The following is a 72,089-nucleotide window of genomic DNA, read 5'->3' as shown; positions in this document are numbered from 1 at the left end:
TCTCCGAATTAGAAAGCGATCCACAACTAGAGGCAGAGTCTCTGTGTGCAAGTGTTGTTGGAGACACCAGCTTGTCACCAAGCTGTCGTTCCCTAATACGCAACATGAAGATTTCCCTGTTGTTCTCTAGCCCTTTGGGGCTCTCTCCCTGTGCACTGCACCCTGCCACCACAAGTCTCACCACTTCAGGGGTGCCGCAATTGGTGAAAAGCACTCAGCACAACAAGTGACTACAACCACCCTGAGCCTGACTCCCCACACCATGCTCTCTGCTTACTAAATCACATGCCCAAAATCCACCTGAAGGGGGCGCTCTTTTCTAAATTGAGTAAGGTCGCCGTACCATCTAGAGGAGGCCCCATAGTTAAGCTTAGTTGCATTACTGTAGCTCTCTCTGACCCACTTCTAACATACAGCAACTTCATTGAATGGGCTTGGTAGATGTTCATAGCTGCAGAGCTCCACTGCAGCAAACCCCAGAAAGAGATAAAAGAGAGTATGGAGAAAGTCAACATCCAAAATAAAGGCTCAGAATTTTCCAGAATTGAGGAAACTTGAGTTCACAGACACAGAAATCATGACATATGCCAAGAAAAATAAATAAAAAGAAATCCACACCTGATGCATTTTAGTAAAATTGCAGAAAACCAAAAAGACAAAGGAAAAATCTTAAAAGCAACAGGAGAAAATGATCCACAAATTATAGGTAGACTCTCCACTTCAATAACGGAAGCCAGAAAAGAGTGAAATAATATTTTCAAAGTACTGACAGAAAATAACTGCCAACTTACACCCTCAGCACAACTATCTTTCAATCACAAAGACAAAACAAAGACATTTTTGGCAAACAGATGTTGAAATCATCACTAAAAGATCTTTACTAAAGAAACTTCCAAAGGGTGATTAGCAGGAAGAAGGAAAATGAGCCTAAGAAGGAAAATCTGAGAGACGGAAGGAGAAATGCTTTAACATGTTGGTAAATTGAATTTGATGACTTTAAAGACAGAAACACTCAAGATGGGGGAAGAGAGTGATTAGAATTAAAATATATTAAAGATCTGTGTATTCTTCCAAAGAGAGACTAAGGCATTGATTGCTGCTTTGTTAAGTTTCCGAATTTCAAGGGTAATCACTAAAACCACACAAATAAAATTAATAACTTTCAGAGGGAAGAACAAAATATCCATCAATCCCCAAAAGACAAGAAGGTAAATGGAAGAACCATAGAAAATGTGAATCAAATAGGAAGGAAGAAGTAAAATGGTGTGTTTTTTTTTTAAAAAAGCCCAAATATATCAGTAATCACAGTAAGTGTAATTGTATTAAACTTGCCAGAAAAAATAAGAGTATCAGACTGGATTCAAACTAAAATCCTACTGTATATTATTTATAAGTAGTACACCAAAAACATACCTAAGGATATGGAACAATGGAAAATAAAAGGACAGGAAAAAGAAAACTACCTTTCACCATGCAAATGCTAATCATAACAGCGCTGGAATAGCTATAATAATAGCAAATGAGATAGACGTTAAGACAAAAAACAAAAACAAAATATTCTTATGGATAGATAGTGTCCCAACATAATGACAAAAGTTTCAACTCCCCAGAGAAGATATAACAATTCTAAAATCGCATATAACTAATAAAATAGCTTTAAATGATATAAATCAAAAGTTGATAGAAAATGGATAAATCCTTTCTCATAGTGATAGATTCTGATACACCTCTCTCAATTCTTAGTAGGTCAAAGAGATTAAAAAAAAAAACTAGTAGAGATATAGTGGCATTTTGTTGAGCAATAATTTTATTTTTTAAAATCAGAAATATAACTGCCACTCTGAACATAAGGACTTGATCTAATCCAGTAAAAAGAAAAGGAACCTTATGCTTTATTTAAGCTGAAAAGCCTCGTGATGGTTGCATGTATAATTTCCAGGAGGCATTTTGAAATTTTTAAATTGTTTAGAGACCTTCTACATTAATAACTCACTTTCATCCACTGATCTAGTGAAATCTACACACTTTAAATATATTAACATAGAAGATTTGAACAACACATAAATTTGATTCAATAAACATATAGGGAAATCTGTATCCAATAACTTAAGAATACATTCTTCTGAAGAACTCATGAAATATTTATGAAAACTGACCAAATGTAAGCCATAGAGCAATTCTCAAGAAGTTTCTAACAAATGACATCTGACCACAACAGAATTATGTTTAAAATCAATATATGAAAGTCAATTACATGTCTACATACGGAAAGAGAAAAATGTAATTACCAAAAAAGTTACTCTATTTCATCTGAAATAAAATAATAAGAGGAACCTAGGAATAAATAATACTAGCAGCAAATACGTATATGTTTCTTACTATTTCCCAGAACAGTTCCTATTTGCTTTGCATATTACTTCATTTACTATTTACAATAGCCCTTTGAAATGAGCATAATTATTATCCCCACTTGAAAGACGAAGAAACTGAGGCACAGAGAGGATACATAAGTTTACACAGCTGGTAAACGTCAGGATTCAAACCCAGGTAGTCCAGTGTCAACTTCTGCACTCTTAGCCCCTAGTCTTTCCTACTTCTCAAAAAACATGCAAGATCTTTCTGGGGAAACCCATAAAGCTTTGTTGAAAGAGATTCAGACCTAATAAATCATTGGATACACCACATTTCTGATTAGAAAGAACACAAATCATTAAGACATCAATGCTTCCCCAGAATTGTTCCCTAAATTCAACAGAATTTCAATCAAAATCTAAACAAGTTGCTTCTAGAAATTCAACAACATGGTGGTAAAATTTATATGAAAAGAACAAATGGTCAATAATGCTGAGACATTCCTAAAGAAGAGTAAGATGAGATGACGTGCCCCACCAGATATAAAGACTTATTATATTCTGTATTCATTAGGGTGATGTGGTGCTGGCATAGAAATAGATAAATTTGACCAAAGGAACTGAACTTCTGCTGTCAGTTTGTTGCTACCACCTATTCTGGCTACACAGAGCTTTCAACTTTTTGAGCAATTGCTCCCTCAAAGTATCGAATGATTTTGGTGAATAATTTTTACGTTTACTCTCAAACGTGGTCAGACACTAATTTCTGCAATTTGAATTAAGTCTATTGATATAGTTAGTGTCGCCAGTTCCAATTTAGAAGAATACGGAATTCCAAGACTCTTATACAGAGGGGGGTAATATACATTTTGGGCCAAATTAAGATACCTTTGAGAAGGAGAGCGAGCCCTATGTATAATTAAATTATACCTGTCAAACTAGGATGGACAGTCACCCTACTTTCACTGCATTCTGTTCTCTTGTAATAATCAGTTTGCTCTATCAGTTAGGCCAATTATTTCTAGGCCAACTGATAACTTTTTAAAAAATATTGGTCAGAGTGATTTAAGGCTCATGACACATGTTTTTTTTATGAGAAGCCCACCTTGACTATTTAACCAGTCAATGACCACAGTTGAGCTGTGGGTACACAGTTGTACTTGAGACAATCATTCCGCCCATACAGCATGGGCAGTGGGATTGGAGTCTTGGGTTCAAATCCCTTCTCTGTCCTATGTATCTTTGTGACTTTGGGAAAGCCAATTAATCTCTCTGAGACTCAATTTCCACAGTTATAAAATATAAGAAATAAAACCTATATTTCAAGGCTGTAGTAAGGAATGAACAAAATAACAAATACAAAAAGCCAGCATATAACTCCTACCCCATAGTACGTGCTCAATAAACAGTAGATGGAGTATAATTATTACTAATATTAACATAATATCAGTAATATTGGTACCACTGGAACTGGAACTGGTATCACTGGTTCCAATGGAGTGAGTGTTGTTTTACTCTTTCAAATATAGCTTGAACGTTTCCATTGAAACCCATTATTTCAGCCTTAACCCCAAAGATGTACAGCCCACCTCCTGTGATGCCTGAAGCTTGCCTTCCGCAACTCCGGCCTGGTACCCACAGTCAAAACTTACCTCTGCTATGCTCTGCCTCCTGGAGACACCGAGGGTTTTCTCAATGGAAAGCCTATACCCACCCATTCAGATCTCCGCAGATCACTCACCTTAGGGCCATTCCAGATCACCGTGTGGCCCCAAGAAGTACATTTTCTTGGTCTCCAAGTCTCCTCTCCTCTCCTCTCTGGCTCATCTTGCTATATCCATGGCAACCTGCTATGACTTCTGCCAAATAAAAAGCATAATGTTAACACATTGATTTGTTCATCATAAACTCAACACAATTGGTTTATAAATTTGGGCTCCAGGCAAACCTGGAGGCAAACCTTCCCAGTTTCCTAAAAGGGACCCCAGCCTAACCCAAAGCCACAACATGGTAGGGCCAGAACCCTCATTTATTCCAATCGTTGCATAATCAACATAGATAAAGAGGCATAATTCCCTTGAAAGATTTTCTAGTTCTAAAGGTCCTCCTTAAAGTGTGTTTCCCTCACTATTGTGGTTCTAAACGATGGCCACGGCCTCAAGGCCAAATTACAGCCTTTGGCGGCCGGTTTCAGTCTGGTGGTTACGGCAATGAATTCGGAGTCAGGAATCCTGGAGTCTCAGCCAACTATTCCCTGGGTAACCACAAGCCAGCAAGCTGCCTCTGTCTCAGTTTTTCTATCAGTCAAATGGGGTAATTTTTCCTTTCTTTCAGCTACTTCAAAGGAATATGTTATGACAATTAATTACCCCATGGCCACAGTAAACTTGGAACTTTCCACGTGGTAACAAAGCTCTCGTCAGCTTTTTCCTTCAAATTATAATCATTTAATCTCAGGATACTTTAGGTTTTGGATGTCTGAACGTTATAGCTGGAGGTTCAGTCAGGGGCTTTTTCTCTAGGGTTATTCAGCCGCATACTCAATTGCCTTAGTGCTGGCTGGTGGAAGCGACGGCATCTTCCAAAACATTAAACCAAAGAGGCTGTATTTCGTTCAAGAGAACAGCATTGCTAAATGCCAGGCTTTTCCATAATATAAGCACCTGACACCATTGGAGAAAATATTCTGAAGAATACAGTCTGATATCCACAAGCAAGTACGGGTTGGTGAAGATTCCCTTCACTGCATCCTTTCCTTGTATGACACCGAGATATGTCTTTATTTGCCGTGCTTCTATTTCCTTTAGTTCTAAAGGGATCTGTTTTCCACAGTCCATATTTTAATATTTCCACACTGATAAATTCACCATTAACAGACCTATGGAGGTGAGAATCCACCTAGAAATACTACCTTTAGAGTAGCTTTGAGAAAGAAACAACTTTCAGCTTGAGTTCTTATAGTTGATAAAAATGATAGCCATTAGGAAAAGAAAGAGATCATATAGTTAGAAGATAGGTTATTTTTAAAAGAACTTAATGTACTATTTATATTACTCATTTTTCCTCTTTAGTATTGTTTTCATGCACATTACTTTTGAATAAGAATGTTAACTTGGATAATTTAGCAGAATATTAAAATGTCACCACATAATGTAGATTATGAATGCATTCTATTGTATTTTCTAGAATGGTTAACTGACAACTGAGATTGAAAAACAAAAAACAAAAAACAAAACTAATCCCTGGTGTAAATAAATAAAAATTATAGCACTAGGGATTTTAGCCAACTATAGGCCACGACTTTAAATAGATTTCATTATTATTGCTTAACTATGTTTATGTCCTAAAAAGAACTCCAAAAAGTTCTGTATTGCATATACATTAGATATGGGAGTTTAATTCACTTTGAACTCGTGTGGTATAGTGGGAAGATTAGTCATCAATTAGAAATTCAGCTTCCCAGGTTCGGGTCCACATCTGTACAACTTCAAAGTCTCCGCTTGGTTCTGCCACTAACTCTCTTTGTGATTTTGGGTGAATCCTTTCATATTTGGGGGATCTAATTTCCTGAGAGTTATGGGTTGAAGTTTGTCTCCCCTCCCCCCTTGCAAAAATAAAAATGATATATTGAAATCCTAACCCTCAGTACCTCAGCACCTTATTTGGAAATAGGACTCTTGCAAATGTGATTAGTTAAGAAGAGATCATACTGGAGTAGGGTGGGCACCTGGTCCAAAATGACTGGTGTCTTTTAAGAAGGCATTGAAGACAGACTCACACATGTGAAAATGAAGGCAGAGATTGCACCTCTATAGTGTAAGCCAAGGAATGCCAAGATTACCAGCAAACCACTGGGAGGCAAGAAGAGGCAAGGAAGGAGTCCTCTATAGGTTTCAGACGGAGCAGGACCCTGCACACCTTGATTTGAAACTTCCAGTGTCCAGAACTGTGCAACAATAAATTTCTGTTGTTGTGAGCCACCCCGTTTATAGTACTTTGTTCTGGAAGCCCTAGGAAATTAAAACACGCTCTTTAAATTAAGACGGCTGGATTCTGAAAGCCTCATCCATAAATATATGTTTATTATTTGAAGTCAGGTGTCAACACACCTTTTCTGTAAAGGGCCAGCTAATAAATAGTTTAGGCCTTGCAGGTAATGTGATCTCTGTCACAGACACTCAGCTCTGCCGATAGAAAGCTGTCATAGGCAATACATACATAAATGAGTGTGGCTGTGTTCCAATAAAACTTTATGGACACTGGACTTTCATATAATTTTCCTATGTCACAAAATATTGTTCTTTTGAAAAATGTTTCTCTACCATTTAAAAATGTACAAACCATTCTTAGCTCCCAGGCCACACAAAAACAGACAGGGGGCTGGATGTGGTCTGCAGGCTATAGTTTGCTGAACCCTGTTCCAAGTGGTTGACATGAGTTCGACTGACTTGGTAGAAAGCAAGACAGAAAAGCAATAGGCAGCCTTTTACCCAAGACGCATGAGCTCAGCAGCCTGACTTTCTGTGGATAATAATTGGATTCATGGAGCTATGTCTCTCTCTAATAAAAATATTTGTTCTAAAACCACGTGAGAATTACATTTTAAAATGCATAATAGAGTAGTTTTTTTAAAACTCCATTTCATTACTTTATCTCTTTACTTTAGTGGTCAACATTAGTTTAATAGTAGCCCAAATATTAATAAAAACTATCACCATTTATTGAGCACGTACAAAATACCAAGCACTCTACTAAGTGCTTTACCCAGTTAGCTCATTAATCCCACAATAACCCCAGAAGTCACACAGTCCTAGATCCTGTTTACAAAAGAAGCTTAGAAAGATTAAGTAATGTGCCTGAGGCCACACCTAAGGGAGCAGGGAAAAAAATCAGGTGATTCTGACTCTAAGGTTCATAATTTATATTGTTGTTAATTTCTTGCTAGGGTTACTTGCAAATGTTCAATTTCCAAATAAATATTGTAATTTACTATAATAAATTATAATTTTCATTATATAATTGTCAAAACCTATAATTTTATTAGTAGTTAACAATAACCAATTAAAAATCAAATATACAATTCGCACTAACAACAAAGAATGAAAGGTGAGTAATTTAATGAGTAGAATGAAGTACAATGTTTTTACCGATACTGTTTCATAATACACTCTTTTCTCACCACCCAAATGAAAGAGAAGGTGGGAAAAAAACCAACAAACCAACCTGTTGATAATGTATGTGATTATGTTCCTCATTCAAGTGTATTGACAGATGGCAGAAAAGAGAAAAAAGGATGGAGATGCCAGGGAGATGGAGGGTGGTGTAATCAAATACAAAACCATCTGGATCCTGTCCCTCTGTGACCTAGTGTTTGTGGTTAAGTTAAACCTTTTGTATCATCACCTGACAGATCACAGACTGAAATTCTAACCTGAAGCATTCTTTCAACAAGCACAGAGCAGCAAAATATTCTTTGAGAAAATTATACACTTCATCGATATAAAGGTTAAGTCAATGAAATTATTAAAATGGTAGAACAGGATTTGAAGGCTTAACCTCCAAGGATGCCATCATGCCTGGCACACAGAGAACATACAATATGCCCAATATAAAATGTCCACAGAGTACAAACCCAGCAATCTGCTTTGTGTTACCTTCAAATAACCGTCAATGAGGAAAGTGTTTATAACTTGAAATATGGGAGGGGGAGGGGGGATCCAGTAGCTTGCCACATGGAAATACATCCTTTTGTCGATTCCAGGAAAATGTCAAATCAGCACAACTGCTCCAAGACTCTTGGTCTTCACTTCTACATCGATTAAGCTGCACGTGCTAGGTTTTTGGCAAAGCCAGCTGCATTCATGGTGGGTTGGCATCCAATGGCTCAATAAAATAGCAGGCCCCACAGATTTCAATGAACACAATATTCACAGCTATTTTGCAGTTGTAAAAATTAAGACAGAATAAACAACTTGCTTCAAAACAAATTAGAAATCAGCAATAAGATTCAAGTCCAGCTTCAGTATCTTCTATTTACCTTTTCCTGAGGAGGTATTATGTATGGCTGCATTATGGAGCTTAATTGTGGTTTCATTGTTTTAACAATGGCTATATAGAATCAGTTGTCCCTTCTGAAGCTACAATAGAATTATGGAATTCTCACTACATCTTATTGGAAACCAGCTTCTGCCCATTTAATTTATTTCCGATGACATTTATTAAGGACTTTACTAGATCTGGAGGTGAAAAGGCTGAATAAAGACGGGTCCCACCCATGAGGACATGAGATTCTAATGACGGGTTGGGGGGGCGGTCAACACTCAAAGCAGATAATTTCAATGATCTGAAGCTAAAGGATAAGATAAAGGCATGGAGTACAACGGGAAGCTGGAAGAGGGGTACTGAGTCCAACTTCGGAGTCCAAAAAAGGCTTCCAGGAGGGGATGATGCCTAAAATGAGCCCTGAAGGGTAATGAGGATTTAGCCAATTGAAGAAAGGAGAAGAGGGCATCCCAGCCTGGAGAAACTTCATGAGAAAAACCAAGATGCAAGAAAGATCACAGAATATTCCAGACAGTATGCTCCAGGGAGAGAGAACAAAACTACTACCCTGAAATCTCCAATTCATGGCCTTCCTAAACAACAACAACAAAATTAAGTATCTGATGATTTATTAAAAGCTCTAAATTTAAGTGGGAAACTCATTGTTACTCTATGACGCCTATATCGGGATGGAGAATTTGGCTCTAGTATTATTTTTAAATATGGATTTATTTTTAGAAAACCAAAATACTTCCTTTGTCTAGTGTTTGGTGACATGACTCATGCCTGATTTCTGGTCAGTGCCATAATTAGGTAAAAGCTTGCTGGGACTCCAGGTAAGACAAATAGAAACTCAATGGCCTCTCAAGTATAATTCCTGAAAATTATTTACTGAACATCCTGAACACACAGCATTTCTTCTCAGGGCTTCTAGGCAGTACTTTGCCTTTTTTTCCCAGAGTCACTTGGTAAAAGGAAAGAAAAAAAGTGTGCATGAGATCAACAGTAGTGCCCTCTCTGCCCCAAGGTCTGTTGGGTGCCAAGTTGTAGAATTGGCAGATAGTCACCCCAAAGTGTGGAGGGAACAACCTGCATTATTAAAATAAATTCAGACCCACCTGGGTTTTAGCCTTGAGGAAAGGCATTCTATGTGGGGGAAGGTAGTTGTCCAAGAACCTCCAGCTTTATCCCCACTGCGTTTTTGTCCTGCTTGCTTCTATGCTTGGATGATGGGTACCACACCACCTGGATGGTGTCTGTATGACTCGGGCACTAGAACAGAACAGGGTACCTTTGGTTCTCCAACTGCATCAGGCGGAAGATTCCAAAAATAGTAAAAAAGAACAACAGTACTGGGAGCTAACAAAGTACTGGCTTCTCACCATCCAAAATTCGATCCTTAGGATAAACACTAACTCCAAAGGGCAATACAACTTCATTAGCACCCTACACTCATTCCTTTCTCCTTTCTTTGTCCTGCCCTGTGAAATGCAATAACACTTTCTCTTCTACAGGGTCAGGGTGTTGGGGAACACCCTTCCTGGCCAAGACCAAGAAAACTCTTTCAATCTACATTAGATGCAGTGGTTAAATAGGCCCCGAGTCAGACTGCCTGGGCTTGAACACCAGCTCCATCACTTACCAGATGTGTGACACTATGTAAATTACTTGGCCTCTTTGTGTCTGTAGAATGGGAATAACAGTGGTACTTAAAATGAAATAAGAAAATGCACATGCTATATTTAGCACACAGAGTATATGATTGATAATTATTGGTAGTTATCTGTTTCCCAACTAGGACTCTAAAGTTTGAAGCCCTATTTTTGCACAGAAGACATGAATTTTCACTGAACTCTGGTAACTGCAACAATAAATGGTGTCACTCTTCAAAGGTACACCTGCGACATAACTACAGGAGGTGGCATGATCTCCGCTCCTCAGAGAATCATTTATACAAAGGCCCCACCCTTGCTAGTCTCGATTACTGAACTGTGTTTTTTTTTTTTTTATTTCCCTCATAATTTGTGATTACATTTACGTATCTGTTCACTTGTTTTTTTCCTTGTCTCCACCACTAGACTGCAAGATACACAGGCATCTGTAAGATCATCTAGGTTTTACTTACTAATGAAACAGATAAATAAACTAGGGCTTCGAACATCACTAGGATTTAGACAGTGTATTTTTTTTTTTAATGAATGAATATCGATTTCAAAAGAAGTGTATATAAAGTAGCAGGAAGTTTGCTGTTTCTCAATATGGACAATGGCATTAAAAGAAACACAAATTCCATTGGACTATTGCTGAGCCAGAAATTTGTACAGAGACTTGATAACAAAAAAGTTTTATATACAGAAGAAATTCAAGGAAGGGCATGGAAATACATTCAAGAGGAAAATCAACAGTCTTGGGCAAGGACCACAAATAAGAATCACTGTTACACTTGTTCCCATTCTGGTAATCCTGTCCCACAAACACCAGTGGTCCTTCACAGAAGGAAGGAGTGGAGACAAGGTCCTGTGGAAGACTCTGGACCTTATAGGAGTGTGGGGACACAGAGCCTCACCCCACCCCCAGCGATTACATTGTTGATTGTAAGGGCCATTTCTTTGCTATTTAGTGGTATGGCCATTCCAAATAGGAAGGGAGGGAGGGAGGGAGGGAGGGAGGGAGGGAGGGAGGGAAGGAGGGAGGGAAGAAGGAAGGAAGGAAGGAAGGAAGGAAGGAAGGAAGGAAGGAAGGAAGGAAGGAAGGGGGCAGACTACAAAGAACCAAGTGGAATAATGAATTCACATTACTTTTTCAGTATTTCAGTATGCACTTTTGCCTGAGATTCTTCCTTTGCTGGGTCATATATTTCTGCCATTATTTCTATGCATAGAGAAAAGGTCATGCTCCAAAACACTGGGTCAGGAAAACTAGTTACCTAAGTGCTTTTAGTTGTAACACTTTTTATGTAGTTGTCTTCATAGAAGTTTAGTCCAGGATCTAGGACTAAATAATACCTTAACTAGGTAAAAATAGCAGATAATTAATACCGAAGTCCTATACTAGACATTTATCATTTTGTATTAGGTTGGTGCAAAGGTAATTGTAGTTTTTGCAATTATTTTTAACCTTTTAAACTGCAAATACTTTTGCACCAACCTATAGTTACCCAGCACCCAACTTTCTCCACACATACACACCTCCCCAATAGCACCCCACTCTCCCTTTGGGAATAATTCAAGTGTGCAGTCTTAGTGGGAGGGCACCAAGTGCCACCTCTCACTACCATTTCCCACTTCAGAAGGGGAGAGCCTGCTCCTTTTTCCACTAGCGCCCTGCTACACCTGGAGGCCAGGCAATCAAACACCACTCCGGGGACTGTAAATACTGAGTGATGCAAAGGGAGAGGGCACACAGGCAGAGGTCAAATTCATTGCAGGAGTAGTGGGGGCCCAAGGACAAAGTAGCCCTGAGGTGAAACCTTGGTTAACTAACGTCTTGGTGCCAGAGATGTCCCAGCTCTTGTCACTTTCTCAGATTCCTCCAGTGCCCAATATCATACCAGTGGATTCTCCTATGAATTAAGATATTTAGGGTTGGTCTGTGTTGCTGGCAACCAAGAGCTCAGAGCAGGGCTCCTATATACAGTTGTGTAGGATGAAGACGGCACAAGGGAACCCAGCAAGAGAAATTGAGGTGGGGGGGGAGGAGTATTTGAAATCCAGCCTGTATTCCACTTGCCAAGATCATGGAGTTATATTCTACTGGAGGAAGGGGTGTGTCATGCAGGGGAGCTCCTGCTCCCCGCACAAGAACGCAGGATTTGGTGAGGCCAAAAAGGAACACCCACAGAGCCATAGGTAGGGGAGTCATACCACTATAGTCTCGCTGGCGGCTGGGTTGGAGACACAGGAAGCAGGAGCCACACGATCTGCAATCCGCTGTCCGCTTCTCTGCCAACCAACCAACAATCCCTTGCTAACTACAATCCGCTTCTCTGCCAACCAACCCACCAACCAACCCCCTAGCGTAGCCACGGCAGTTATATTAGTAGCTAATGGCTAACTGGGAACAGCTGACAGCCACCCAGCCCCAGCGGATGGCCATCTGATTACAGCTGATGGCCATCTAATAACCGAGCCAGCACCTTTCCACGTGAGGGCGAGAGCCTGGAAACTGCTCTGTGGGACTCTGTCCCCACAGGATGGCATTTTCTAATTTCCACAGAGACATTTTATAGGTGGGCAGTAGCCCTGCTCCTGACTGACACATCCCACTTTTCAGTTGTAAAAACAGGCCTAGAGACTCAGTCATTGACATGTAACTTACGATCACAGTAACGTAATGATAGTGCATCGGGCTGTTCTGCTGCCTTTCTACTGATCGATTGATCCACCTATTGATTCCTGCAAGGAAAATGTGAAAGAAGGAATATTCTCGCAACAGTTCATCCTCCTATGACAGGGCCTACCACAGTCCCAGGTAGCTGTAATTTGCCTACATGTATTAAAAGGGCTGTAATTGTAATTTAAAAGCTATTTACAAATATCTACACTATGGTTTTAATAGTTAACCCTTGATCTTCATTACCACTGGCAGAAAAACAACTCAAGAACTTTCCAAGAACCTTTGACTTCCTACAAGCTAGCTTTTCCCAATTTTATAGAGAAGGGAAAGATCTCAAATTATGCTGGCCAAAGCTCTACTCGAATTTCTTCAATTTTCCCATAACTGTTTTACATTTCCCACATGTCTTTTTCTCCCAATTTAGACCACAAATTTATTTGGCGGATCTGTGGGCTAGTGTATATACCATGCCTTGCTTGTGAATGGCATTTGTTACAAATGAAATTAGAGCATCACCACTCCTTCCATTAGGAATTTAACAGTTATGCTTCCTTTGCTTTACCAAGTTTCCTTTTACCATACTAAGTCCTCCAGTCCCCCTTTCATGTTACTTTAAGACACGGATCAAAATCTTTCGTTCCTACCTCTCCTCCCCATAAAAGAAAATTAATTTGTTTTCAGGCTTCAATCCTCCTAAGATGAAGTGAATCAGCTGTTTTCATTACTGTCCAGGCGTTCCATCAATCACTGAAGGGAATCACTAAAAGCAATCAGAGAACAAGGTCAACAGCACTTAGCAGAGGGCCAACGCAATGGTACTTTAGCAGATCAAAATGGAGACTGGGAAAAGGATGACAGTGAGTTACACCCCTAAGAGACCCAGTACAAGTTGCCTCTAAGTGGGAAGGGAGAAAATCAGCGAGAGAAGGGAATTATCTTTATTGCATATCAGGTCTCCTGATAGCAAGCTTGTTAATGTGACAAAGAACCAAAAACATCATTGGGAGTTTATGGTCATTTCTCGGTACAATGACTCAGGTTTTGGACTTTGAGACAAAGGGCCTAAACTTATTCGTAAGTCCTGTTCTCTGTTTGTGTTGTCATGTCCAATAAAGAATTGCAGAATCTTTGACAAACATAGGTATCAGTTGGGGTTTGGTTGGAAGTGACAAAAAAAAACTTTGATTTACTTAAGCAAAAAGGGAATTTAGTGGAAAGAGAGAGTTTTGAGAATCAAAGACAAGGCTGAAGTGCCAGCCCTGAAAAAGACAGAATCCAAGATGCTCAGGTGGGGTGAGGGTCTCAGAAGCAGGAATTATTCTGTGGTTAGGACTGAAGGAATTCTGACAGTTTTCCCATGTTTGTATCTCTCTGCTGGAGGAATAAAGTCCCAGGAAAAAGTTTAATTGTCCTAGAATTGGCCGTATGCCTTCACCCTTTTGGTTAGGGCTGGACAGGGGACCCTGATTTTTGGCCTTATGAAGAACTGCAGAAAACGGAACGTGTTGTGCAGGTGGTGGTGAGGGTTGGAGTGAGGAGGCGGTGGTTGCTGATTACCCATAAGGCAATCTGGGTGCTGTTATCAACATAAGAAGCAATGTATCCTGGAGAGCCAAGATGAAACCAACGTCCACTATGCTGTTAGAACAGAAACTGTTTTCACCTAAAAGCCAGGAGCCATCTACTCAACTTACATTTAATGCCACATAGAGCAAATGTAGCCTTTTCATATGTAAGCTAACAGCATAGTTTCCGTAAATAACAGTGCCTGATGCATGGCACCCGCTCAATAAATATTTTTTGAATTGATGAATTTTTTCTACGATGTTATTTGTTCTCATCCTTTCCTTTATGTCATTTATATTGCCTAATATTTAGAAAATATTCCTTATTCTAGATGGATGAAATAGAGCCCCTAAAAGAGAAAGTTCAATGCAGTGAAAAGCGCTGGAATGGAACCTTTTCTAAAGTACTTCTACCCAGTGTGACCCTGGGGACAGGTCACAACTGCTTTGGGTTTATTTCTTCATCTGTAAAACGTAGTAGTAGAGGCAGATGCTCTTTAAGAATCTGTCCAATTCTGTAAGTCTAACATTATGGTTACAAATATAGAGATGACAGAGACTCAGCTAACTTAGAAAAAATGTTTATAATTTTCACAGTATGAAGTGGCTGTCCCCTGAATCTGGACAGAAAGTAAAACCTAACTTTCTTGGTAGTATTTAGGAGAAATTGCCAATATTGTAGATATTCTAGATCACTGCTATCAAACTTTAAAAGAAAGGCAGCAGCATCAAATGAAATCTTACACTGAGTCCCAATGTCTAAAACCAAAAAAGGTCAAAACACTGTGACTGAAACAAAGAGGGACGTGTGGACCCCCATCCTCACACCATCTCCCACAGGCTCCCGGGAACACCACTTGACATCACTCACCTAATTCCTGACTGAATATCCCTAGACCTTTCTGTACCTCGTGGTAGTTCTAAAATGAGACTACCAATTTCATTCAGATAGGACAAATTAAGGGGGAAAAAAGTCCCATGGGGTAGGAAAAGTATATATGCTCTTTCAAAGGCATTAAAAAGACTTAGACAATTTGTTAGTCTATCAACAATTAATTTTAACTTGAAAACAAAATAAAATCTAACAGCAACTAATCCCCCATACTACTGACAACTAGTAATATAAAGTTTAAGACTATCATTATCAGTGAAAATTTAGCTTCCAAAATGTTTTTTCTAGATGTATTTAACAGTCAAATTGTAAAATATGAAGAAACTTCTCCAATATACCTCCAACATAGAGGGTGCCAAAAAAAGTACCAAAACAATGTATATACATTTTAAGAAAACTGTATTAAAATTGTAATACTCAATATATACCAATAACAAAAGATGAATACAAGTTACGTTTGACTTCTGCAATTACATCAGGTGCTCAAAGTGGTTACCATCAGCGTTCACTTTTGATTACAGTGAACTACTTCTTGAGCAACGTTGACCAGTGTCCACTTGTATATATTTTTTGGCACTCCCGGTATAAACAATACCATTTAAAATTTTGCTTACAATTCTGATCAATTTTAGCAAGATATCTTTCTTCTATATATTTTTTCCTACAGTCCTGTTTCAGAGGAAAAATGCATGTCTCCAAAGCCAAAGTAATTTAGCAAATGCTCTTTTTATAACCACCAAAAGGGAAATTACTGAAAACATATTAAATGATATAAAAACAAACTGTCATCTTGGTGGTTAATAACAGTAAACTTCTTAGCTTTATCAAAAAGAAGCAACTGTCCTCATAAAATCAGTGTTCAGTCCATTCCTCTACTTGGAAATATCATCATAAAAACCATTAAGACACATCCTATTATCTTGGACCATAGGTTTCTTCTACCAATAAAATGTCAACCATGAATCTTTGAGTATGAGGTTCACAACATTTTATCTTAAATAAGGGATTAATCTTGAAAATATAAACAAGATTCAGGTGATCAATTTATTGAATAGTTACTGATCTTCAATGATGCCATATTTTTATCAAAGTCATGATGAATTTATTTCACAACAATAAATTGTAGGCAACAATAAAAAAGTACATTTCATAGTCATTGGTGATCCTACTGAGCTCTCTTGGCAGGATATAAGGTTTGAATTGTCTAGGTACAATCAATTACATGACATGGCTCATTACATGGATTTGTGCCTTATAACCAAGAAGGAAGGCATCTCATTATTAAAAAATGTCTCCACTTCCTAGGCTATGCTGATTCTGCCAACCCTTCTTCTGATCTCCTGATCAATGGTTTCAAGATTCACTTTATTCTAAATATTTAAGACATACTCAGTATAGCCTCAGGATATGCAGATGTTATTGGTGCCCTGCCCCTATCTGTTCCTCACTTACCATTTCCAGGCAGGACAGCCTCACGTCCAACTGGCAACAGCTTGAAGGCTTTCTCTGGCAGTCAGAATCTACTCTGCACGCACATGAGGCAGCCCAGATGTTACCGGGGAATTAAAATTTCCCTCTCTCAGACTAACCCTCAAGCAATGACTGGATATCCTCGCCCCTAGACCCTTGGTTTGGTTAACTGAGATGTGTTTTATATGGCCTCCCAGAATTTCCTTAAGGTCTAATGGTCCACAGTGATTTGCTGGATATATACTCTTTATTAGCGTCCCTGTGTTTCTTGTCTCACTTCCCTACTCCCCTATCATATCTGTAATAAACTACTCACACTCAAATCCTTAGCTCTAGGTCTGCTTCTGAGGGAAAATAAACTAAGAGGAGGTATAAAGATTACGACAATAGGGGTTTTACCTTCAAAAAATTCACAATCTAAAACAGGAGGCCAATAATAAACAAAACTAAACAAAAATAACCAAGAAGAAAAATATATAATTACATTGTAAATGAAAGTGTGTTGGCCCAAGTCAAGACAACAATCTGGCGGTTTAAAAGTTCTGTGCATCATGGGAATGTTAGCTAATGTTCTTTCCTGTAATTCTAATTATTACCTTCAGTGGGAAAAAGCTGCAAGACTCTCTCCAATAGTCAGAGTAAATTTTACTCTAAGATGTCATCCTACCTTGTTGCTATCACTGATATTGTTCTAATACTTCCTGAAAATAGGCTGTAGCCAAAGGTTAACAAAGAGGGTAGGAGTATAAACTGCATTCAATTCCACGACAGATAGGCAAGCAAAGGAAAACCAGAATAACAATATAGCGATTCCACTTGACAACTGAATTCATACACATACTGTAAGGGAATTTTATCATCACATTTACCTTTTTGACAGTCCATCAATCCCCAAGGCAGAGAGCAAAACCAAATCAGGATTCTGGCCGCCGTTCATGATTAGTTTCTGATAGATCAGGAGGTGATCACTGGCAGCGCAGCATTAATGAAAAAACCAGGTATTACCGCAGAGCGTTGTTTAGAGGGGAAGATGTTTTGGCTTGACTGGGTGGATACCTTAGATGGAGTGATCAGGGAAAGGCTGACTTGTGAGGAAGAGGAGGGTAGGCATTCCAGGGAACAACTGGTACAAAAGCCTTGGCATGTTCACGAATGAGAGTAGTTTAATAACTTTCTGCTTAGGCGATTTATCTTTGATTTACTCTTCAGAAGTGATAAAATAGGACATTATTGAAAATCAAATGACGTAAGGTGAGATAAAGCCAGATCATGTTGGGCTTCATAAGCAGTTAGGATTTTATGCTGCTTTAAGCCCCTGGTGGCATTTTAGAGGTGACATGATCTAAATTTTAACAAGATCCTTCTGTTTTTTCCAGAAAGGATGGTAGGGTAGAAAAAGTAGGTTTAGGGAGACCAGTTAGGTGACCACTGCGGTAGATCCTAGTGAATGATGGTGGTGGCTTAGACTTAGATGCTATAGGTGGGAGGAGATAAGATTCTGGATGTATCAGTTAAGATGTTTCTGGGTGAAAGTAACCAAATAGCCAAGTTAAGATGTCTTAAATAAGGAAATCTGTAGGCTTATATACTACAGGAAGCCTAGTGCTAGAGCGGGCTCAATGATGTCATAAAAAAATCACGTTCTTTCAGACTTCCTAATCTCAACCCTCAAACTGAAATTGTTGTTACATGACTGCCACTAGAAATTAAGACTAGACACTCCCTTATTCATATCCAGAGAGGCTTGCTGTATGTGGCTGTTTCCAGAATCAGAATCCCTCTTTGCCATATGTCCCTAGCCCATTGTTTCACTGACCCACACTTTTTTTTCAGTTTAATGTATTTTAATAGCAAACTTACAAGAACAGCACAGAAGACAGACATTACAAACATGTACTTGCATGTAGGACAACTCAGAAAAGTATATCAAATGGATGGAATTTACTGTATGATAAAAACACTACAAACACCATTTAGTTGCCATCAATAAGAAATTTACTTGTTAAAAAAAAAAAAATCCAAATGCCGGCATTGTCCAGAAAAATTTCACAAATTTATTTGTAATTGTTACAAAGTTAAACTGCTGACATTTGTTCACTGAAACATTTTGACTTGCATTAATGCTTTATGTCCCCACAAATGAAAATGGAAAAACTGCCAATACCTGATTTCCGTCCCCTATTTTTCCACTTGTAGTCATATATTTAGGTACCTCTTAACCCCATGGGGGGACAAAAATAACTAACATTCAGAACCACCAGTAACGGGAATTTCTTTTTAAAGAATGAAATGCTTCCCATCATAGTGGATTCTTAAGCACATTCCCCATATATGCAGCATGCTAGCTGGATGTCCTTTGGCAGAATTGTTACACGTTTGGCATGGGTAGCCCACAGGTTGGTGTCTTCAAAAAGGCAAGCCAGACAGGCCTCACTTGCCTCCTGCAAAGCACCAAGAGCTGCACTCTGCAGGCGCAGATCTGTTTCGAAGTCCTGAGCAATTTCTCACACCAGACGCTGGAAGGGAAGTTTGTGAATCAGAATATCGGTGGGCTTCTGATAACGTCCAATTTCACAGGGTGCCACGGGACCAGGCCTGTAACCATGAGGCTTCTTCACCCCTCCACAGAGGGAGTACTCTTGCGAGCAGCTTTTGTAACCAGTTACTTTACCACCTGTGGATTTGCGGGTAGTCTGCTTTGTATGAGCCGTGGTATTTGTTCAATTCCTTACTTACCCTTCTTCAGCTGCAGCTTGGGAGCTAGAGGCGGTGCTGGCATTAGAGGCCGACCAAGGCGCAGCGCCAGCTGTGAACACAATTCTGACCCACTCTTTTTAAAATCTGTCCATTCCTCACCCATTCATTTGTACAGGAGAGAGTTATGATGGGTTAAAGATCAAGCGGAGCCCGCCCTAAACTGGGAATGGGGTTGGCTTGAGTTACATGGCCTATGTGAAAGGTTGGATACCTGATGGGGAAAATGGATATTTGTTAGAAAAGAGAAAGAAGGGAATAAATGCTGAGCAGGCAAGCAGTGACATCAACCATTAGGTTGGTGCAAAAGTAATTGTGGTTTGAAAGGTTTAAATTAATTGCAAAACCCGCAATTACTTTTGTACCAACCTAACACATGGGACATGCTTTGGAGGTGGAGCTGACAGGGCTTACTAGTGGAATGACTACTGGGAGAGGAGGGTTCAAGAAGAGTTCTTACAGTGTTGGCTTTAGCCATGGAGAAGGTTGGGGCATTTGCTAAGATGGGGGAGACTGTCAGAAAGATCAGGTTTGAGAAGGATAATCAAGGCTTCTGTTTTCATCAAGTTAATTTTAATATACCCATTAGACATTGGGGAGGTAGGTGATGGAGCTGTGAGTACAGGAGTACGAGATTTCAGGGACAGGCTAAAACTGAGACTAGAGAATGAAATACATATGGAGCTTTTTCTTTTTTTTTAAGCCACTGAAACTGGATGAGATTACTAAAGAGAATGTATGGATAGAGCAAGAATTGGGCCCAAGGCAGAGTCTAGACCCATGTCAAGATTTAGAGGTGGAGTACAACAGGAGCCTTTAAGGTAGCTAGAATACTTGAGTGCAATTCCCCAGCATCATGTGTGTGGGCAGACTGAGAGTAGTACAATTGTTAGCGCCCTGCCAAATGCGGAACATGTCCCCTCTCTCAACTTGGTAAGTGTGGTACAGAAAGGATATGTGTATCTTTAAAAAATACTTGGTAGGTCATGACATGCCACAATAAGATACTACTAAGACACTACACGATCTTTCAAAAGAGAGTTGGCTCATTATCACAGTCCTCTAAATTAAACATTTAGTGGGAATAGGATAAAAGGATGTGGCATCCAACGGCAGCAATTCTAATCCAAGGCCTGATGAAAAACCCTGACCATCATTACATCCACAATTTGAATTCAAAACTATTTCAAATGGAATTGATTACGAAAAATTACAAGGGAAAAACCTGGATTCAAGTCTATATCTGACACCTGTTAGCTATGCAACCTTAGACCCTTTCACTTCCTTATTTTCTCGGAGACTCAGTTTTCTATTTGATGAAATATTTATAATAGACAGGTCCTTCCTGCCTATTTCAGGGGGTCGTTGTAAAGATCAAATGTTAAAGAAGTCTATTAACTGTAAAATCCCATAAAGATAATTTTTTTCAGCTGCCTGACTAGTCTCATTTTCTATCACTCATGTGCTTCATCATCCTGATACCAAATACCAACTTACAGGTACTCAATCCTTAAGAGAGAAAACCACCTAAATTTCCAAATTTCATTAAGGATAAAACACTGGATAACTAGAAATAGTCCATCAAAGCCCCTGCCCAATTCCTATGAGGTTTCAAAATTGTACCTAACCAAACTCACGTCACATGAGGTGGCCGTCCCTGAGTACTGATCTGACACTGTCAAGGTGACTGATGATATAGGGTCTAAAGATGATCTTGTAACCACTGACCAGAATATTTAAAAAATACCCATCAAAATATTTCTTCACATGCTACATTTGCATGTCTACCTTTACTATGTGATCACTTAAACATAGTCCTTTTACACTTTCCAATTCCAAAGTTTTCTTATTCGTTATTCCATCTGATCACCTAGCAGTTCTGTCAGGAAGGCAAAACAGATTTATGCATGTTGGGAGGAGAAAACTTACTTATGTTCAAAATCATTTTGAGGCATAACATAAATTATATTTCAGGTGCCCAACTCCTATTTTGGTGTCAATACTTATGTTACATACATTTTATATTTTAAATTACTCAACAATACCAATGATTCTACTTCTAAAGGAGTAACACATTCAAGTTTGAAAATATTCCTAATAAAAACTGTCTATTAGCTCCATTCTAAGTCTTATCAGAAAGAATCCTTTACTAACCAAATTCAATCTTACACAAAAGTAGATGTGGCAACAGAACTAAGTAAATGTAATACCTGAGAGTACGCACATGTTAGCAAAGTATCTTGAGCTCACTTCCCTAATTTTCACAGAGGACACCATTCTTAGAACTATAACCAAACCACTCTGGATTCTAAGTACTAATGATACTCTATAACTATCAATAATATTATTAATGGCTCAAAAACTAATTAGCAATTTTAAATGATTAATATTTTAAAAACACAGGTTTTGAAGGGTCACCTTAGAAATGTCAATAAATATTGCCTAAGCTTTCAAAATACAGATGAGATTCAGGTTAAATGTAAGTTAAAAGAAGTACTTTATAAATAAGACCAACATTTCATTGATGTGGTTTAAGAAAAGTACCGAATTGGGATCAAATGAATTCTAGCCTCAAATCATTTACCCTCCCTTGAGACTCAGTTAACATTAAAAAAAAATTCATAATAGGAAATTTTACTGTTGCTATGTAATAAAGTAATAGAAAATCATGAATAGTATAAGAAAATTAATGATTAGAGACAAAAGATCAAGCGTTCTGAACCAAACCAAAATTAGGTCAAAACATTTATTTTCTGATTTACAAAAGCAAAAATAAAGCCAAGCAGGTAATGAAATAAACATGTTTTTTTAAGTGTCCCATCTTGGGTTTTCTGACCTACAATTTAGTAAACAGTTCAAGTTTAGGTTGCTTCAACACTTCTTCTGGATTCTATGAGGTCTCCATCTTATAACCATGTTTCTCTAGTTCAGCTCTATAATAAAACACAAAAGAACAACATCACTAGACATTTTTTGGGATAAATGAAAGAAACAGATGGTTTTTAGACATAACACAATAAATAAATCAATGAGCTAATTAAGGCTAGGCACCAATTTAAAACACTACCAACAGCTTTACTTTAGTCCCTAAAAAGATATCTATATAAGGAGGAAAACGGATGTGAATCAATATAATACTAATAGACTTTTACTTTCCCATGAGTAAACTTGTATTTCGTATTCCTTAATTTTCTGATAAATCTATTCATGGAAGAAATGTGAGCAATTTACTGCTATCTTATAAATACCTTCCAAATACAAATGTTGTTCATAACAAATATTTAAACAAATTTTAAGAATCATTAACAATATGGTAAAGAACATAAGACACTAGTACCAAACTTTTAAGGATTTCATAATCATCACAATAGATATTACTGTTATTTACACATAAAGAATAAACAGACTGACTTTCATATTCACATATATCTATTGCTCTAAGCAAGACAAAAATTGTAAATCAAATTTAAGGGTATGTGAGAATTATTCTGCATTAATAATATGAGGTACAATCAAACAATATGGTGAATGTTTAAATAAAAAAAATTTATTACAGTAAAAGACACATTGCTATTAATCCCCCTCAAATTACTCCCCCTTGCTTCACACTTATCCCATCATTCTTGCTGCTTTCTAAAGCAATTCTGGAAGTCCTCTTTCATGAGTGTCTTTAGTTGTGCTGTCATGGCTGCCTCAATGTCCTAAACCATTTTGACTTTGGGGAAGAGTCAGAAGTCCCACAGTGCCAGATCTGGTGAATAAGGTAGATGAGGACACACCGTAATGTTTTTATTTGACAGAAACTGCCATATACCAGAAGCGCTGTGTGACACGGAACATTGTCATGCTGGGGATGATTTACAGCACACTTTTTTTTTTTTTTTTTTTTTACAGCACACTTTAAAACACACCTTCTCTCAACCAAAGCTCACATCCAATTGACTGCCCCAAACAAGATGAAACTTGTCACACACCGTTACAAAGGTTCGACGCACCACTTCCCATATTGAACATCCTGCCTTTCCATTGGATGGCACTCGGCAGCAGCATTCACTGTATTTTTGGATCACAATGGAAAGGCTCCGTGTCACACACGGCGTCTGGTATAGCAATTACTGTCAAATAAAAATATTACGATGTGTCCTCATCCACCTTATTCACCAGATTTGGCACCATGCGACTTCTGGCTCTTCCCCAAAAGTCAAAATGACCATGAAAGGTAAACATTTTGAATCAATTCAGGACATCAAGGCAGCCACGATAGCACAACTAAAGACACTCATAAAAGAGAACTTCCAGAACTGCTTCAGAAAGTGGCAAGAACAATGGGGTAAGTGTGTTCAAAGCGAGGAAGAGTATTTCGAGAGGAATTAACGGCAATGTGTCTTTTACTGTACTAATTTTTAAAAATTTAAACATTCACTATTTTTTATCATACCTCGTGTATAGGCAACACAAAATAAACAAATAAGTTATAAAATATTAAATGAGACTTTACTTTCCAATTTTAAATGTGGGTCAAAATCTCAAAAATTTATATTGGAATAAATATATATATACACTTTAAGACACTTTATAATTTTAAATAATTTATTCAACCTGAAGTTTCAGTCATACTTTGAGTGTGTCAACTGCAATCGTTCATCTGCCTTGTATAAAACATTTGCACAAAAAAGTTTAGCCCTATAATCAATTGCAGCTATTCAAACTACCACTCCAAATATCACCAGCAACTTAACCTGCCACAATTCAGATTTTATAAAAGTTCACAACAAAATTCTCTGAGGGCCAATCTATGATAAAACATTGTTCAAATGTAAAGTATGATTAATGTATCCTACATCATTACATCCAATAACAGAAAGACATTTGTTCTCAAGTATAATTTAGCTTGGATGCCATCACACTATCCAATGTAAACACAATGCAAAAATCACACAGAAGAAATGATGTACAATATTTATTATTCGTTTTCCCAAACTCCTTCAATTCCCTAGAACTTGTAGTTATTTATAATACAAATATTAACCTAAAGTCCATGAGCAACATTAAGGCCAGAGATTTATTCATATGAATCATGTTTGTCTTCTGCTCAGGTGTAGGGCCATATAGGCTGGTGGTAAAATATTGGTTTAGGGGTCAAGAGATCAGCCCAAGTTTCTGACTCTACCCCTTCCTTTGCCAAATTTAATTAAAATGCTTCCTTTGCAACCCCCTGGCCAGGAAAATGAAGATTATAATACCTATCCTTCATATGCTTCCTATTTAAAATGGAAATAATTTTAAAATTTTCTTAAACAATAGTTTTCTGCTGCCTTTAACAAAATCAATGTAGATTATTCACTTTCTCTTATTTTAACAACAAATACAAAAAAAAAAAAAAAAAATCACCCAAAATTCAACCTTAGATTTTGGTAAACAAGTACACCAAACCCATCCAGGTTTGTGTCCATTTGTCTTCCTGAAAGGAGGTGGTGACCAATTACATTTACAAATGGTTTACAAATACAAAAGAAATAATGATATGCTTCTCTACTAGCTAAATTCTTAAAGATGAAAACCCTTTGCTAGAATTTAGGGCATTAAGCAATCAAAAGGAAAATAAATCCAGGCCACTAAACAAACACAAAACAATACAAAAACTCTAATATCATGAGCCTGTTGGATGGAAAAATCTAGCAGAGAAGAAATAGGGAAGAAATCCCACACAATTGCAACGATATCACAGGACACACATAGTGAATATACGTTACTTGAAACAAACATAGCAGCATTGCTTTTATAACTAAACACGAATAGGACTAATAACCACTAGGAGGCTTGGGAACTCCTCGTACTTCAATCAGAAACCACAGCGGCTTGTTGGAGTTTTTATGTAAAATGTGCTGCAGGGTCAGGAAAATCGCATAATCCTACCTATTTCTATGGACATATAGAGAGGAAATGTACCAGAAGCAGCAAAAACAGGACTTTTAGTTACTTGTAGACACAGGTGGCCTTTTTCTTTCTACTTCTACGTGTCAAAGGTAATTACACTGAAAGAGAAATAGAAACATGGAGAGTGGAAGGCTAGGTCCTTGCTGAAGACATGTAGCTAAATAAGAGGCAGATCCAGAGTTGGAACCCAGGGAATGTGACTGCTCTGGAGTAGGAACTGCCTCTCCAAAATTGGCATGATGACCCAGCGATACCAGGAAACCACGCATGGTTTTTTCCCCACGGTGCATATATACCACATCAAAGGCCTTAATGCATTTCACAAAGACCAGGAAGCACATCTTTCAGGAGACTTACTATGAATCAATTTTTTTTAAGTCAGGAATATAAATATTATCTGAGGCTGTGCTGTCCAATAATAGTCGTCACACGTGCCTATGTACTAAAATTAGTTCCTTAAATGTAGTTCATTAGCCGCGCCAGCCACATTTCACCTGCACAGTGGCCACACGTGACTGGCGTGTTCCGTGTTGGGTAGCGCAGCTTATAGAACACTTCCATCACTACAGTGAGTTCTATTTGAAAGCCATGGAGATGTATCAACAACTGTGTGGGGGGAAACACTCATGACTCAAATAGTATCTTATTCACTAATGGAGATACCAAGATTTATACACTTAATACACTTATGGAAACCCACAAACTAAAAGGCAGAAACACAATAGAGAACACAAAAGCACTATGGAGATGTATTACAAAAACAACAAGCCACATAGAACACATGGATAATATTCTACTTCCAAACCAGTAAAAAGCAAGATGTAGTAGTAACAAGAAATCAATTATCAATACATGTACTAAAGCACCCCAACAAAATCATAGCATTCAATAATGTCTTGATTTAATTTTAAGAGAAAAGTGCTATTTTATGATTAATGAAAGACAAAAAAGACTCTTTGGAGAAATCTGATTCATCTGAATAGCAAAGGAAGAAAACTCATTTAGCTTCAATTTAGACAAATTTCAAGATAACAGAAAACAGTGATACATGATTAAGAACACAGAAAGTGTTCAACAAAGTTCAAAGCCCTAAAAATAAATATTCTAATAGCATAATATGATTCTAATGAGAAAGAAAGAGGAGATGCATATTTTTTAAAAAGGTAGCAGGTTGTTCTCTGATGTGGCTGTTTTAAAAAGATTAGACCAAAAATAAATGCAAAAAGAAAGTGGCAAGAACTTGTACATATAGAATAAATTTAATCCTACAATGGACTCAGGTCTGAAAAAAGAACAAAAAGGGCTTTTGAGAGCCATATATGGATAAAGAATAAGAAGAGACATAAGAAGAATAGATGGTGCAATAACAGATTTTATAGAAAAAGCAGGATTACTGTTCAACAGCTATCGTTCCTATCTTGTCTATAAAACTGAAAATGAAAAACAACATCATTAAGACAAAATTGAAAACTAAGACAGGTGAGATAATTCCATACTATATTAAAGTAGTTTAAAGTCTCAAAGCTCTGAATAATTACATCTCAGGGTACTGAAAGAACAAAACGATATAGCCAAAAATCAGAGTCAGCAATTTTGAGAAATCATGGAGAATTGTACAAGTATCAGAATAACAGTGAAAGGTAAACTGTACTATTTCCAAAAAGGGGAGAAAGAAGATGGGTAAAATTATTAACAGTCTCCAGCAAAATACTAAAAAATCTTTAGAATGCAGGATTTATGAGCCCATTTTGAAAAAAAAAAAGAGTGTAGAACAAAAGCTATTGTGTTGTGATTGAAAAATAAATTTTAAAATTGTTATAAATTATCTCACTTTCTTTTTGAACAAATGTACTAGAATGGAAAATCAGAAGATTGCAACAGAACTTCCATATCTTGATTAGAGAAAAGTATGGTGACAGTCTACTTAGATATCTTTGTGGCAAAAACAGAAACATATGGGTTGAATCAAAATAACATTAGGGAGTAAATAATCATCTCTACAACAAATGGTGCTGGTACAACTGGATATTCACATGAAAAAGAATAAAGCTGGACCCTTATTTCACAATATATACAAAATTAATTCAAAATGGATTGTTGACCTAAACGTAGGAGCTAAAATTCTAAAACTGTTAGAAGAAAGCAGAGATGAATTTCCACCTTAAATTTGGCAGTGAATTCTTTAAAAGTAGATAATTTGAACTTCACCAGAATTAAAAACTTCTGTGCAAGTGAAAAGACAATCTAACAGAATGGGAGAAAATATTTGTAAATAATATGTCTGATAAGGGCCCAGTACCCAGAATATATAAAGAACTTTTACAACTGAACAACAGAAAGTCAAAAAACCCAACTTAAAAATGGGCAAAGGACTTGAATAGATATCTGTCTAAAGAAGATACACAACTGCCAACAAATACAGGAAGAGCGCTCATCATTAGTCATTAGGGAAACGCAAGTCAAAACCACAATGAGTTACCAGTTCACATCCACTAGAACGGTTATAATTAAAAAAATGAAAATTAACAAGGTTTGGTGAGAACGTGAAGAGCTTGGAAGCTTCACAAATTGCTGAGAGAAATGTAAAATAGTTCACCTGCTGTGGAAAACAGTTTGGCAGTTCCTTAAAAAAGTTAAGAGACCTACGATACGACCCAGCAATTCTCCTCCTAGGATTATATCCCAAAAAATTGAAAATAGGTGTTCAAACAAAAACTTGTACAGGAATGTTCATAGCAGCACTGTTCACAACAGCCACAAGATGGAAACAACCCAAACATCCCTCAACTGATAAATGCACAAACTATGGCATATACATACAATGGAATATTATTCAGCCATAAAAAGGAATGAAGTACTGATACATACTACAACATGGATGAAACTTGAAAACATTATGCTAAGTCAAAGAAGCCAGAAACACAACATCACTTATTGTATGATTCATTTATATGAAATATCTATAACAGGCAGATCCACAGAGACAGAAGGCAGATGAATGGTTGCCAGGAGCTGGGAGAAAAGAGGAATGCAGAGTGACTGCTTAATAGGTATGGTGTTTCCTTTTGGGGTGCTTAAAATGTTTTGGAATTAAATAGAAATGATGGTTGCACAACACTGAATATACAAAATGCCACTAAACTGTACACTTGAAATTGGTTAATTTTATATTACACGAATTGTACTTAATCAATCATATTAGGTAGATTAGTACATGAATATGAAAAAGTACACTCCCATCATCTCCATCTCCACTCCAGATTGAGAATCACCAATTAGATCCTAGCACTCTGATTCTAATTTTTGCTGACTTATTCAATATTGGCAGGAAATTAACGTTGAGAGAATTAAACCCACAAGGATAAAAATAATAAGTATACTTCTATTTAACTACTTTTGTAAAGAGCCTAGAAAGAACAAAAATTCTATGCAATTACACAAAGTATTCGTGTGTAGAAACAGAGGAGATGAAGGCAATATGACTTTTTATAACCCAAAAACACATTTCAAAGATTATCTTTGAAGCGTTCAATCATCGTATGTAAATACCGTATTCTGCGCTCCCATTAGTACTAAGCCCCACAGGAACCCGGCAGGACGCTCACCGTAACTGATTGGAGAAGTCGTCCTCCACGTTGTCATCGTCCCAGTTATCCTCCCACACGTGTGCGTCTTCATCTTCATCTAAACCGGTCCAGTCTAAAACCAGAAACACATGTCATCTTAAACACTGCTCATTTATTGTTTCCATAAATACAAAAACTTCAGAAAGTTTGCCACTGAAGACTCTCACAATTCAAAACATCTAATATCGTATTTGAGTAAATGGTAATCTTCCTCTTTAAATCTCAGGTTATGCTGTCTTGTTCTCTCAATTCTTGAATTTGCAAATAATCTAAAACAGAAGTTAATATAAAAAATTCTATTTGCCATGAAAATTTGTTATAATTTCAGGAAGGATATCTACTTTCCTGATTTCTCCTTGGGCTAATTTTTATAAGGTCTATTTCACAATCTTTCAAAACACATCACTAAAATCACTAAGGAAAGTTGAGTAGCAGGAAGATACAAGCCTGAAATTTAAAGCTGCTAAACATAAAAAAGAATGACTCATGTACACATAATAAAAAGTAGACCATATATTTTCTTAAACATGACTGCAAAATTGTTTTAGAGACAGTCTTTATTCTTTAAGACATAGATGCTGAAATATTTAGGGGTCAAGTGTCACTTTGTCAACAGTTTACTTACTAAGTCACTTTGTCAACAGTTTACTTACTAATGGTTCTTATATATGTTTGATGTATATTATATATAGTTCTATCATATATATGTATGATAGAAATAAAATAAATATGACAAAATATTAACTGATGAAACTTAGGTTTGTTGTCCTTTTTATTGAGGTATAATTGACATATAACATTATATTAGCTTCAGGTGTACAACACAATGATTTGATATTTCTATACATTGCAAAATAATCACAATGATAAATCTAGTTAACATTATCACCATAGTTACAAAAATTTTTTTCATTTCACTCACCGCCCACTTGCCCTCTTTCTAAAACTTTCATATAGTGTTGAAAGTTTCAAAATTAAAATGTATGAAAAATAGTTTTTAAAAAATCAGTTTGGGTATGACCTCTGGAAGTCTTCCCTATTCCCTTCTCCTCACCCTGAGATTAGGTCTCCTCTTTTGTGTCTATCTTATCACAGCACGTACATACTGTACAATCATAATTATCAGTTTTATGTATGTCTGTGTCCATTACTAGTGTCTGAGCTCCTTAACAAACCTATTTATCTTTGTATTGTTAAACTCAAATGGTACCTAGCATACGCACAACAAACGGCTGTGAAACATGCAACAGGAACTCTAAATCAGACTGTATATTTTTGTTTCATCCCCTCCCCTTCAAAAACAGTAACTGTGAGCCACACACCCTTAAGTGTGTCCTAGCTTCATCTTAGTAGTTACCTATTAGAAACTATGGCTAAGAACATTATGAAAAAGAAAAATAACTAAATAACAAAACTAAATGGTTTAGGCTTTTCTTATAATACACATTATAATACAATGTAAATATAGATTTAAAGCAGTTCAGCAATGGCTCATAATATGGCTATTTTATTCGTTACATTATGTATCAACAAAATTTTTAAAAAGCAATGTATATCTTCATCATGATTTAAGAAAGTACTACCTCCATGTACCTTGTCCCCCAAACCAGAAACTTGGGAGGCATCTTAGCCACTCTTTCTGCAACTATCAATCATTCATTACGTCCTTTCCATTTCAACTCCCAAGTATCTCCAGAGTTAGTCTCCCCTTCCCTATTGTCACTGCCACTATGTTACTCAGTCAAATGTATACCTAACTTTAATCACTGTACAGGGCAGTGAATATATGTATATTCACTAATAAAAATTCTCAATAATAAAAAATACTGTTACCTGCATAAATTTTCTTTTATCTCTTACTAATATTACTCTTCTCAAAGAAGGAATATTGCAATTACCCAAATTCAAATCTTGCACTATTCTCTGAGGTCCCTCACAACAGTAATACTTAAGAGCAAGTACTAATTACATCTCAAAATTAAATTGACTGGCTAGATGTATCCTTACATTTTCTCCTTTCTTGTAGAAGTACTTTAAAGCTCAAACTGAAAATTTTTATTCTGTTTGTGAAATTAACTATATTTTATAGTGAGAGTAGATTAAGAAATTAAAGAAAAGGAAATTATATTCAGGATTTCCCTCTATTCCCAAAGTTAAAGGCAAACTGAAAGAATGACATTTCTGCATTTTCACAGACTAGAAAAGTGATTTCGTTCAAATTTAAACGTTGGGTATAGGAATAAAATAGTACTGTTACTATTATATTGCCATTGCAAGCAATCATAAACTGTTCACTATGTACATTATAATATTATATACAAACTTTCTTTTTTGTTGTTCTAATAACAGAGACTCACAGTCAGAGAGAAGTGAGCTATTATGAGGCAAAAATACAGGGCAGAAACTGTAGTATTAAGTATACAAAAAAGGAGCATTAAGTGAAGGTGGGTATGGGCCTAAGATCAGGTTTTGAATTAAAAAGGAGCCTCATTTCAAACAGCAGACATATCTCTGTAATACTAAATCACCAAAAATCAAAGAATTTTAATTTTTAAAACAGAATAAAGCACTTCAAATCTCAAATTTATCTTTTATAGAAATTTAATTTCTTGTATATTGAAAATTGCAATGGAACTAAATCCATTATCCCCCTTTTATAGCAAGTGAACGACGACTATAATGCTTTTCCTCCATATTCCCTCCAGTTACTATAACCTAGAGCTCTGTAGCTACCTAATAACATTAATAGACAACTTAGGACTTTTTTGTTTCTTACTTTGTTTTGGCATTAAGGCCTTCCAGTTTACAAAGTTACATAAAACTATTTCATTAAACTGCAATGTAGCAAGGTTTGGCTTCAAGTATTTATAAAATGGCTGAGACTCACGATTGTTTAAAATTACACAATTCTGGAGATAGAGAAAGCCTTAGAAATCACTGTACATCATACCTCTGTTTCAAAACCACCACCACTACCACTACCAAAAAGAAAGAGAGAGAGAGAGAGAGAGAAAGAGAGAGAGAGAGAGAGAGAGAATGAAGACTGTCTATAAGAAAATACTTATTAATTTTTTCTACCATTATTTCATGGCTTTAAAACCTAGACTTTCAATATGCTATTTGGGGTGAGCCTAGAAATAGAATTGCCAAATTAAATATTTGTTTTACTGCTATATTAAGGAGTCTTTATAAAGATACCTAACAGAGTTTAATGTTCCACAAAATAATCTGAATACATTAAGATTGGATAATACAAGTATGTTCTTGAATAAAGAGGGTGACATAACTCAAGTCACAACTGAACTGTTTTGAGGGTCTAAAACACCAAGTCTCACATCAGCCTGAACCACTTCTAATTAACCAGCTTCCTAAATTGTTAACTAGGTAGATTCCATCTGCACTGGTCCCTAAAAAGGAAGTGATAATGTATCAAAAGATTCAATTTGAAATAAAGTAACAGGAATACATATTTCACATGTCTCTATTATAACCTTGTAAACCTACCCTTTCCAAGACAGTGAAAATACAGGACCCCAGGAACTTTTAATCTAATTAGACTTGATTCAAAATGTTGACTTCAATATTGTTAATACTTGATATCATTCAAATGTCTTCAAGCTAGCTTTAACTCTTTTAACTTGGAGAGATTAAAAAAACACATTTGTTAATTTCTACCCAATTGCTTCAGAGAGGAAGAAACATAGTACTTTCAATAACTTGTTTTGTAGGAGCTCCAATTCTTAATACTAAAAAGGCTACAAAAAGTCAAAATCCTTAACATAATAAGATACTAGTTTGAAGTGTCTTTTTTTAATGTTAAGATTGATACAATTTTTAACTTACCCAAGCTGAATTCTGATGATCATTTAGCGTAAGGATAAATTATCTCTCCCTCCTTCTACAACCATCTCATGCTATTTTAATGGCAAGGCAAGGAAAAGAAGGTAGAAATAAAGTCTAAAGACAAAGAAATTGGCTCCCGAAGGGGGGAAACAGTATTGTGAGCAAGAGTTTAGGTAGAAGAACACACACAAAAGACTCATGACAATCGCTCTGTATTTCTTTGGCATCATTATATAGTACTTCGTAATTATGACACTATTGAGTATACAAAGATACAAAACTGGAAAAGCTGGTTAATTAAGTTCTTCATTATTCATCACATAAATTTGAATATCCTCTTTAACCTTAATGTCTCATCCTGGGAGTAAGATGCACTGAAGTCCACGTGCCACACGCTCCTTCAACCACTCCAGGGGAAGAATCCGAGACAATCAGTAACCTTTTGAATTACAGCTTAACTATTTTAAATCATTTAATAAGAGCACCATTTAGAAACTTAAGTGTTCACACTGACAAACCAGAATCTATATTTTAGGTAGAAACTTTAAAGAATTTCTTTACTAACTGGAAATGTCCTAAACTGTATTATGTAAAAAGTTTAAGTGATAAAAGTTTGGGTATAACAGTCCACAAAATTATTTACAACTTATAAATCCTTCATACCGTACATATTATAATATATGTAAATTACAATAAATGTAAACTCTACTGAGTGAATGTGTAACATAAACAAGCTGTGACTGTTGTAACCTCTGGGATTTGGCTGACATCTCTTGCAATTCATCTCTGACTTGTTTTAATTTTCAATTATAACATACACAGATGACCATGCAATTTTATTTAATCACTCATTTTTAAAGCCTTAAACCCCAAAATAGTTTTTTTTAAAGGACAGAAATAAAATCAAACAAGGATACCTGAGTCATGTCTAATGCCTTACTCCAATATATGGATGACTTTATAAAGTATACACTTTATCTTCAACACTAAATGCATTGTCAGGATTGTGATTAATCGTTTAAATAACCACAGCTGTGTTTACTTCAGTGTGCAGGCCCTCCAGATGTGTACTGGTAAAAAAAAATTACCATATTTTAAGAAGTCAGAATTGGAAATAACCAATAACAGATGCCTAATACATTAAGTTTCTAGCAATTCTAATTTAGGACTTTACCCCAAATTTGGCTTTGTTCACATTTGCCAGTGAGAATTACATCTGTGACTAGCTTTATATTTCAAAAATTTGTACTATCAAAGGGTCCCACGTAATACATCTAATTATCACCTTGACAGTTAAGTGAGGAAAAGGGTTTTCTCTCAATTTAATGTTTTTAAAGTTACTTATTCTCCCCACCCTCCAACATACATTCCAAAATTTCTTAAAAGTATGAAGTATACCACTTTGGAGAAAAGTAGGGAGGAAATTCAATTTATACCAAATAGGGTTGCAAATGTTCTATTCTAATCTATACCCATTTCCAGAAGCATCGAATTCTCATTCCTTCCTTAACTATAAAACTACTATGAATATAAACAAACTAATCTCTAACAAAGTTTCTTCAAATAAAAAATGTGCCTGTATATTCAGAACATTATATGAAGAAAAATATAAAAGAGACAGTTCTAAGTTGTACACTCATCACTACAGGTGAGTGTAAGAGAACAGCAAAGCTTGCAAACAGCATCATTATGCTTTATGCTCACGAACATAACGAAGCCACACTAAGGCTAATCATTCTGAGATAAATGTGCATGTGTTTCTGCTTACGCTGTATAAAACAGATGAAATTCTTTTATAAAATTTCATTTCCGTAGGTGATCATGATACAAAACCTCTATACCCTAGAGATCTAATATCTCCAGGCCGTGGCTAAGAAGTCAGTACCCAGCACACATAGCGCCACTGTGCTACTATATTTTCTCCAAACAAGGACCAAAGATGTCAGTGAGGAACTTCAGAGCAAACAACCAAAAGCAAGTCATAAACGATGCTGTTATCAGACTTACGGTGAGCTTTTAGTTATTTGTGACCAAGAGTTTGAAACAGAGGCTCCAAATAACTTACAAAACCATTTATAATTTTTCTTACATTAAAAAAAATTCAAATATAATTATTTCCACCAATAAGTTAAACATATATCAATACATATTCATAATGTAAATGTATGTAAATATATAAATATGTATATATTAATGTCAATATATATAAATATTTATAAATATATATAAAATAATCTGGCAGAATTGTTCCACTACAAAGTCATGTTGACACTGGCTCTCTTTATTGATTAGCACCTTTATTTCGCTTTCATTCTACGAAATTCCAAAAAGCCATTGTGTCTCCAATCTCTTCCAAGCCCTCATGCCCTACACTCTCTTCAATTCTCTCATTCTGCTCCCCCATACTACTGAGTCAAGGGCATCCAATGTGACCGCCACCATGTCAGTCATCCATCAGGCGTATGAGTGCAAACTCACAACCCCCGATTTCTTCTTACTCCCCACACCCCAGCAAACTAGTTGCCAAAGCTCACAGTTGCTCTTGCATCACTCTCTTTACTTCTTTCCTAATAACCTATTTCAGGCCTTTAGTCCTCACCTAAGCTATTTCAGCAATTTGCTATCATCTTCCTTGACTCTGTCTCTTTCTATCCTTTCAAATTAATTCTGCTGGGTTAATTTTTCCTAAACTGCCTACTAAAGGAAACTCACATATATCAATCAAACAAACAAAAAACCCTTGTCTCATCTACCTAAGGATAGAGTCCAAACTGGTCATTTGGCTTAAAGCTTTCCATGATTGGGCCCCAAACTACCTACATTTTGTAACCACTGTTTCACAGCCAAATTATACTGATTTTCCACCTCCAAGCATCTACTCCTTCTCCCTTCGTTGGGAAACCCCTATCCTACACTTTTGTCTTTTAAAAGCTCTGTTCAAATGCTTTTATCTCACATTGTACCCAAATGAAAATAATTCCCCTTCTTTTCAACTGCTGTTGCACTTTACTATTGGGATTAATTCCCCCACCCCCCACCAGCAGTAATTGGGAGAAAACCAAATGAAATCTTACCCAGAAACCCAACAGATGAAGACAAAGTAAAGTTGCTCTGGTTTAACTGGGGGTAGGAAGGGAAGGACTTGGAATCCCACCTCTCAGAATAAGTACCTGCAAAATACTAAAAAGCTTAAGCTTGGTATGAAAACCACTGATCCATCCCTCCTAACATTTGTATCACCAAGTTCACAGAGAAATATCTACGTAAGGAGTCAAATTTGGCTCAGTGCAGCCTCTAGTTAACTGTGACCTTGAGAAGTTATTTCATTTTCCTGAGCCCCTAGTACAAAACCATCATAAGGCTGCTATGAGGATTACGTGAGACTACATATATAAAGCACTTACTACTGATAAATAGCAGTCAATATCATTCCCTCCTTACCATTCAGTACCAGATTTCTAGGAAGCACTCAGCAAATATATATCAAATGAATACATCATTTATTATGTGCTCATCACTGCAAGGGAACTTGAGAGGTGAAGGAGGTAAGAAGAGCAACATGTTCCAGAATAAAGACAACAATACCACTTTTACCAAGTATTACATACACAACAGAACACAAAACTGAAAAAAAAAAGTTATTTGGTAAATTTTCACTACTTCAAAAGAAGAGTGTAAGTATAGTTTTTGAAACTTATTTTCCCCTCAATGTTTTCACAGCTCGTCACATCTTTCAATGAGTAATGTTTAACAACTGAGTAGTTACACTATTTAGGTCATGATGCTTATTGCTTGTTCATTCCACAGAATCAGTGAAATAGCGAATCAAATAGTTTTTCAAAGTAGTTTTTCCATATAATATCCTGAATCACATCACTCACTACCCCTCCCAAGCTCCAATACCTTGATTTAGGGTTTTTTTCACTCCATTTTATTTTTTATACCTCTTATACACCTGTATGCATACTTAAACAATGTATGCTATTGTTTTATGAATTTTCATATTATATGAATAACCACACTATTTTTAAAGTATTTTTGGAAAAGAATTTTGGCAATATTTTTTAATTTAACAGTTTTTAATACTAGAAAATAAATTATCAAATAACCCACAAATTCAACATGTTTAATTTTGGATATACCTAAAATTGCAAATAAAGTATTTGTCAAAAATATTTCAAATTCTAATAAACAAAATACCAAACATCATCCAAAATCCAAATGCCTAAATAGATTAGGGGGAGAAAAGAAAGGGAATTAATGTTCACTGAATACCAACTTTATGCCAAACTCTATGCTATACACTTTATATGTATCATTATGGACTGAATGTCTGTGTCCCCCAGACCCCCAAATTCTTATATCGAAGCCCTAACCTCCAACGTGATGGTATTTGAAGGCAGAGACTTTAGAAGGTATGAGGTCATGAGGGTGGAGTCCTCGTGATGGGATTATTAGTGCCATTATAGGAAAAGACACCAGAGAGCTTGCTCGCTCTTCTCCACCTTATAAAGACATAGTGAGAAGGCAATAGTCTGCAAGCCAGGAAAAGAGCCCTCACCAGGAAATGAATTGGCTAACACCTTGATCTTGGACTTTCCAGACTCCAAAACTGTGAGAAAATGAATTTCTGTTGTATAAGCCATTCAGTATTTTGTTATAGCAGGTCAAGCAGACTAATATAATCATGTCATCCTTACATGACTCTAATTACTATTCATAAATTATATATAAAGAATCTGAGAATTAAGAAGGTAACAGGTCAAGGAAAAACAATGGTCAATCTTACTCAAATCAATCCAAATTAAAATGATGCAATATGTTTCATCTATCATGTTCACAATGAGTAAAATGTTTAATATGAAATATTAAAGGCAACCTTTAATGTTTAATATGTTCAATATGAAATGTAAGGCAAACTTACAAGGGAAAAGGTGAATTATAGATGAGACTGTTAATTGATGTAACCATTCTCAAAGGCAATTTGAAAATATAGGTCAAAATTTCAAAATGCAGCTGGTCCCAATGAGGTGTCAGAGCCCAAGCAGAGCTACAAGGGTATTCCTGTGGAGGGGAACATTGTGTGGTTGGTGTGTCAGAGCCTGGACAGGGTGAAGAAGTCATTCAATACTGGAGTGAGAAGGGAAGAGGGTGGCCTGGCATAGAATGGTGAATCCCAAGTGGGATAAGGAGGGCATCTGTGGGTGGCGGGGGCAACAAAGATTGGATGACCAGTCAGACAATATATTTGTAATGTAACAGGTTTCTCACTGTTGGGCAAAGAAATTATAAATATGGAAAGAGAAAAAAACTAGAATAAACCCTGTGGTGTTGAACTGTAATTGGAGACAGCTGCGTGAACTCATGATTTTATACAAGTGCACAGATATATAGGTGCAAAGTATACACATGTATACACACATCAGTATATTTCCTAGTACCTTCCACTGAGATGGTCCCAAACGCATTAGAACAACTGCAGTTAAGATCTTGCATTCCAAATACAATTCTACACTAAAAGCAACACACCCCGGAGAAGTGGCTGATTACAGGACTGGAACAGGAAATGTACAAGATTAGCTTGGAATACCTTCTTGTGCCAGAATGTTAGGAAATGCACAGAGAAAGACGGTGACATGTCAGAAGGTCACAGAAGACAACCTGAAGGGGTTCCAATGTTTAAATATGCGACAATATGAGAATCAAAGTATTTAATAACAGCAATAAATTATAACCCACTGAATGAGAAGCCTTGAGTCTATAGTGATATAAATAAGCAAACGAATAAATTGAAAGTGTGGCGATGAATGGAATACTAAATTTAAATAGCTTCAAAGTCCCTCCTCACAGAAGACCCATTACTTATGAAGGGAAAACAAGTAATCAAACAATGGAAAAGTCTCTCAGACACGACCTTAATGTGAGCATCATCAGGAAGGGAACAAATGAGAATCATGCTCCACCTGACAGAATGCAAGGAGAACACAACATCACGACTGATATTCCTGCCAAGTGCAGAGCCTGAATCTAATCACATGGAGACATGAGACAAATCAAAGTTGAGGAACCCTGTACAAAATAACCGGCCTACGATCTTCAGAAGTCAAAATCACAAAAGTCAAAGACAAACTGAGAACTGCACTAGACTGAAAAAGATTAAAGGGACATGACAACTCAATGTAGTAATCCATGATTCTAAATTAAGACGTTATTGGAACAACTGGAGACACCTGAGATTTATGGATTAGATGATAGTAATGCATTAGTGTGTTAATTTCCAATTTTGATGTTTGTACTGTGGTTATGTCTTTGTAGGAAATACACATTAACATATTCAGGGGTAATGGGCATCAGACTAACAATTTACTCGCAAACAGTTCAGGGAAAAAAGGTTGTCTGTATTTTCAATTTCTCTGTAAATTTGCAATTGTTTCAAAGTAAAACATTATATTAAAAAAGTAAAAATGCACCTGCCAAGAATTTGATCTGGCAAATTCTTCTAAGAGTTTGTCTTATAATAAGCACAAACACATACATACAAAAAGATGTAAGACTATTCCCTACAGCATATGATTACCATGAAAGTACATTCAGTAGGTACTTTGCCACTCACTTTTCTCTTAAAAATTTGTAGTAACATGAATTCTTCATTTCTAGCTACCACCATGAACTAATTTAAATGTGTGATGGCATTATTTATGTGCCCACTATATTACATTTATAACTGAAAATAGCAAAGCGCCTTTTGGTACTTGGTAAATATTTTGATTAGTGTAGTATCTAACATAGTCAATATTAGTTGTTTCTACCTTCTATATTTAAGATTCCAAGGAAGCCTTCTGCTGATGGTTTAGTCCAGTTAGCATCCAATGTTCAAGTAAATATTTCTCAGTGGCATTTTTCATAGGACAATTCTTCCCTGTGCAGGACTGGTCTATGTGCAGCAGGCACTTAAAATCCTTGACCTCTACCCACTAAATGCTGGTAGTTATTTCACATTCCTACCTATAAAGTGAATATGACATCCTAAAATACTCCCCTGGTTAAAAATCACCATGAGATGTCCTACTTTGTTAGGCACAGGTGAGCGTGCCTCAGTTAGTCCAGAATGCTGGCAGCACGGGGGGACCACCACAGTCGTATTCCCATCAATAACAGTGTCTTACCCAGGAATTTCTCAGTGAGGGTTGGGAGATGAGTGGTATACTGCTCTTGAATTCTTCAAATATAGCAGTTTCACTGGTTAAAGAAAAATTACAGAATACTTAGTATAATAGTATTCTCTTGTAAATATCATTGCTTCTGGAGGCAAATTCAGTTTCATTTTAAATATTCTAAAAAAGCTTTTCCCTCAAAAAAAAACAAAACTCAATTTTGGCACAGGAAAAAGAAAATAAAAGAATCTAAAAGCCCACTTTTTCTTCTCACTTTTCTTCTCACCCACCTCTTGTCAGAGGAGATTAATGAAAATATTTTAATACCCTTTCAATTATCAGTTTGATATGAAAAACTGTTTGAAGTTTCAAATAAATTAACTTATTTCAGTTTTAGACCCCACTCTACTACTACCAACCTAGCTGTATAATCTTGACAAACTCTATCTTCTCTAGACTTCAAGTTGCTTTCTAGTTCTAAAATTCTAACCACGCCAATGCCTCCAAAATTATAGCCAATCATGCCCAGAACGTTGAATGTCTTCCTAATGAAGCCTATTCTCAATCAGTTTAGTCAAGAAGTTGCAGAAGGCATTTCACGAAGACCCTAAAAATGATTTTTAACAGTAACTGTTTAATGACCAGTAGATTACAACTCACCAATTAGAACTGTGAGGAACTTGCCAATGTAACCCAGACCCAGAGCAAATAATGGGGTGGGGGGTGAGAAGCATTTGTTCCTTTGTACTTTCAGAGAATCACCCCACCTTATAACTCACAATGAAGAATAGTCAGAAAAAAAAACCAACAATGAGGCCTCTATGAAAACACATTATCTGAGCTTCCTTTTTAAAACAGAAATTCCTCTTCCTTAAAATGACTAAATTGACACTGTACCAAACAAGTTCTTATCTGGGATGAGATGTAGCAACCCTCCCAAAAGATAGACAATCCTTTATTCAAATCAGGGACACATTAATTTCAGTGAAGGCTTTCATATAGTAGGCTCTTAACTGCAAACTACCCTGGACAGTGTCCTGTTTCTGGAGCACAGAGACCCAACAAGGCCTTTGAAAGTAAGACCTCCCATAGATTGAAAAAATGATTACAGACAATTTTAAAGTTGTATCTATTTGTGATTCCATCAGTGATTCTGTCAGGCAATCACAAGAATTTTCAAATAAAAGAACTTGGAAAGTAATTCAGGGAGTTAATAACTGAAAACTCAAATACCAAAAGATTCAAAAAAGGCCACAGTTTTAAAGTAGTGCTTCTCTAAATTTAATGTACTTACGCATCTTTAGGAATCTTGGTCAAGTCCAAACTGAGTCAGTAGGTCCAGGCTGAGACCCTGCGTTTAAAGACCTCCCAGGTAACAGTAAAACTGCTGATCCATAGATAACACTTTGAGTAGCAAGGAGACTAAACCATGACTAGGCCCAAAAAAGTAAGAGATGAACCATTTCAAAAGAGAAATGATTCTTTGTGATATTTTTCCAAGTTTTTTCTTTTAGTTTTGTTATTTATCAGAGCAGTTTTTATTAGTAAATATTGATTGGCTTCACCTCACGAGCTAATTTTGTATCCATCAAAATCTATTTCAAATTAACATGAAAGGAAAAACTGTTTGAATTGTAAACCAAACCTGAAAAATACAGAAACCTGAACCAAACCTGAAACAAAGGCATTTCAAATGTTATTTCTCATTCTAAATGGAAAGTTTCCTGAATGAAGTAGGCTCTACAAATTCAAACCTGAAAGCAACAAATATCCTGTAAGGTGACTAATAAATGGTGAGTTACTTAATGCTAATAAATCAGTCTGTTGTGAGAGGCCTTTGTCTTCACAAAAAATATTCTTTGCTTTTCCTTTAGCTTTAATGGGATTTTTTTTTTTTTTTACTATATAACTGCCAACATTTTGCACAAATTGCTGCTCACAGCATGAACTTAGAACAAGAACAAACTACATATTCTGCAAAAGCTGTTACGATGCAAGCTGCTGAGAAAAATCATGTTATCATCAGGTACACCGTTATCTCTCGATCCTTTTTAAACACTCAATTCTCAACTACTTATTTTAAATACAGATTCATTTATTCAACAAGCATTTATTGACCACCTACATTTATTGCCAGGCACTTTGCTAAATCTTAGGGGTAAGCTTGGTTTGGAGACTCAGGACAGACCTTTCAGATCCTGGCTTAACCACTTAGTGGCAAGCTTTTTAAATCTCCAAACCTCAGTTTCCTCAGGGTTGTGGTGATAGCTGGACTATATAATGTAAATGAAGTGCCTAACATTGTACCTTGTATAAGATAAACAGTAAACAAATACTATTTGAAACATGAAATTTCCTTTCAGTAAGAAGTAGATCCTGCTCTCCATAGGCCAGCTTTCTACTGTATAGCTCAGTGTCGGAGAATGATGAACCAACTTGAAAGTGAGGTAAAGAAAACATGTCTTAACAGAAAAATCTACTACCAAAACAAAAAAAGCAATCCCCACAATAAATAATGAATCCCAGAAATGGAAAGAAATGTGCTTTGGGTTAGTTTATGAGTTTGTGTAGTATGCACACTAATGTCTACTTCCATTTAAAAAAATAAATAGTAAGAGTACACTACAAATACAAAGCTCTATGGTTTTATGCACAATAGAATCATGATAGGTACAGCTGAGGACCATTTTAGTGAAGCAGTAATTGCTTAATGTAACAAACTTGCACACTGTTAACCACAATTCTCTTCCTACCACCTTCAGAAAGACTACCCTATAGTAATCTCTTTGCTTATGATAAATACTATTTACTCTACGTTTAGCCAATAAAGCAAGTAATTCTGAAAACTTAACTAGCCACAACGCTCTAACAAATAAACAGAATCAGTAAGCTAAAGAGTTTAAGAACTCTGGTGTCAATTGGGCCAGTGGCCCATCATTTCTGGCCAGTTATGTGACAACTGGCAAGTTTCAATTGCTTCATCTGAAAAACAGTAATACTGGTACCAACTTGCTAGATTTGTGAAAATGAGTTATTTCCTCTTGGTAGCCACGAAGCTAATAAAAATATTCAATTTATGTTAGTTCGAAGTTAAGTGATCAAAAATGAGTGAGGAACAAGAGTGAAACAATAACATATATTAAGCACCAACACCTGATCCTCCCATCCTACTTCAAAGGCTTCATTTGTAAAGTGCCAGAAGTAAGCAGCACTGGCCTAATCAGGAACAACTTAGTATGGAAGGTTTAACGGCAAAGGCAGGCAGCTAAACCAATAGAAAATAAAGGGGAAGGGGGTTATGTAGACATGAACGAGGTGGCGGGTAACCCGGCTGAAGAGCAAGAGGACCAACCACCCGGGACACCCGGACGGTCCCGTCACCGTGGCTCCTCCCCACGAGGAAGCAGAGGCATTCAGCCTCATCGCCGAGCCCCACCGTGACACTCAGAACCCCAAGCCGGTCGCACGGAGGGTTGCGCGTGCAGAGCCTCCAGAGCCGGCGACGGGGGGCTCGGCTTCCCGCGGGCGCCTTCCGACCGGGGCCTGACCCCCGCACCTCCTCCAGCCCAAGGCCTGAGTCACCGTCCGCGCGGCCCAGAGACCGGGGCCCAGCCAGTTACCTTCCGCAGGGAACTCCTCGAACTCGTCGTCCTCCTCCAGGAGACCCAAATCTACCGGCTGCTTTTTCTCTGACATTGCAACCCTCTGCGCCCAAAACCTCTCAGGCCAGCAGGAAAGTTGGAGGCCCCACTCTTCCTCCCCGCAGCCGCCACCAGCGCTGCCGCCTCCGAGGCCGGCTTTACCATAGAGATGCGGAAGAGGAGCAAGGGAAACGGCGCTGGGAATGCTGGGATATCGGAGGTCCGTCGAGCGCTTCCTGCAGGTTTAGCAATTGTGTAGAGTTAGAAAGATTGCTTATTTTGTGCCTCTACCGTCTACTCCAGAGTCTCTGAATCGACAAACTTGATATCAGCGTACCTTTCCCTGGCTGGAAAAGACTCATAATGTGTAGAAAAGTCAAAACCTTTACTTAGTTTACTGCTGAGAGATGAGGTGTCTGCTAAGATTCATTACAGGCCTGCTAAATGCCAAGCCCTTAACATAGATTAGCTCCATCCTTACACCAATTCCCTAAGCATGGTATTAAATATGTCCATATGACACAAAAATTCAGATTCGGAAATAGCCACTTAGGTAGTGCTAGATACTCCAAATGCAGATTTGTTTGCCTGACTTTAATCTCCAAATTCTTCCATTATTCAGTGTTCCTCCATCTTACAATTGCTCTGTGGTGAATACCCTATTAAATTGTGTGTGTGTGTGTGTGTGTGTGTGTTTAATAACTATTTTACGGGTTATAAAATAACACCATGTAAAACTCAATATATTAATATATAATATTTTATGGTGTTCAAAATGTATCATTTTGAATTTTTAAAATCCTATTGAATACCATTTTGAATGTAGTTGTAAACTATAAAACTGTTAAATATATATAATATAATAGATGAATATTATATAATTAATTGTAAATTTTGATACATGTGTTTATGTATTTAAATCCCTTTTTTTAACGATATTAGTTTATACCATGTACCGGGCTGGCACTGTGCTGGAAAAAGTTCTAGACAAGTTCCTTCCAATCAAGGAGCTCATAGTCCACTCAGAGATATATAAACAGAAAAATCACAATCACACAATAATACATTTGAATCTCTATTTTAAAATAAAATTATATGAGAAATGAATCAATAGTGTGGGTATACAGGGAATGGAGCAACTAAATAGAGCACAAATTTGGACCAGAATTTGGGAACCTACAATTAGATGTAAGTTTTAGAAAAATAAGATGGCCTTATAATACTGTTTTGATTTGATTACTGAAAATATTAGCAGTCTTCAAATTAAGTTCAAAATATATGTAATTTGGCATGTTACATAAATACCAAATTAATGAAAGAAAAGATGAGGAAAATCTAAAATTGGAAGTAAATATAGACTAGAAATGCAGAAAGTATGTAGTATATTTCTTCATATTAAAGTCCATTTGTATGGCAAGTATTTGTTAACCTTGATGAGATCCTTAGAGTTTCATACGCTCTGTCATGCTGGCTATCATACATATACCACTGGGAACCACACACCAAATTGAAGCTTTGGGCAGGCAGTTTGATTTAGGCAGCAAAGAATAAAAAAGCAAATCGCAGATCTGAGATAGCCATTTTGTGCAAAGATAAAAGATTTACCCAAGGATAAATTTATAGAGACAGAAAGATGGAGGAAACGGGGGTATTTGGGATTCACTGCTAATAGTTCTGGGGTTTCTTTTTGAGGTGATAAAACTATTCTGATATTGACAGTGATGATGGCTGTAAAACAGTGACTATACTAAGCACCACTGAAGTAAGTATACACCTCAAAATGGGAATTTTATGTGAAGTATATCTTAATTTTAAAAATGTTATTGAACAAATGGCCAAGGAGTCAGGAATCCCAAATTCTAGTTCCTGCACCTATTATTTATCTGACATATGACATTTGTATCAACTCTTAGCAAAAAAACAAACAAACAAACAAACAAACAAACAAAAAATACGCAGCAGCAACATAGTGATTTTTCCCTTTTTCTCCTTAAAACTGAATGTATACAATTTAAAGGAATAATGAAGAGAAGAAACAACCTATGTTAAACCCTCCACTTTATTTTTTTGTTTTCATTTTACTGATTTATTAAATTCAGAATTCTGGAACCACTGAAATGACCGCTCCTTTTAGTCATCATGGCACATAGCGCAATGAGCAACTTCTCATTTTAATAGGGCACAGGGGAAAACTCTAGAAAATGATAGCTATTAAAGTGTAAGAGGCATTATTGATTAGCTAAATTAAGGATATAAAAATACATATTTGATGCACCAGGATAGAAATCCATGCTCAAGTCCTACTAAACGGAATTTAGGCAAATTACTTCATTTCTCTGAAGTACATTTTCGTTACTTGCAGAATTATAGTGACGATTAAATGAAATGATTATATCATGCATAGTTTATACCTGGTATGTAATAAGTGATCAATATATGTTAATTATTATTAAATATGGGATGTAAATTTTAAAATATCTCAGATCTTCCATACCAACCCTAAAAGTCTCTAAATGTGGGTTTTGTTTCCTAGATCATATCTTAGTGATACTTTGCAAGGAAGGCAGTTCCTCCACAAGTTAATAATAATAATATAAACAATAGTAGCAAACATGTATTTAGTGTTGACTTTGCATCAGGCATTATGCCAAGCCCTTTCTGTGTATTTATTTATTGAATCCTTACCACATCCCTATTAAAGGAGTACTTACAATTTAAATCTCTTTTATACTTGAGTAAACTGAGGCACAGAGAGGTTGTAATGTGGCCAAAGTCACTGTGCTAAGTGGTAGAACTATTATATTCTAAGGGCTTTCTTAAAGGTAGAAAACAAACCATCCCATTGTGTGGAAAGCCAGACAGTTCACAGAAATCCCCAGAATCATTTCTTTCTAACATACACATGTAGGAAAATGTCAAAAATACATACATGTAGACAGAAGTGCAAAGGGCAAAAAGGTATAAACAAGAAAATCAAACCTGGGGTTGACTTCCTATCGCTAGGAAATGCTCCACAACTCTAGGGAGAAGCATTGTGGTCAAAACTATGCCTTTACCTGTATCAGGTCTGTAATTGGTTGATTATATTTAACTTCACAGGAAATCAAGTTAGTAGCAAACTTTATAGTAGATGATTCCATTTGTCTCAAGCAAATCTTCTTTTTTTTTTTTTCCCTAAAAATTCCATTTGGGATCCACATGGTATTAGTTACATCACAAATATCTAAATCCTTAAGTTTGCTATGGAATGACCATTCAGTAACTAAGCAGGATGGATTATATTAGATTGACCCCTCTGTATCTATACCTATCCAGGAAGAAATGGCGAGGGGCTGTTAAGTGGCTGATATCTGGAGAAAGGACCAATTACAAAGGCTTCTTCATTTTGACTTCAGAAGGATACAACTAGCCAGCCATGAAAGACTGAGAAGGCTCACCTATGATGTCCTTTCAGGTATAGTCAATGGAATTATAACAGCTATCTATGATGTCAGAGGGGTAGTAGATTGGGGGAGGTGGTTATCACTTTGTGAGGGGTGTAAATGTCTAATTATTACATTGTTTTGTACAACTGAAGCTAAAAAAAATAAAACCTTGGCTCCGGAGTCACTCTATCGGAGTTCAAATCAGGTTCTGCTACTTAGCAGCTGAGGGGCTCTATAAAATTACTTTTCCTCTTGGGCCTTGGTTTACCTATCTTAGAAGTGGTAGTAATAAGTTACCTTCCCCATGAGGTTGTTGTAAGGATTAAAAGAGCTACCATGTTTCCCTGAAAATAAGACATAGCCAGACCATCAGCTCTAATGTGTCTTTTACAGCAAAAATTAGTATAAGACCCGGTCTTATACTAATTATACTTATTTTAATATAAGACCGGGTCTAACAATATAATATAATTAATAATATAATATAATATAATATAATATAATATAATATAATATAATATAATATAATACAGGGTCTTATATTAATTGTTTCTCCAAAAGATTCATTAGAGCTGATGGTCTGGCTAGGTCTTATTTTTGAGGAAACACGGTATTTCATGTAAAACACTCAGAAGGATACCTGGCGTATGGTAAATAGACAATACATAGTAATAATTTTAAGTAGAAAAGAAAATGATAATGCTGATTCCCACTCCTCAAGGCTACAAGAAAAGCTTATTTCCAATAGCATCCATGCTTGTCATCAAGAAGTACTGAACTTCTTCTGTGCTGTGACTATCTTTTTATCTGCCTTTTCTAACCTCCAGAACATAACCATTTGCTGCAGCTTCTCTCTGAGTCTCCAATGGGCAGGTCCTGGATCAGATAAAATCCGTAAAGCACCAGGTCACAATATTTAGGCAGCTCCCAACACCATCATCAAAATTTTGCATACATTTGTAATAAATGCAAGTGTAACTCCATTAGGAGAAAATGGAAATTTAAAAGGGTGGGGCAAACCAAACTATATGCAATTTGCAGCAGTAGAAATAAAGTAGAGAAAAGATGAGATATCAGAAAGTAGATTGAGATTGGGATATGTCTTATAGAAAATCACTTATTTCATATAAAACCATAGCTCCCTGTTCAAATTTTGATTCTTCCTGGGCCTTTAAAATTTATTCACTTTCAGAAACTGTTCTTGAAGGTCTTGAACAAAAGTGGACTATAATTATGAAGGCACTCTGGAGCTAGTTAGCTGTAAACCCTACTCTGATCTATGTTTTGTTTTGTATTGATAGGGTTTTTTTGATTGTGGTAGGAATGCTTAACATATGTGTATCTTCTTAACACATTTTTAAATGTACAATACGGTATTGTCAAGCATGATGTTGTACAGCAGATCTCTAGAACTTACTCATTTTGTATAACTGAAACTTTATACCCACTGAACAGCAACTCCTCATTTTCCTCTCCCCTCTAGCCCCTGTCAACCACCATTCTATTCTCTGTTTTTATGAGTTTAACTATTTTAGATACCTCATGTAAGTGGAATCATGCAGTATTTGTCCTTCTGTAACTGGTTCATTTTACTTAGGATAATGTCCTCCAGGTGCATCCATGTTGTCGAATATGACAGAATTTTCTAATTTTTAAAAGCTGAATAATATTCCGTTATATGTATACTCCATGTTTTCTTTGTCCATCCATTTGTCAGTGGACGTTTAGGTTGTTTGCCAATCTTTGCTATTGTGAGTGGTGATGCAATATACATAGGAGTGCAGGTATCTTTTGGAAATCCTGATTTCATTTCTTTCAGATAAATGCCCAGAAGTGGATTTGCTAGATCGTATAGTAGTTCTAGTTGTAATTATTTGAGAAATCTTCATAACTTTTTTACAGTAATTTTTTGAGAAACCTTCATACTATTTTACATTCCCACCAACAGTATATAAGGATTACAATTTCTCCACATCCTTGCCAGTACATGTTACCTTTTGGGATTTTTGGTTTTTGTTTGTTTTTTGATAATAGCCATCTTGACAAATGTAAAGTGATACCTTGTAGTTTTGACTTGCATTTCCCTGATGATTCATGATGGCTAGTATCGTCACATACCTGTTGGCCATTTGTATGTCTTCTTTGGAGATATATCTATTCAGGTCCTTTGTGCATTTTTTATTGGGTTATTTGTTTTTGTTTTGTTGCTGTTGAGTTGTAGGAGTTCCTTACACATTGTGGAAATTAACCCCTTACCAGTTATATATAGTTTGCACATATTTTTTTTTCCATTCTATGTTACCTTTTTACCCTGTTGATTATTTTGCTGTGCAGAATTTTTCAGTTTGATGTAGTTTCACTTGCCTATTTTTGTTTTTGTTGCTTGTGCTTTTGGTGTCATGTCCAAGAAATCATTTCCTAGACCAATGTTATGAAGTTCTTCCCTATGTTTTCTTCGAGTTTTATAGCTTCAGGTCTTACATTTAAATTTTTAATCCCTTTTAAGTTGATTTTTGTGTGTGATATGTGTTTAAGATTTGACTTATGGGGAGGGGGTAGAATAAAATAAAAGAACATTTTCTTTTAAAAACATAAAACTTGAAAATGTCACTTTTGAAATAAAGAGTTATTTTCCATTCTCTTTTCTCACAATGATTTGACATTGTTTATGGATTCTGCTCTGAAGTACATGCTGCGTAGATGCCACACAGACAAGTTTCCTCCCCTCTGAGTTCACATCCTAGTAGTTCTTTAGCTTCCACCAGGCCACCTGGAATAAAGCTTCTAAAATTTTTCTGGAGCAAACATTTGGGACTGACCATGTTTCTAAACTTTAATGTGCATTTAAATCTCTGGCAATCTTGTTAAAATGCAGATTCTGATTCAGTTGGTCTACCTAGGGCCTGAAGTTCTACATTTTTAACAAGCTCCCAGGTGCTGTCAGTGTTCATGGTCTGGAGAGCACATATTAAGCAGCAAGCGTTTAGATGAAATGGAAGTAAGAGAAAATAGCTTTGCATCTGAAAATTGATCCAGCTAATAATACTGTGTGACTGGTCTATCACTTATTGTGGCTCCTTTAACTGTGTAAGGGAGGAAAACCTTTCCCTCCACTCTCCTAGGTTCAATAGCTGGGTCAGTAAAATAAATTAACAACAGCTGGATTAATAGGAGAAAAGGTAAACAAATTTATTAATTTTTTAATATGCACACTGAGGCATCACAGAAAAAAAAAAAGTGAATACCCAAAAACGCAGTGAGATTTGAGAGATTATATACTGTCTTGATAAGGGCAGGAATATAGGCAATTTAGGGGAGAGTAAATGATTTTTAGGAAAGATGATTGGACCATTAGAAGAAGAGATGGGAGATATGATGATTTGTAGCAAAATTTGTCTGGATGTGGAGTCGACTTTTAGTCTATTCCTCTGTGATGAGTCAGGCCCCAGGAGGAGATTTATGACAACTGAGTTTTTTGGGGGGCTCTCTTTAGGCAGGTAAGGGGAGTTCAGAGAAAAACCTCTCCCTGCGTCTGTTGTTTTCAAGTGCCTTCAGCTCAAAATAAACACTATACGAAAGCGGCATATTTTGGGGTGGCATGTCCAGAATTCCTTCAACAGCCATACTAAATTCAAATGTTTCCTTTTCACTATCGGAACTTTTCTTCTGAAATGTTGCTCCTTAAACATTAGGAGGCTTAGCTCTTCTTAGAGGGATATATCTTTGTGAACAACTCACATCGTTAATTAGTATGAGTATTCTATTTTCAATGACTGATTCTGGACTTTGAGAAGAATTACAAACCCAATAAAAGAAGATTTCTTGCCTCTTTTATCAAGACAAAATGCTTGGGCAAGTAGAAATGTGAAAAATCGTAATTGTAAAATAACTCTCTAAAATATCTAGATCTCATTCTAGAGCAATTAATAATGAATAAACAGTTATATAAAATCCAAATGCTAATAATGATAAGTACTTAATCTACCATGAAGTAAAAGCCCAAATACATGTACAAAAATCGATATTTGCATGTGTAGGACTTGTTTGAAAAGGCGATTATGGTCTCACAAGTAAATCATAAGAATTTAAAAAATTTTGTAAATGCTGTATTTATATGACAGACAGGAACCACTCTGAAGGAATCATTATGGTTTGGGAAATGATATGCAATTTCAAAATCATCTAAATCATTTCAATTGCCTGTATTTACATTTATATAATGGGTATTTATAATGGTGATTATTTTAGAACTTACCTTGTTTTCCAGAATCTCACATCGGTTTCTATGGGAACAAGAAGGGCTCTGAAGAGGAACGTTTTAAGAACTCTTTTCACATTCAGTGACTGCTATCTGAACTGCAAATTCTGTTTGTTAATGGTTTTTAATTCTTAAATTTTAACACAGAAATAAAAGTTGGGCGTTCTAGCTTCATAAATCATTTTAAATAATAAAAACTATTTTTATGAAACATCTGGCACATTGAAACATTTGAAAACAAAATAACTAGCTTTAGGAGCTAATAATCTGTTCACTTTATTAAATTCATTAGTGATTAATCCACATTGCCCAGGTGCTTGCGCTAGGAAAATTGTGTAAAGAAAACTTCATCTAATATATTATTTCAATACATTTTCTCTGCCATACACATACACACAACACACACACACACACACACACACACACACACATTTATATGTTTTCTTTCTTTTGTAAAAATCCCTTTAAAAGGCAGTGTAAAATGTTCTGCATTTAAAGTAACCCTCTGCCAACACCTCACCCATCCTGTGTTCTTATTTACTCTGGTACTGTTTTGTACCTTTACCATGTTGTCACACCAGCTGGAACTTATTTTTACTATTTTTGAAACAAGCTCATAAGTCTTCATATTTCAGTTTTTCTTTTTCTTGGAATAGATTTTTAAATCATAAAAAGCTCAACATGTAACTTATGTATTACCTTTGTGCAGTTTACTATATTTAATATTTCCCCACATTTCATGTTTTCTCATAAACTTTATTTTTTTAATTCCCTGGAGAAATTATTTTTCAGTATGTTTTTATTCAATTCCTTTTCAAAGTAATTAAAGCCCACTAAAAATAAGAGAAGGCCTATTTCAGAAAAAGAGTGCTAAAACTAAATTTTTGTTATACCCAAACTGTAAAAACTGACGGTTGAAAGCACATAGCATCCCATAACCAGCTTATGTAATAGCTACTCCAGTTATTGCTGACATATAATCTGTGTTTTAAATCCAAAAAGTACAGGTTGATGGCAGAGTGCCAGGCAGGGTGGAATAAGTGAGTGTTTTGCATCTTTCTGGAATTGGTGGATTTCCTCCCACCATCTAGTATGTGGCCCTGGCCTCTGTCATGATTGCTGGAGACCAGTGACAGTCTGAGAAGTGAAGCTGCTGGCATTGTGTGACCAATAGACCATCCCATAACTCACTGACCTGGTATAAACTCCAAGATTTTTTTTTCTTTCTTAAAAGTATTTTTATTCATATTGGATTTCATGAAATAAATTAGGGGTTATTACACTTTGAAAAATGGAGAGATAAATATACATGGGAAACAGTAACCAAATGTTTTGGGGAAATGATTAATCGATTGGCTCTTCTATCTTTTAAAAGTTGATTTTGAAGTGAAGCTGAAAAGTAAAAGCAAGTACTATGCTAATCTTCAGAAGAGAAAATTTATCTTGGAAAGTATCTGAATTTGAAGGTGAGGAATATGATTGTCTATCAGGTCTACTCAAAGTGGGGTTCATGGACCAGAGCCCATCTGAGACAAGATAAATACAAAAAGTGAGCATAAGCATTTAGAAACTTTAGAGTAGTTTGACACCGCCACTTCATCCAACCCCGTGATTTCGTATTGTACTAAAATCAGCCCATGGCATTTGGGAATTTAAAAAATTTACCCTTTACTACAATTAGTTTGAGATGCACTGATCTAGCATAAATTACTCTAAGCCAGGAAAAAAGTGCCATTTGAACTTCACAGTATTGAAAATAATTTATCCCGTGTGATTCTGTCTGAAAGCTTGGAAGTGAAGGGTTTTTATCTCTGAAAGATCTCTTTCTAGCCCTAGAATAACATACTTATTTTCATAAGATTACAGCAAAAGAGCTAAAGCGGATAGTCAGTCACTCTTGCAGGTATAAAAACAATCGTGCTTAAATGAGTTGTCTGATATTCCACAATTACCATCAAAATTTTAAAGTCAAGTGAAGAGCATTGCACAGAATTTGTTTACTATTCTGATGAATAAAATAAAAACACCTTAGGTTGATTATGGCAATGAATTTGTTATATTTGCTATTTCATATGGCAGAGAGCAGTGCTTTGTCTTAAGGTTTCAGAAGGAAAAGCATTGTATTACAGTTGTTCAATGGATGACAAGTGAAACTGCATAGACTAAAATATCAAGGTGAAGAACTGGAAGGAATTCAATAAACCAAAAACAAAATTAAACAAAGAGAATGAAGAAAGATTAAAGTAGGAACACATGTACAGTTTGGATAAAGAACCCATAGACCAGAAAAGGTATAAAATTCCAAAAGAGAAAGGGCTTGCTACCTTGGACTACAAATAGGAGAAATAAAATGAAAATATGAAAGGGAAAGTTTAGACGAACATTGGGAACTTTTGTTAATTGTTAAGAGTATTAGGTTAGGTGAGTGGGTACCCAGTGAAGACATTTCAAACCTCATTGAAGAAACACATGGACATTGTGTTGCGGAGAACAAGGCTTCAATGGCCAGGGGAATGGAGCAGCTCAACTGTGAGGTCATTTCCAGCTCTAATTTCTACTGTTCCATAGTTCTGAAGGATAGTTGCTAAATTGCTTGATCAACCCAGACAACTGAAACTCAACGCAAGAATAAAACCCAGTCAAAACAATAGCATCAGCCAAAATTGTAACATACCCCTCCCAAAAGAAAAAACAAAAACAATAAATAAACACCACCCTAAATCTTGTATCATACTCCAAAGATGACAAATTGAGGCTCTGGCAACCTGACCAGAGGAGTGAATTCCAGAGACAGGACCCTTCAGTGAGCAAGCCCAACCAACAGATTGGGAGGTCTTAACCTTTCAGATAGGCTTACAGAATCTTCCAGCTGATCTTAATATAATGTAGGCTTAAAAGGGAAAGGGAAAAGAAGCCCATTAAAGAACTGAGTCTATGAGTGAACTGATTCATTAATTCATTCTACAAGGATTTATGGAGCATCTACTATAGGCCACCCAGTACTCTAGGGTACATGGGTAAACAAAACAGACAAGAGATCTGCCCTTGTGGCACTTACGTTTCAGTGTGAAGAACAATAAATACCACAGCATAATATATCATAAGTTAAGCAGTGGCAAGTGTTAAGGAGTGGTTGAAAAGCAGTGTAAGGAAGATGAAGGGGGGAGTGGAATCCAGGCAGATCATTGTATTTAATACTGCAATCAGGGTAGAACCCCTGGAGGAGAAGCATCTGAGCAAGAATTGAAGGAAGTGAAAGGAGGTACCAAGTGGATATTGGGGGACGAGCATTCCAGGCGGAGAGAAGCATGGTGTGCAGCAGGAAGGTTGGAATAAACGTGGTGTGTCTGAGGAACAGAGAGGAGGCCAGTGTGGCTGGAGGGGAGTGAGAGTGGAGAAGATTATTATGAGGATGGTCAGAGAGGCCTCGTAGGCCATTAGGACCTCGCCTTTTACTCCCTCTGAGTAAACTACCCACAGCATCTGGAATCAAGAATCCTAGGAACTCAGTGAAGAAACTAATTCACACCAGTTGTCAACCTCCCTGGGAATCCATTCCACCCACACGTTAGCAGTGTTTCTGTGTTCCTTCAGACTGTGCGGGTGGTTAATTTTACTAACGTCAGCATCATCCAACATAAGCAATGTGTCCCTGAGTGGGTTAATGTGTCCTATAGTTACTGCTACTGAGAATGAGGAAGAATCATCAATATTGGAAATATGGATGTTTGCTTTCATTTATTCTTATATCAGCAAGGAAAATTCCAAACAAAATTACATTTGTGATCTTTGTATAATGTTTGTACTATATGAAATATGAGGTCTGTCATAGAAAATAAGTCCCCTGAAATATCAGCTATTCTATTATGGGCTCACGCTCTATAAAACCTAATATTACTCGGGGCTTGATAAATATTTAAATTAAAAAGGAGCTTAAAGATCAATTTTGAAGACATAAATGGATTATGTAAGAAGTAATGGCAATAGTAAGGGAATGACTAGAGGTTTTCAGATATTTTGAAAAAATCATTATAAAGGTTAAATTAGAAAAGCACTGTTAATGTTCACTTATGAATTGAAAACAAATATGTTGAGTACCTCCTATGTGCCAGGCAAGTTTTCTAGACCCCTATAGATACAACAGTGACCACCATATGAGGGCCTGCAATCTAATATGTTATTCTATTAAGATTCTCCTCAGGCAGCTTACCATATCATATGTATACGTGTACAGCTGAATTTTCAACAGAAACTTTGCAAGCCAGAATAATTGGCACAAAATATTCAAAATGATGAAAGTAAGGACCTACAACCAAGGACCTACAACTCTACCCAGCAAAGCTATCATTTAAAATTGAAGGACAGATAAAGAGCTTCCCAGACAAGAAAAGGCTAAAGGAGTTCATCAACACCAACTAGAATTACAACGAATCTTAGAAGGACTTCTTTAAGAAAAAAAAAAAAAAAGAATAATAAAATGGCAATAACTACATATCTATCAACAATTACTTTAATGTGAATGGATTAAATGCTTCAATCAAAAGACATAGGGTGGCTGAATGGATAAGAAAACAAGACCCTTACATTTGCTCCCTACAAGAGACTCACTTCATATTAAAAGACACACACAGACTGAAAGTAAAGGGATGGAAAAAGATATTTCATGAAAATGGAAACAAACAAACAAAAATCTGGGGTAGCAATACTTATATCAGATAAAATAGACTTTAAAACGAAGGCTATAACAAGGGACAAAAAAGGACTCAGTAATTCCACTTCTGAATATTTATCTGAAGAAACCCAAAACACTACTTTGAAGGGACCTGTGCATCCATATGTTCATTGCAGCATTCTTTACAGTACCCAAGATATGGAGGCAACCTGGGTGTCCATCAATGGATGAATGGATAAAGACGAAGTGGTACATATATACAATGAATATTATTCAGCCATAAACAAGAATGAAGTCTTACCATCTGCAACAACATGGATGGATCTACAGGATGTTGTGCTGAGTGCAGTAAGTCAGACAGAGAAAGACAAATACCATATGATTTCACTTATATGTAGAATCTAGAGAACAGGATAAATGAAGAAAAAAGAAACAAGCTCATAGATACAGAGAACATTTTGATGGTTGCCAGATGGGGGTGGATTGTAGGGATGGGTGAAGGAGGAGAGGAGACTAAGAGGTACAAATTGGTAGTTACAAAATAATCATGGGGATGTAGAGTAGAGCCTGGGGAATATGGTCAGTAGTATGGCAAAACTATGTATGGTGTCAGATGGGTACTGGGTTTATCAGCGTGATATACTCGTATATACTCGTAAATTTCTAATCCTGTGCTGTATACCTGATACTAATATAGTATTCTATATTATCTGTAATTGAAAAATTTTTCAATATTTTTTGAAAAAGAAAAAGAAGCTGTAGTTAGCTTAATTTTGAATTTTGGGGCTGATTCCAAGCAAAGAAACATTCCCCGTGTCCTGGGCAGAGCATGTCTGGACGTGTGGTAGCCTTGATGTCTTCTCCTTAGGCAATCACTTCTCTTACCTTAGAACAACACCGCCAGGTTGCCAAGGACTTTTCCCCTCCCATGGAGGGGTTGATTCATAAAACAGTGACTTGCTGGGTTACAGTGTGTGCTGGATTTTAGAAACTGAGCAGGAGCCAGGGTGTGGACCATCTATGCAGTTCTGCCCCTGGCTTGTGTCAGCATGTCCTGGTATTTGAGCAGAGTTCATGTGTGTGCTCATTTGTGTGAAGAAAATCCAACAAAGGAATAAAATCATTATAGGCCTCTTCATTGACAGGAAAGGGAAATCTTCTGGTCAGTGGTTGAAATGGATAAAAATTGAGCATTCTGAAAGCTCTGATGTTAGAACGTTAGCCCTAAATGTTTATATGTACTATCTATCTATTTAATTCTATTAAACTTTATAAGCCTCCCACAAGGTAGAATTCTATATTACAAATGGAAAAATGACTTTAAAGATCATAATTAATCAATAATAAAGCTAAAGAAAATAACCCTGAATTTCTTAATCTCTATTCATGATGGCAGGATGGGAAAAGTAATTTATTACATTTCCATGATAAATAATACATTTCCTGTGAATTAAAAAAAAATATATGCTGTTCTTTCTGTGTCCTTGGGAGTTTTAAAGAAACGTGAGGACAGGAGAAAAAAAATACACATTTTAAGGAATTTATTCAGAGCAAAATTAAACTTACATACTTTGTTTTATTTTTTAATAAACTTTATTTTTTAGAACAGTTTTAGATTAAAAGAAAAATTATAAAGATAATATGGAAATTCCCATGTACTCCATACTTCCTTTCCCTTATCATTACCATCTTATCTTAGTACTATGGTATATTTGTTACAATTACTGAACCAATATCCATACATTATTGTTAAAGTTGTTACTTTATTCAGATTTTCTAAGTTTTTATTTAATGTCCTTTTTCTGTTCCAGGATCCCACCCAGGATATCACATTACATTTAGTCATTATGTCTCCTGGGGCTTTCTTTGACAGTGACAATTTCTTAGAGTTTCTTGGTTTTTGATGACCTTGCCAGTTTTGAGCAGTAAGAGATTTGACAATTAAGTTCGTGAACTTGTTGCAATGGTGTCGCTAACCTTTTCTGATATCAGAGGGATTATTCATTGTGAATTTGTACCAGCTGGACAAACAGTTAACCAAGTTTACTATTTGGAAGTGCTGAAAAGGCTGCGTGAAAAAGTTAGACAACCTGAGCTTTTCGCCAACAATTCATGGCTCTTGCATCACAACAATGCACCAGCTCATAAGGCACTGTCTATGAGGGAGTATTTAGCCAGTAAACAAATAACTGTATTGGAACACCCTCCCTACTCAGCTGAACTGACCCACAATGACTTCTTTCTTTACCCAAAGATAAAGGCAATATTGAAAGATCAACATTTGATGACATTCAGAATATCAAGGGTAATACGACAACAACTCTAATGGCCATTCCAGAAAAAGAGTTCCAAAATGTCTTTGAAGAGTGGACTAGGCACGGTTGTGGGTGCATAGCTTCCTAAGAGGAGTACTTTGAAGGTGACCATAGTGATATTCAGCAATAAGGTATGTAGCACTTTTTCTAGAATGTGTTCGCGATCTCAGTTGTCCGACCTCGTACTTAGGTATTTTGGTTTTAGCTCTATCTGTATCTATACAAGTATTAGGTATTTTGTAGAACGTCCCTGTATTGAGATTTTTCTAATATTTTTCTCATGATTACAATAGGGTTACCATTTTTGGGAGCAAGACCACAGAAATAAAGGGCCATTTTTAATCCCATGATATCAAGGGTGCTATCAACATAACTTACCACTGTTGATGTTGACCTTGATCACCTGACTGAAGTAGTGTTTGTCAGATTACATGCTGTATTGAAATTGTATTTAATTATACAGAATGATCTCTTTATTAAAAATATTAACTTTAACTTTAAACATAGTTTATCCAAGTAGCAGTAGAATTAGCACTAGCTATCACTGCACAGATTACAATACATAAGAGATGACAATGCATATTTAGGAGAGTGATAAGAGAAACACTGATTTAGTGAGCCTTAATATTCATCATGAGTGCAATTCCTATGGAGTAGGTGGATACTATCAGTTTTTCACTGGCACTTTTTACTTTGCAAAACATGTTGCAATCACTCTTTGGCTATCTCCCCCGTCCCCAACATCCCTATGAGGAGGCTAGGTAGAGCTTCCTTGGTTCCTTTTCAACAAATAAAGGAAGGGCTTTGGAGTCAGAGAGAGATTGTGTTTGATGTTGAGCTTAGCCACTTTCTACTGTGCAATCTTTGGAAAACTTTTCGAACACTTCGTCTATAGAAGGGGGTAGTGGCCATATGTACAAGAACACAAAAGGAGTAATGTGAAGTAGGCTGGGCAAGGAGGCATGGATTAGTTCAAGGTGGAGAATATGAATTCCATGCTCTTATACATCCATAAACATGTTTGTTCTTAATAGTCATATGCTTTATGGCACAACAGAAAAGTATGAAGCAGATACTTTGCTAAGGCCTTGTGGTGTCGTGGAGAGACTCAAGCCCACTAAGTAATCATCTTATCATCTTACAATCAGGTGAATGAAATTTCAAGAGCTCAGGATTTGGAGTCAAAAGACCTGGGCTATATCCTGAGTCTGTCACTTTCTACTGTGTGACCTTGGGCACTTACTTAATATCCCTTAGCCTCGGTGTAGTTGCCTATAAAATGAGTATAATATGGGGATTAAATAAACTTATCTAGCACAATGAATATGAATTACATCTGAATTTTCATCAACTTTGGAGAAGCTAGGAGTCAACGTGCCCTCTGGAATAACTAGCAGAAAGCTACAGAGCATTCTTAGCTGTACTTTCAGTGAAGGAATTGGGCTCATAATATCCTAGAAGGCCATTATTTTGACATTTTGTTTAAGGCTAGTTCTTAATTTGACTCAGTTATTTTAGGCAAGAATGTTTTCAAAAGACCTAAGTGATGTTATTAACAAATGGGTTACATCTTCTCTTCACAGAGTTAAGCCTCTAATTATACCTTGATCTGATTTATTAGTACTACAGGCTTAAACATTTCCTAACTATTAAGACTGACTAGAAACTCAGGATAACTGTCCACATGCAAGGGATCTGAATGGCGAAAACACCGCAGAGGAAGAGGTGATACTTGGTGGATGAGTCACAAGGAAAGGCTCAGTGAAAGGTATTAATTAGGGTAATAGGAAATTATAACAAGTAAAATATGGGTTAAGTATCAGTGCATTTCCCTTCAGGACATACTTCCTAAGATAGGAGGGAAGAGTCTTCTAAAGGAGGTGATTAAAACCTCCACGGTTAAGACCTTTAAAACGAGACTGAACAGATTCTTTATGAACATACCAGAGAGAAGAATCCTGCCCTGGTTGGGGGGTGGTGGGTGGTGAGTGATATAATAGCCTTTTGCACAGCTGAGGGCCTTGAATCACTGCTCTATCCAGTAGCTGAATATATTGCAAACCATCAGTACACAGTTCCCTCCCTTGAGTGTGTAGCTGTCATTTCTATGGGCACTGTTTTCTTTTGGGGCAACTTCTTCCAATGTCACTGATATTAACATAAAAACTCTGTAAGTCTGCCTTTGTATCTAAGATCCAGTATATACATTTTTATTATTCTTCCATGAAAGACAATTTTATTTCTCAATATATAATGGATAAATACTTCAGTTTCCTCAAGAGGAATATAAATTCTTTTAAATGCAAAACCAACTTTAACTTTTTCAGACTTAATTCTTCCATTTCTTGCTTAGTAGAGCACTATAAGTTTGGCAACATTAAATGCGTAGAGATGTGCTTCATCTCTCAGGAACCCCACCACTAGATTGTATTTGAGAAATGTGGAATTGTGATAACTATCACTATTCTAAGTCTAATCAGGAAAGAATACACAGACACCCATAGACTTACCTTCGGCAACTTGGTGGTCCATCTGTAGTAACCACTCCTGGGATCTGGATCTCAGGCAACACTGGGCCACAGCACTCCTCCCACGCCCCTGTGGCTTGAACTACTCCCACTCATGAGGAGGCCGATGTGGAGTGATTCCAGGGGTTCTAGGAAGGGCCTCTCTACCTGCCTGCTTGGTGATATTGCAAACAAGCATTATTCTTTAATTAGTGTCAAGGTGTGACACCCCCACCACCACCCTTCATCATCCATCTCCTCATCTTGCTCCTAGCCTACTCTCCCTTCTCCATATATCCTCTTCTTCTTCTCGGGCTCTCCAAACTGGTGGCACCACTACTGGCTTTGCACCCTTATTTCATTTAATAGCCAAGTTCTGTTCAATACACTTCTGAATAACTCTGAAATCAACTACTTTTTTCCACTACTTTGGTTTATCCACACTCATCTCTCGCCCAGATTATTATAACATCCTCCTGAACAGGTCTCCTTGCTTCTCTTCTTATCTCCCTTCAATTCATGGTCCACAGAGCAGCCAAGATGATCTTTGAAAACACTAATCTGTTTTTAAAAATCTAACACAGGAGAGGATGTAGAGAAAAGGGAACCCTGTGCACTGTTGGTGGGAATGTAAACAGGTGTAGTTACTCTGGAAAACAGCATGGAGTTCCCTAAAATCATTAAAAATAGAACTACCATACACTTCAGCAATTCCACTTATGGGAAACAAAAGGACTCGAAAAGATATCTGCTCCTCCATGTCACTGCAGAGTTACTTATAATAGCATTATCTCAATAGACCTGGAAACAAACTACATGTACATCAATGGATGAATGGATAAAGAAAACGTGGTGAGAAAGAGAGAGAGAGAGAGAGAGAGAGAGAGAGAGAGAGAGAGAGAGAGAGAGAGAGAGACTGGAATATTATTCAGTAATAAAAAAAGAAGGATATCCTGCCATTTGTGGCAACATGGTTGGACCTTAAGGGCATTATGCTAAGTGAAATAAGTCAGACAGGGAAAGCCACAAAAAATGAACTCATAGATACAGAGAACAGATTGGTGGTTGCCAGAGGTGTGGGGGGGGGGGGGGCGGGAAATGGGTGAAGGGTGTTGAAAGGTACAAACTTCCAGTTATAAAATAAATAACTATTGGGAGTGTAATGTATGGTAACTAGTTAATAATGCACATTGCATATTTGAAAGTTACTAAGAGAGTAGAACTTAAAAGTTCTCATCACAAGAAAAACATTGCAACTGTGTAGTGATGAATGTTAACTGGTAATCATTTTGTAGTATATACAAATGTCAAATCATGCTGTATACCCAAAACTAATGTAATATTTCAATTATATTTTAATTTTTAAAAATCCAAGCACTAATCTGATTACGTCATACCCCTGTTTAAACACACTGCCTACTTCCCTGCTGGTCTCAATATGAGTTTCCGATTCCTTACACACAGCATTCCTCACTGGCCTTATCTCCCTCCTCTCTCTGTCTCACATTCAATGCCCCAACCACACTGAATTACGGGCAGCTCTCCAAATACGCTGACTCTTTCTTCCTTACCTTAGTTCCTTCTGCCGTTAATGCTTTCTAATAATCCCCTTTCACCTGAATAACTCTCACTCATCACACAGATTTAACCACAGACAACTTGTTCTCCAAATATCTGCCCATAGTCCCCCAAGACAGGATAAAATGTTCCTCCTGTGTATTCCTGTGCCCATGTTCACCTGTCTGCAGCTCAGTCACGCCTTAATATTCCTTAAGAGATTGTCAACCAGCGTGACGGACAGGGGCTGGGTCTTTTTCACTGTGTTATCTTCAACACTCACTACAATGCTTGACACCCAGTAAATACGGTACAAAGGAAAACTTTGTTGAATCAATAAATGAATAGCAAATCTTCCCCTGGGAGAAGTAAGACATTGATTCAATAGCATTAAAAGGAGACAAGATAGGGAAATTACCTAGGGAACTTTGTGGAAGTGATGTAATTAGGACTAGAGAGAGGAGGTGGCATTTGGGGTGAAAGGAACTATATGAACAAAGGTACCTAGATGAGAATAAATAAAGGATGTTTATGAAATATTTAAGAGTTTGGCTTCATTAAAGTGGAGGGTGTATATTGAGGAAATGAAGAATGTCCACATCACAAAGGGTTTTGAATGACAGGAAGACGTTAGATACAGTATCATTGGAAATTGTGGCCAATTCATGATTTTATGGCAGATGAATTGCATGATAAAGTCATGCTTAAGGAAGACGAGTGTGGGACGTGTATACTGGAAACATTTGACAAAGATGACTCTACAGTCATCAAAAGCAGGTAAGAGGTTTACGTGTCATAATATATGAATAAGGGGATGAGGTAGGTTAAATGACTGCTCCAAATATTCCCTCCCTTTCTCTCCTACTCTGCATCTCCTATCCCTTGGCTCTGGACTTGCCCATGTGACTTACTGTGGCCAATAGAATGTTAGTGGGACTTTGGAAGCACTGTGTGATTGGACTTCCTCTGCATCACTAAGAGAAGAAGGATAGCCTACAGAGAGAAAGCAGGGAAGCAGTTGAGCCCCAACTAACCCCAGCCAGCCCACAAATACATGATACATACAAAATAATTGTTTTCAGCCATTGAGTGTAGGGGTGTTTTGTTATGCAGCAACAGTAACTGATACAGAGAATAAGAATGTGACAGTGGCATAGAAAGAGGGGAGGAAATGATTAGGACATACCCTGAAGGACAGATTAATAAGTTGAAATAGGTTCTGGTCATAGTGAAATTAATTTATATGTTAAAAAATACAAAAGAAAAACTTTAAAAACCATTTTCTTTATTGAATAAATTGAGAACATCTGAATAAGAAAATCTGAAGTAAATGAATAACATTATTTCAAAGAAGCTGCTACTTAAGTATATTCTTGCTCTTTTGGGGGTAGATTTATTTTTCTATTCAGCAAGTGTGTGCTTTGTGCATTTGCATTCACAAAGGTCGTTATTTGGTGAAATCCTTCTTTTGGAAAGTGTACCAGTCAGTTAATTATCTACTTACAAAGGAGGGAAGAAGATGTTATTGGAAACCATTTATTCTTGTGGATTTCCATAAATGTAGATTGCAAATAAAATAACATTTTCTGGATAGTCCCCTGCACATTTTCATTTGGGAGAAAATAAAAATTGACTGCAGTTTCCTGGTAATTTTTTTCTTTTGTAGACTATAGGTAATTTGGAGTGACTAATCCAGCAGTCTTTATTCAATTATCTGGTTTCCTTCTGGCAAGAAGCACATTCATGGTAGAAATCAGAGGGGACATTAAAATTAGAAAAGCAAAGAAGAACCATATAATGCTTTGCTTATAAGAATCACCTATTGTTGTTGGAAAATAGCATTGCAACATTTTAATTTTAGAGTCAAATCAGTTATACTTGTCTAGAGATAATCCACTGACCATGGTGGAAAGTTTCTTTTTGCCCTTTTCCATGGGCAAGCAGCTTCTGATTATTTTACATGGGGGGTGGGTAGGAGGGGGGCAGGCAGGAAAGAGAGAAAGAGAGGGAGAGGGGAAGAAAAGAAGAAAAGAAAGAGAGAAAAGAATGAAAAACCCTCTACAGGGTTACTGGAAGCCGATACATATGGCTGAGTCTATGTACTTGTCAAGACCCATCATACCATCTTTTTCTGGCTATATTCTTTCTAAAAGCTACACAGTTTGGCACAAAAATGCCACCTCAAGACTGTGAAATACCCTCTTTTGTTATTGTAGAGCTGTAACTTTCTGGGTGAGACTCAGCCTTAAATATCTCTAGGCAGACATATTTTCTTAGACACTTTTCGTAGGTGAAAGCTGGGATACAATTAGGAGTACCAAGAAAGTGCTTTGGTTCAGTCAACAAAATGAACTATCTCTAGGTGCTGGCTTTCCCATGTCTCACTCCTGGTGATGCCAAAAGAGAAAGAAAAAGGTTGAGGAATCCTAGGACCTGAAGCTGAAACTCTGAGAAGCTCCTGGAAAGACAGACGGAAGTTAGACCCAGGTGTAAGGGGCATGGCAGTCCAGGGCAAGGGGCCATTCTGTGCTCTGGCTCAGAGTCGTCACGCTCTCTAGCTTGGGTGGAAAGTGATAAAAACCATGTCAGCCAGTCCAGCCCTCAACATTCTCCACCCCCTCTCCCCTTCTCCTTTCCCATGGGAGAGGCAACTGTAATTCAGAGAGACGGTTCTTAACAATTAGTGACATAGTGACATAGGCCAAGGCATGGAAAGATTTCAAAGCAGACTGTCTAGTCAGTGGTGGGGAGAACAGAATGAGCAATAGAGGGTAAATTATAACACCAGAGACATTCCTCAGTGAGGAGCATCCTCACCTCAATGCCAAGTACACTGTGATGGGTGCTAGACAGGGCCTAGGCTTTTACTGCTTCAGGTTGGAAAGATTACCAGCCAAAGTAGCAATTTTTGAAGGTTCAGGCACTATAAAAGAAGACAAACTGAACAACCTGTACTAGATGAAACACAATTAAGGTACTAGAGAGAAGGAAAAAAAATTAAGTGTAATAAAAATCCTCAAAGAAACAAAGGAAATTATTAGTAACACAAAACAGACACACATCATTATAAGAATGAATCAGTACAGGAAACTGAGCATCTAAACATTAGAGTTGGAATAAAGACCTCAATATACCTGAAGATGAGTTAGGGAACTGGAAGATCAGATGGAGAACTCTCCCAGGAAGCAGCAGACAGGAAACTATAAAAGGAAAGGTAAGAGATACAGAGGATAGAAGGTTTTGTTAAAAAAGTTGATATCTATATAATAGGAGTCTTGGGAAGAGGGAACAAATAAATACAGGAAGGAAATCCTGCCATTTGCGACAATATGGATAGACCTTGAGGGTACTATGCTAAGTGTAATAAGTAAGAGAAAGATTAACACTGTATTATATCACTTATATGTGGAATCTAAAAAAGCTGAATCAGAGAAACAGAGAGTAGAATGGTGGTTGCCAGGGTCTCAGGGGTGCAGGGTGAGAGAAATGGGAAGATGTTGGTCAAAGGGTACAAACTTCCAATTATAAGATGAATAAGCTCTGGGGACCTGATGTACAGCATGGTGAATATAGTAGTTAACAGTACTATATTGTATACTTGGAAGTTGTTAAGACAGTAGATCTTAAATGTTCTCACCACACACACACACACACACACACACACAAAAGCTAATTATGTGAGGTGATGGATAACTACCCTTATCATGGTAATCATTTCACAATATATAGTGTATCAAATCATCATATTGTACACCTCAAACTTACACAATGTTATATGTCAATTATATCTCAATAAAGCTAGAAAAAACAAAAACAAGTAAATCAAGGAAAGGACATATTTGAAGAACAATAAACAAGGATTATTTTAGAACTAAGGAAATATATAAGACCTTAGATAAAAATGCCTCATAGACAGGTAAATAAAGTAAATGAAAAATATCACAAAGTGGGCACGATATAATAATATTTAAGATCATCAACCAAAAAACACAAATTCTACAAGCTTTCAAAATGGGGTGAGGGATGGGGACAAGGTATTATACCTACAAAGAAACAAAAACGAAATCACTATCATCAACTTTCAACGAGTTAACATATATATACATATATTGCTTAGAACACTCTCTTGAATATAGTATTCATTCTGTACATGGTAGCTATTAATATGATCCAAATTCTCAACAGCGACCCTAGATGGAAGAAAACAAGAAAGTAATATTTGTGTTACTGATTAACATAAAGTGTTAAACTTGGTTTTAGGATATTCTCAGTGACGTAAGGCTGAGAAAATTTATAATATAAAATTCTCATTAAATATGTCTTGGACACATATTTCCAGTAGGAAGAAAAATAGATCTTGGAGGATACTATAGATACACGGGGAGTAAAGTTTGATTTCACACTAAAATGCAAGAATAAGGAAGAGAAACAAAATATATCTATAATAATTCCAAATGAAAAAATTATGTGATACCAAAATGGCCCAGAGCAGAATGACCAGAGAAAAGTGAGAACACACTTAAGTTACATCTGTTTTTTTTTTTTTTTTTGAGGGGAGATAGTGGCACATAGAGATATTATTAGCTCATGAAATTGGTGAGAAAATTATTCGTTTCTATAAGTTAAGTATCAGTGAAAAATAAAACTATAGTATATAACTCTCTCAAGCCAGCTGAAAGAAAGTCCACATTTTTAAGCAAGTTAGGAGTATTAACCTGGGTACCCCCAAGATGCAGAATCTGAGACGAGGGCTTACATACAGATTGTTTATTTGAGAAATGATTGCAGTGAACAGGAGTGGGGATCTGGGAGAGTGAAAAAGAAGAAAAGGAGGGAAAACCAACAAAAGCTACAGACAAATGAAGAATGGTTCCCATGAGAGACCCTCTAAGGGGCTATGGAAAATGTTCCTCACTCATCTGCCCAAGGATTGGAAGAAGGAAGTGTATTGTCTAATGGGATGCAAATTCACACTTTCAGGCTGTCCATGAATAAACCGCCTATTCCGTGCTGCTGCCTCAGGCAAGCAAGAAGCAGGAGATACCAGATGCAGGTGAGGCAAGGTGTCCATAGCTCATACCCACATAAAGTTGATCAATGTAGGGAAGACTGGAGTAAAAGGTAGGATGAGAGTACTATATAATGTGGAAGCAAGAGCTATATGATACAGTAGAGAAAAAAGATGAAAAAAAAAACAAATATAATGATAAAGAGGACACACAAAATTATATAGTAGACGTAAGTCCCAGTAGAAAAATAATTACAATAATATGAGTAAACTCACCAGTCAAAAACCATAAATGTTCAGGTTTGATAAGAGAACAAAAATTGAACAACATGCTTTTAAGAAGACGTAGATTTAAAATGAAAAGATTCAAAAATTTGAAAATAAAAGTTTAGGATACTACCTACTGTGTTTCCCCGAAAATAAGACCTAGCCTGGCAATCAGCTCTAATCCGTCTTTTGAAGCAAAAATTAATAAAAGACCCAGTGTTATGTTATGTTATGTTATATTATGTTATGTTATGTTATATTATTATACTCAGTCTTATACTATAGTACAATAAGACCGAGTCTTATATTAATTTTTGCTCCAAAAGATGCATTAGAGCTGATTGTCTAGCTAGGTCTTATTTTCGGGGAAACACAGTATCAGGAAAATATCGAGTAGGGTCAGCAAGCTGGAGATTTTAAAACATAATAACTCCTAGCAATTCATCTACCAAGGGTCAAAAATAAGCAACAATTTGAAATATTTAAATAGCCTAATACATTTGAACCAATAGATATGCATAGAAGTTTGTACCTATCAAACAAAAAAAAATGTATGTTCTTTTAAAGCACAAATGGAACAATCACAAAAAGTGAGTGTGCCATACAGGAAGAAAATTCCTCAACAAATTCCAAAATTTCAATATCACACAGTCTACATTTTCGGACCATAATGAAATAAATTTATATATTTAAAACAATGTGAAAGAATAGCTTCTAAAATGCTGTATGTGTGGAAACCAAAAGATTAGATAGCTGGATACACAGAGAGATGAGGATGAAGATTACTAAATAACTTTTAGGTTAAAGAGGCAGTCATAGGAAAATGTATAAAATACATAGAAAACATTACATATTAGAATTTAGCTTGCGGTGTGAGGCTTGAAATCAATTCTCACTATTATGTGCTTTAAAAGGCCTGTGAGTTTCCCTGCTCTCACCAGATATGATGCTGTGGGAAAGGCTCCCCACCTGATTAGTTGCCATATCAGCTGGACTAGCTACTCCTCACCTGGTCCTCAACCAAATGGGTTTTACTCCCTTGACAGCCTATGAAATTATTCAAGGAATCCAATCACATATTCTCCTTCCAGAACCAAGGGTCACCTTACCTTCTTGCTCTTTCAAAGCCTGCCTCTGACAGCCCTTGCTTGTTCACTCTGTTCTCAAGTGCTACTCTTGTGGACCTCCATGGTGTGTGGTGTCCTCCTCCCAGGCTAAGAGTATATGTGACTAAATACACTGTTGACAATCTCATCTGTCCAATGTCAGATGTCCTGTGTTCAGCCATCTCATTCTATTTAGGTTAGAGGATGCCTCTGTCACCAACGGGGTGATGAAAGGGCAATCAAAACATAGCTAATGTGGAATGTGGAGGAAATTCAAAAGATTTCAATATATTTATCAAAAAAACAAGAAAATCTCAGGGTGGCCGGATGGCTCAGTTGGTTAGAGAGCGAGGTCTTAACAACAGGGTTGCCGATTGGATTCCCACATGGGCCAGTGAGCTGCGCCCTCCATTGAAGGGCAGACAACTAGATTGAAGACAACTAACTGCCACTGAGCTGCCAGTGACAGACGAATGGCTCAGTTGATTAGCGCGAGAGCTCTTAACAACAAGGTTGCTGGGTTCAATTTCCGTATGGGATGGTGGGCTGTGCACCCTGCAACTAAAGATTGAAAACAGTGAATGGACTTGGAGCTGAGCTGTGCCCTCCACAACTAGATTGAAGGACAATGACTTGACTTGAAGCTGATGGGCCCTGGAGAAACACACTGTTCCCCAATAAAAAAAATTAAAATAAAAAACAAGGAAGTCTGAAAACAAATGGCCTAATAATTCAACTAAGAAAGCAAGAAAAAGGGGCAACAGAGCAAACTCAAAGTTAAAAAAAGGGAAAGGAGGATTTTGAAGATAAAGTTAAAATAAAACAATGAAATAGAGAATAACAACAACAAAATCTACGTAAAATACATAAATTTTGAGAAAAAAACGTAAAATGTGTAATTGGCCCAAGAAGAAACAGAAAAGTTTAATAGACTAATACAATTAATTTTTATAGTAATCAAAGCATTTTTACAGTTGAGTTTTACTAAATTATTAAAGAACTGTTGAACTTTATGGGTTATTCCAAAAAAAAGGAAAAAAAGGGAAAGCTGCCTAAGTAACTTTATAGAACCAGTAAAAACTTGATTTCAAACCCAGATAAAAACAGTATAAAAATGAAAAAAATATGTAGATCCATTTTACTTGTAAATATAAATGAGAAAATTCTGAATAAAATTATTAGCTAATGGAATCAAGCAGTGTATTTTAAAAAACAATAATATGATCAAGGTTTTTCTCTTGAAAATGCATAGGTAGTTTAACATAAGAAAATCTACACATTAAGGGACTAAAAGAAGAAGTCTGTTATCCAAATAGCTTGGCAAAATAAATTGATAAAAGACGATTTTTAAAAACTGTTACTAAAACAAAATTTTTTCTCTAGATAGTCTATCTACTAAAACTTTATAGCCAACATTATACTTTATGGAGAAGATTTGAAGGTTGGCTGCTATGTCATCATATTTGATATGATACCAGAAGTTCTTGGCAAACAATATTAAAAAACATATTAAGCGGTATAGGATTAGAATGCCACAAACAACTGCCATTTTTCATATTTACATAAAAAATTCAAAGGGCATAGCAGACACAATTTTAAACTATTAGAAGTATGCAAGAGTTTAGCAAGTTTGCCAAAGAACATTGGTTTAAAATTTTCAAATAGCAATAATTTGCTCAAAAGCATTAATAGAAAGGAGATACCATTTATTGTAACAACTAAAACCACAGTGTGTAGGAACTAACTCAAGTGTATAATGTACAAAACTTCATGGAAAAATTTTCAAGTCTATTAAAAATGCAAAAGAAAGTCTGAGCAAATAAAGAGTTTAAATGACAGCATAATTTTTTTTCTAATGTTGACCTGAAAATGTTAATAAAATTCTAGCAATACGTTTTTAGGAATTTAATCAACTGATTATAAGATTTATGTGAGAGAACAAAAGTTACCAAATTACTAGGACAAGTTTTAAATAGAAGAGCAAAGGAGGATGACCCACCTTAGGCTTTAAGATACACCCCGAGCTTAGCAATAAAAACAATGTGGTATTGGTACAAGAACAAAGAGACCAGTGTTTAAACAAGAGAGCTCATAAACAGACCCTTGTACACATAAAACCTTGTATATGATTAAGGAAGCATTACAAAGCAGCAGAGAAAAAGTGTTTTTTAATATATGATACTGGCTGTGCTGGTTTACTATGTAAAGAAGAGTAAAGAGGTTCTCTACTTCACACCATACACAAAGGTGGAACTCCAAATGAATTAAAGACCAAAATGTACAAGGTTAAACTATAAAGCTAATAAGTAGAATGTAAAGTAATATTTTCTAACTTCGTCTTGAGGAATGCCTTCTTGGATCAATGAAGCACAAACAATACTGTGCAAAACTGATGGCTATAACTACATAAAATTTTAAAATTTCTGTTCAGTGAAGGACCCCATAGACAAGGCTAACAGAGAGGTCATTGGAAGAAAATATTTGTTAGCTCTAAAACTAGAATAAACAGAGAGCTCCAGGTAACTGCAAAAATAAAAATGCAGAAAAAAAAAGAACCATGACTACAGAAGTGGTTCACAAAATGGAAAACCCAAATGGCTAATGTATGAAGGGATGCTCAACCTCACTAGTAATCAGGGGGCGGGGAGAGGCAGAGAGAAAATTAAAACTCAATGAAATATCATATTTTGCTGATCAGAGAGGCAAAGATTAGAAATGAGATAATATCAAGTGTTGGTGAGATCTAGGTGGAAACAGGAAATCTAGAGGTAGGGGTGGAAACAGGAATAGCCATTTTAGAAAGTAGTCTGTCATATATATATATATATATATATATATATATATATATATAGCGTGTTTCCCCTACCTAGCCGGACAATCAGCTGTAATGCATCTTCTGGAGCAAAAATTAAGATAAGATCCAATATTATATTACAGTATATTATATTATATTATATTATATTATATTATATTATATTATATGACCTGGTCGTATATTATAATAAAATAAGACCGGGTCTTACATTAATTTTTGCTCCAAAAGACTCATTAGAGCTGATTGTCCACCTAGGTCTTATTTTTGGGGAAACATGGTATATATATATATATATATATATATATATATATATATATATATATATATATCCAAAAAAAGTATACACATTTTAAGAAAGGAAAAAACTATTAAAATTGTAATACCAATATATACTGATAAGATGAATGCAAGTCATGTTTGACGTCTGCAATTACAAGAGGTGCTGAAAGTGAAAATCTGCATAATTTTAATAGTTGTTTCCTTTCTTAAAATGTGTAAACATTTTTTTGACATCCTCTGTATATATTCCTCTGTCCAGTGACCTTTCCG

At 36.5% G+C, this 72,089-nt stretch overlaps 1 protein-coding gene and 1 long non-coding RNA gene across 2 annotated transcripts; one reads left to right on the top strand and one right to left on the bottom strand.

Moving 5' to 3' along the window:
- Positions 1-22,141: 22,141 nt before the first annotated feature.
- On the bottom strand, positions 22,142-43,792 carry SEM1 (SEM1 26S proteasome subunit). Its single transcript, XM_019729759.3, has 3 exons — positions 43,590-43,792; positions 28,952-29,045; positions 22,142-22,342 (listed from the first exon to the last, which is right to left on the bottom strand). The coding sequence occupies exons 1-3, from the start codon at positions 43,663-43,665 to the stop codon at positions 22,300-22,302; spliced, it is 213 nt and encodes a 70-aa protein (XP_019585318.1). The 5' UTR covers positions 43,666-43,792; the 3' UTR covers positions 22,142-22,299.
- On the top strand, positions 43,695-51,490 carry LOC141573201 (uncharacterized). Its single transcript, XR_012498877.2, has 3 exons — positions 43,695-43,830; positions 46,926-47,064; positions 51,303-51,490. It is a non-coding gene; the product is annotated as an uncharacterized LOC141573201 (long non-coding RNA).
- Positions 51,491-72,089: the final 20,599 nt, after the last annotated feature.

This window comes from Rhinolophus sinicus, chromosome 4, assembly GCF_057876585.1.
Source record: "Rhinolophus sinicus isolate RSI-liver-muscle chromosome 4, RSI-T2T, whole genome shotgun sequence".
NCBI classification, from domain to species: domain Eukaryota; kingdom Metazoa; phylum Chordata; class Mammalia; order Chiroptera; family Rhinolophidae; genus Rhinolophus; species Rhinolophus sinicus.
Note: the sequence above shows the minus strand (reverse complement) of the source record. Positions and strands in the feature narration are given on the sequence as shown.

Bases quoted from the DNA above. Each gene is read 5' to 3' on its own strand.
- SEM1 (XM_019729759.3), bottom strand. From the start codon at position 43,665: ATGTCAGAGAAAAAGCAGCCGGTAGATTTGGGTCTCCTGGAGGAGGAC. The intron at 29,046-43,589 runs GTAACTGGCTGG...TTCTGGTTTTAG, and splicing joins CGAGGAGTTCCCTGCGGAAG to ACTGGACCGGTTTAGATGAA. The intron at 22,343-28,951 runs GTGAGCGTCCTG...GTTTTATTATAG, and splicing joins GACTTCTCCAATCAGTTACG to AGCTGAACTAGAGAAACATG.